This window comes from Stenella coeruleoalba, assembly GCF_951394435.1.
Source record: "Stenella coeruleoalba genome assembly, chromosome: 14".
Lineage (NCBI taxonomy): Eukaryota > Metazoa > Chordata > Mammalia > Artiodactyla > Delphinidae > Stenella > Stenella coeruleoalba.
The window spans coordinates 49,256,376-49,325,814 of record NC_137160.1 but is presented as its reverse complement, the minus strand read 5'-3'; the positions used below and the strand labels follow the sequence as shown (position 1 = coordinate 49,325,814).

The window sequence follows — 69,439 nt, the reverse complement described above, 5'->3', positions numbered from 1 at the left end:
AAAAAAAAAAAAAAACAACTACTACTCTGTAATCGTGCCTGAGCAGGGACAAAACCAAAACACTGTGCAACCACCAAAATCACCAATAGCCCCCCTCCCAGCTGACATGAGCGATGCTGCTTCTTCCTTAACTGCAGCGTTAGCCCCACTCTGCTCCTCCTGCTTCCAAGATAAAGTTCATTAAGATACCCAGTCATACAATTACTCCCATTTCCTGACAGCCCCCAATCCAGAGCAAACCCCACTTCCTTCCCAAACCCTTAACAAGCCCCATGGTATGATTTTCTTACTGAGATGTCCCATGTTTCGTCAAGGTGTGCAGTCTTGCTTCCTGCTGGAAGCATCAATCAACAAGTCCCACTTTTCTGGATTGCAGTGTGTTCCTGGTGATCTTTGATTAACGGGCATCAACAACAAGGAGGGGGAAATTCTTTAATTAGGGTGGTTGGGGAGGTATCTGATGAAGGGGTGTCAGTGTGCTGAAGGCTGATAGGTAAGGGGATGGCATTTGAATATCGGGGAAAAAACACTCCCATCAGAGGGAAAAGCAAGTAGCATATACATGTATGTATACGTATACATATACATGTTTTTTGTTTTTTGCTTTGCTGTGCTGCACAGCTTGCAGGATCTCAGTTCCCCAACAAGGGATTGGACCTGGCCCACAGCAGTGAAAGCCTGGAATCCTAACCACTAGGCCACCAGGGAACTCCCACAAACAGCTTATATTTTTATCCAACATTTTAAAATTTCACATAATCATCTCCTTTGAACACTGATTTTGGGGTAAGGGAAGGGAGCTGATCCTATTCTCTGTTTCTACTTTTAATCCAAGGAAAGCTTTTATAGAAAAACAAAACTGAAGTAACACGTAAGAGGTAAGGAGGTAGAAGGTGGAAGAGCCTTGCGCTGAGACAGGGTCACTATGCTTGATGCTGAGGAAGGCTGAGCCCTAGGTTCATCCTTCTCCAGTTCCCATCCACAATCCTCTTCTCTGTTGGCTGCAACTCATTCCTTCCTAAGGTTTTAACAACTAACTAACAATAGAACTGGTAACTATCCCTTCTAGAACTTCATTCATTAAGAAGAGGTTTCTTAAAAATTAAAAAAAAAAATTTCAAAAAGCCAGAGTTAGTATTTTTGGCAAGTGGGGACCCAGGTCCTTCTTAATATTGGACCAGAAATAGATATAACAGTGACCTTTAACTTCTACCAGCAGGGGAACATGAGGTATTATGATGCTAAATGGGGGTAATGCTTATCAAAATGTGTTCTAATAATTCTACTGCTCAAAGATTTTAGGGAGTGGAGGGAGGGGGGAGGATTCCTTAGTTAAATTCTTTCTGAAAAGCTGGATGTTACTGTCCTCTCTTGGAGATTTATACTGTACATTAGAATATTAAGGGTTCTAAGAGTTTTAACATAAAATTATCAGATGAAGTGTGTTTAGCACAGAGATGATAAACTCGATTGACCACAGAACACCTCACTTTACCACCTTCTACTCTGAGGGATGAATTTCTGTGGAATACACATTTGGACACACTGCTACTGGGAAATCAGCCACTGCCCTTGAGACCACTGAAATGGCTGCACACCTTGTTAGGAGATAGGGGTGCCTATTTCTGAAATGGGGGTGCTAACCGGATTAGTGCTGTACCAGGATCCTTACTGCACGGTTCCACAGTAGATAAGCTCTAGTATTATGCATTAGACGTCACCCTTTCACTCCCTTCAAATCTCCTGAAGTCAGGAAATGCCTGGCATCATTATTGTTTCTTACTACTGTGTGTATAATTGCCAGCTAATCTTCCCAGGCTGCAGTGTTACTTATTTATGCTGACATTAAAATATTCAAGGATTTCCTCCTGTCCCCAGTAGCTTGCTAATCTTGACTCTGTTTCCTTGACTATTTTTTTTCTTTGAGAGCTTCTCCTTAAAACTTATATTTTAGTATCCAGGATGTTAATCTTCCTTTGTACCTCTATCACATTTCTTGGCCATAATTGGTCAAACCGTTGGCCAGAACACAAACAAATGGTGCAAACAGAACCTATAGCCTCAGCAGTCACTGGCCTGTATCTGCCACATTGGCTTTCATTAGCTGGAAGCACACAACAAACACAGGGAATTGGGGAAAGACCCATTATTAATAGTGTGCCAAGGTGTTTGTGTTTTGTTTCTTTAATATTTTAAGGACATATTTCCCTAAGAGAAATATTTTAGAAACAGATGATATGACTACAGGTTAATACTATATGGGCAGAATCCTGCTGGTCTGGGTCCTGGAGAGACAGTTGCCAACATGAGGTTATATGTGAAAGAAATTTATTGGGGGAAATACCTGTGAGAAGAAAATAGGAAGGAGCCTGAAGATGCTCCGAGGGCCATCAAACTGATGCAAATCTGACCCTAAGCAGAGGGAGAGAGGGAAAGAGGGGGCAAAGGAAGGCTATGTGGCAGCAAATCTAAGGAAAGTTCAGCAAGACTTTGGGAGCCCGGGAGCCCAAGTCCCCCATCAGAGGAGTGTCTTACCTCCCAGGAATGGGTCTGTTTGAGTAACTCTGCCATGTGCTTGCCTGAGAGCAGTCCATAGTAAGTACGGTCTCAGGACAAACGGAGTAATAGATCTCAGAGCACAGTAGCTGGGGCCCTCAGTCAATTACTCTCCCTACTCTCCAAGATCTGAGAAGTGCTTTCCCATGGTCATCACACAAGATCCTCAAAATTTGACGTGCATACAAATCACCCAGGAATCTTACTAAAATGCAGATTCAATGCGTCTGGGGTGAGGCCTGAGTTTCCATACTTCTAACAAGCTCTCAGACAACATGATGCTGTTGTTCCAAAGACCTCACCTTAAGTATTTAGCAAGGTTCTAGAGAATACTTAGAAGAGCCCCATTCAAACCATCAATGTAGGCTGAAGTAGGTTTTGTGGAGAACTGTTCACAGGATTAATTCCTCACCGCTGATGTGACAGCCATCTCTGTTGCCATCAGAAGATGTATGTACTTCCAGGTTAGGTTTTTTTCCATTCAAATTAACTCATTCCCCTTCCTCTGATATCATAGCTGTCAACCCCCTCTTGTCACACTGCTTGCGTAACCTGTTAAGGATCATACCCATGTCATCTCTCTATATGCATTCATTTTGGTACCTTTGGTCCTTTGTGATCTAAATAACATTGCTTCTTCCTCCAAGTATTTGGTTTGGACAGTTTGTGTTTCTTAATCTTAAGCAAAAAGTTTTAAGCATCTCCTTCCAACCATATTGGGCTCTAAAGTCCACCCTACAGGGACTTTCTTGGTGGCGCAGTGGTTAAGAATCTGCTTGCCAGTGCAGGGGGACATGGGTTCGATCCCTGGTCTGGGAAGATCCCACATGCCGAGGAGCAACTAAGCCCGTGCGCCACAACTACTGAGCCTGAGCTCTAGAGCCAGTGAGCCACAACTACTGAACCCATGTGCCACAACTACTGAAGCCCATGTGCCTACAGCCCGTGCTCCACAGCAAGAGAAGCCACCACAACGAAAAGGCCGCGCACTGCAATGAAGAGTAGTCCCCGCTCATCGCAACCACAGAAAGCCTGTGTGCAGCAACGAAGACGCAATGTAGCCAACAATAAATAAATAAAATAAATAAATTTATTTAAAAAGAGATGAAGTCCACCCTACATAGAATTCTGGTGCAGCCGGTCATTTCTCTTCTACATAAGAGTTCTGAGGGATCTGACCACACGCATCTCCTCCACGTTGCCTGAAGACTTCTGCAGTTATCATCCTAATACCACGTAGCTGTCCATCTATTTTTTTTAACATCTTTATTGGAGTATAATTGCTTTACAATGGTGTGTTAGTTTCTGCTTTATAACAAAGTGAATCAGCTATACATATACATATATTCCCATATCTCCTCCCTCTTGAGTCTCCCTCCCACCCTCCCTATCCCACCCCTCTAGGTGGTCACAAAGCACCGAGCTGATCCCCCTGTGCTATGCAGCTGCTTCCCACCAGCTATCTATTTTACATTTGTTGGTATATATAAGTCCATGCCACTCTCTCACTTCATCCCATCTTACCCTTCCCCCTCCCCATGTCCTCAAGTCCATTCCTGTCCTGCCCCTAGGTTCTTCAGAACCTTTTTTTTTTAGATTCCATATATATGTGTTAGCATACGGTATTTATTTTTCTCTTCCTGACTTACTTCACTAGGTATGACAGTCTCTAGGTCCATCCACCTCACTACAAAAACTCAATTTTGTTTCTTTTTATGGCTGAGTAATATTCCATTGTATATATGTGCCACATCTTCTTTATCCATTCATCTGTCGATGGACACTTAGGTTGCTTCCATGTCCTGGCTATTGTAAATAGAGCTGCAATGAACACTGTGGTACATGACTCTTTTTGAATTATGGTTTTCTCAGGGTATATGCCCAGTAGTGGGATTGCTGGGTCGTATGGTAGTTCTATTTTTAGTTTTTTAAGGAACCTCCATACTGTTCTCCATAGTGACTGTATCAATTTACATTCCCACCAACAGTGCAAGAGGGTTCCCTTTTCTCCACACCCTCTCCAGCAATTATTGTTTGTAGATTTTTGGATGATGGCCATTCTGACCCGTGTGAGGTGATATCTCATTGTAGTTTTGATTTGCATTTCTCTAATGATTGGTGATGTTGAGCATCCTTTCATGTGTTTGTTGGCCATCTGTATACCTTCTTTGGAGAAATGTCTATTTAGGTCTTCTGCCCATTTTTGGATTGGGTTGTTTTTTGATATTGAGCTGCATGAGCTGCTTGTAAATTTTGGAGATTAATCCTTTGTCAGTTGCTTCATTTACAAATATTTTCTCCCATTCTGAGGGTTGTCTTTTTGTCTTGTTTATGGTTTCCTCTGCTGTGCAGAAGCTTTTAAGTTTCATTAGGTCCCATTTGTTTATTTTTGTTTTTATTTCCATTTCTCTAGGAGGTGGGTCAAAAAGGATCTTGCTGTGATTTATGTCATAGAGTGTTCTGCCTATGTTTTCCTCTAAGAGTTTTATAGTGTCTGGCCTTACATTTAGGTCTTTAATCCATTTTGAGTTTATTTTTGTGTACGGTGTTAGGGAGTGTACTAACTTCATTCTTTTACATGTAGCTGTCCAGTTTTCCCAGCACCACTTATTGAAGAGGCTGTCTTTTCTCCATTGTATATTCTTGCCTCCTTTATCAAAACTAAGGTGACCATATGTGCATGGGTTTATCTCTGGGCTTTCTATCCTGTTCCATTACCATTGCAACAAAAAGAATAAAATACCTAGGGATAAACCTACCTAAGGAGACAGAAGACCTGTATGCAGAAAACTATAAGACACTGATGAAAGAAATTAAAGATGATACAAACAGATGGAGAGATATACTATGTTCTTGGATTAGAAGAATCAACACTGTGAAAATGACTATACTACCCAAAGCAATCTACAGATTCAATGCAATCCCTATCAAACTACCAATGGCATTTTTCACAGAACTAGAACAAAAAATTTCACAATTTATTTATTTTTGCTGTGTTGGGTCTTCGTTTCTGTGCTAGGGCTTTCTCTAGTTGTGGCAAGCAGGGGTCACTCTTCATCGCGGTGCGTGGGTCTCTCACTATCGCGGCCTCTCCCGTTGCGGAGCACAGGCTCCAGACGCGCAGGCTCAGTAGTTGTGGCTCACGGGCCTACTTGCTCCGCGGCATGTGGGATCCTCCCAGACCAGGGCTTGAACCCGTGTCCCCTGCATTAGCAGGCAGATTCTCAACCACTGCGCCACCAGGGAAGCCCCCCCCAAATTTCACAATTTGTATGGAAACACAGAAGACCTCAAATAGCCAAATCAATCTTGAAAAAGAAAAACGGAGCTGGAGGAATCAGGCTCCCAGACTTCAGATTATACAACAAAGCTACAGTAATCGAGACAGTACGGTACTGGCACAGAGACAGAAATAGAGATCAATGTCCATCTATTGCTAAACAGATCCGTTCTCTTCCTTCACTCTAGTTACTGGCCTCTTTGTATATCTTAACTCAACCCCCTACACAGTGTCTATGGTGTAAAATAGCAGTTTTCACACTTTTTTTTCCTAAAGCCATGAAATTCAAAGAAAGCTTTAAAAAAAATAGATTAGGCTGGTCTGGCTAAAACAAGGGAGGTAAAATTAGAGAGGTAGCCAGGAACACACCTTGTGTGTTAGGGTGTTTAAGCATTACCATGAAAGCTATGGGGAGCAAATAAAGGATTTCAAGGGAGAAAAAACACATCAGACTTGTGCATTTTGAATGATTCCTCTGGCAGATGTGAGGAGGGTAATTTTAAGAGGGTCCAGACAGAATCAGAAAGACTAGGAAGGAGAATATGAGGAATGTAAAGGATATTAAGGAATCAGAATCAACAGAACTTGCTGTCTGTGTATGAAGGCAGTGAAAGAGAGGCGTATAGTATGCCTCCCAGGTTTCAAGCTTGGACAATTATTGATGCAGGGTTCAGCGGTTGCCAATTATGGAAATGGGGAAGATAGGAGGAGGAACAGATTTAGGGAAAAAGACATTGAGCTCACTTTTGAACACAACAAGTTTGAGGAAGATACCTAGTAAACCATTTGGGTAAAGGGATGTGGAAATCAGCAGAATCTGTTTAGATACCCCGCTTGTATCCAAGCCTATGTTACTATTTGCATACTATTCTCAGCCTCTACTTAACTGCTCAAAGTTCGTATTAAGTAAAGTCTTTTTCAACTAAATTGTCTATAAAGTCTTGCTTTCTTCCAATATGTTTTGCAAAATGTAGGTTGTCTGCCACACTCGTTACTGCAGTAATTACTTCTCTCCTTCTCTTTCCAAAGTGCTCTTTGCATAATCTGAGTTTTGAGCCTTATTCAGGGTTCTCTGCATTCAGAGAAACAGGGAAGGTTTTGCTTTGTGCACTTTGGCAGAAACAGTAATTTCTGTCTAGAATCTGAGCTCAAGAGAAGATTTAAAGGCTCTAGCGGTGAAGAAACAGGAATTAATAGAAAACCATGGGTGTAACCTGCAGAAGGTAAAATAGACTAGGTTGATATATGTGGTAAGAAAAGAGGTGCTATGTATAATAAACTAAATATATTATGCTTTGTTTAGAAGGTTAAATTGTGCTATGCATTGTTTTCTGTTACATTTTAACATGGTAGTTTTCAAATTTGGGTTGAACGTCTTTGAGGGGCCACTGGGAGGCAGGGTTGCTAGGTATTGATAGCTGGGACTTCAGGCCCATCACCACTATTTCAGCCAGAACAACCTAATCTGTTCTACATAGGCTTTCATTGAAGAAGGGATTCTATGGCTTTTTTTTTTTTTTAAGGGTGAAAATCACTGTTTTTTGCAACAGAGGCTGTAAGACATAAGAAGAGGTCAGTAGAGGTCAGTAGATGGACATGTAGGTAGTATTAGGATGATAACTGCAGAAAGTTTCAGGCAACCTGGAGACGCACAGTGACCAAACCTCTCGGCACTTCCAAGCAAATTCCTCACCAAGAAGAGAAATATCGTGATGGACTGGCTGTGCATAGACTTCGGGGCCCTACTTGGTTGGAAAGAGGGGCTTAAAACTGCTTGTATTCAAGATGAAAAATATACTGTCGAAACTAAATAACTGGAGGGAGGGGATGTTATTGACATGACAGAGGGCTAAAGTCCTCCAAGTCCTCTCTTGGAACCAAAATGAGTGCACGTGTGCAGATTTATGGAGACAATCATAAAGGGATTATGCAAGCCATGTGACAAGAGGAGGTTGACAGCTGTGATGTCAGAGGCAGTGAAATGCAGGATGTTCCTTAAATGGGCCACAAATTTTCTGCCAATATTTTTTTCTCCATTTGGAACAATTTCCTTCCTTTTTCAATTATCTAACCTCTACCTCTTCTTCAATAACTCGGTTCAAACACTGTCTGAAACAAGAAGCCCAATAAAAGTTGAATGGATGGCCTTCTTTGTGATACTAACAGGACATAATTCTAGTCCATTTAAATACTGATTTATTTTTGTTCCCTCACACCTTAGCTTCTTAAAGGCAATGCACGACATCTAAATCTGCATTTCCAAAGTTTAGCACAGTAAGAACCTAATGTCTGTTGAATTAATAAATCCACAAGGCTTTTATTAAGATCTCTTCAAAGTAATTCGGGTGGAATTATTTACGGAATTCTGATTCAGGCAAGTGTTTTAAAGGTGAAATAAAACATGCCCATGATTAAGGAAGACGGGAGAAAGGAAAGATGTAGTATTTTGAGTTTGTGTGTGTGTGCGTGTGTGAAGAAAGTGAGGCAAGAAGTGATAAAAATGTCTCTCGAATAAGACATTAAGTGACTTGATTAAGGTATCTCAAATAAAGTTACAGATGTCTACCAATGTATTGGAATGTACGTGTTGGGGACAGGGGAGAAATGACACAAACTTATTCAAGTTTTTTGGATAGTGAAACAACGACCTTCATGTTGACTGGCAAAACTAGCGTCCTGAAAGATGCTCCCAGACAAAATGTCCAAGGACACCAAAGAAAACTATCCCAACACAACGGCGAGTGAGTTAAGTTTTTCTGCACGCTTTCAAAATTGCCTTCTGCTCTCTCCTGCTCTCCTGCTTTTGGTAAATCAAACCCACCCTTGCTCAAATCAGACAAAATATCTTAAAATACTTAAAACAAAAACACCGTGCCTTGAAATGCAAAGATGGGTCTTGGGCTGTGGACTGCGGTGAGTCCCTTCCTGCGACGCTGCGGTGAAGGTGACTCCCCAATGTCTCCGGGGGATTCCGATGGCACCGACTGCGCTGTGGGCGAGCAGAAACCCCGGCGGGTTTCAGGAGCAGAGCCCAGACACCCTCCTGCCGCCGCTTGGGCGGGACGGCGTCCCCAGGAGCCTGCGGGAGACGAGGGGAAAGACGGGCGCGAGGCCAGAATGGGGAGCTTTGGCGCCGGTAGCCCCCTAGCCCGACCTGGCCCGCAACCCGGAAGCAGATGCGAGCCGCGCTGCGTGGCTGGCTTGCGGTTCCGGGTCGGCCCGCGCTGCGGGCAGCGCTGCTGGCCGCGCTCGGTTCACAGTCGCAGCGGCCCGCCCCCGCACTCCGGACCTAGGCAGGCGGTGGGCGCTCGGCCGCTCCCGGGGCCACATGGCTGAGGGGGACGCAGGGAGCGACCAGAGGCAGGTGAGGCCCCGGCGGGGAGCCGACCTTTAGGCTCGGCTCGGCCTCGCCTCACCGTTCCGGGCCTCCTCGGCCGAGGGGCCTCTGTCCGGGGCCGCCCCCGGTCTCGCCCGCACCGCCCGCGCCGGAGGCCGCGCCGTTCGCTCCGCCGCGTCCCATTGCCCCGGCGCTTGATCTCAGCCGATCGCTCTCGGGCCGGCCGCTTACGGGCGTCGGCGCCCTGGGCCTGCCTTGGGCGCTGTCATCGTCAGCCATCAGCACGCGATTGAGCAGCTCCCGGCCGGAGGCAGAAACCCGGGTTCTGCTCCCCGCCCTGTCCCCGCCGGGTCACCTTGGATAGGTCACTTAAGATCCGTTTCTGCTTTCGCAAAACGGGCAATAATAACACAGATCCTGGAATCAGTGAACCTTCCTCCTCTTGGCGTTGAGCTTTCCCCAGCGCGTGGCTCACGTGGGCACTCTTAAAGCTTTTCCGAATGCGCTATGAGGACAAAATGAGACGATACAAAGTTGAATGTATACTTCGCTTCCCATTTTTACCTTTAGGTCCGGTTTTACTCTTCTTTAAGCCGAAACCAAAAGAGTAATTTCTGAAATGTTTCGAGGGTTTGATGACCAAAAACCCCAACAACCGCCCAGCCTCGTGCCCAAATTCAAAACAGAAACAACGAAGGAGATAGCCAGTAGTAATACAGGGCGAATATAATAAGTAACAGTGCCACCAGGGAGTGGGGGCATGGGGTTGCCTGTTAAAAGGAGAAGGTGGAGCAGAGGAGTTATGTTTATCCTTTCACTTGTAAATCTCACTGCAGGATATGGGAGTGCATGTATATTTTGGCTCAGTAGTGGTCAAAAGCACAGTGATGTAGTAGCAAGGCTGGTGCCAGTCATTGCAATCGTGTCTGGTACCCAGAGAGTAGAACATGGTGACCGGCTGCTGAGAACGTTTGGTATCGTTCATTCAGGGATCCTTCATCCAAGCTGGTGATGTTAAATACAAATACCTTATAAAGCAATAAGGAAAACTCAGGTTTTTAGGGTCGGTGCATTCTTTGACTTTTTTTCCCCCCATCAACCTCTTTCAGAATGAGGAAATTGAAGCAATGGCAGCTATATATGGCGAGGAATGGTGTGTCATTGATGACTGTGCCAAAATATTTTGTATTAGAATTAGCGACGATATAGATGACCCCAAATGGACCCTTTGCTTGCAGGTATTTTTGCCCTTCTCTACAGCCATTTTCCAGTTACAGTGTTGACTCTTGTATGATTGACTGCTATTGTATTCCTCTAATGATTATTCTTGTGTGACTTGTTCTGAATAGTCTTTTTGTTGTTGGCTTTTGTTAACGACTGATGATCTAAACGTATGGGTAATTAAATCTCAGATCACTCTCAAGTAATGCTTTCATAGATGGTCTCAATCTTTTCTCTCCCAATTATTTTATTTATTTAAGTGTTCTTAATGTACCATTGGCAGACTTGGGTTTCACTTCCTTTCACTATCCAGTACGTTTAATAGAAGAGAGTCTAAACCTCGGAAGATGACTAACATTTAAGAGGAAGAATAGGTTAGTTATTTAGATGGTTCATAGAGTAGATACTCATTTCTTTGTTAGTTGGGAATCAGTTGTGGTTAGGCTAAATGAAAACATCAGCTATGGCTTTCTATTTTAATGCTTATTCTTTGATGACTGCCTATACTTCCAACATAAAAGATGCCAAATTGAGTTTTTGTCAGTGTTTGTTTTTATAGTAATACTGATTTGAAAAGAAACGTGCATGGTTCTCTATTAAGTGTTTGCTATTTAATGTATTTAATAGTGTCTGGTAGGATTTTTTTTTTTTAATTTCTTCAGAAAAATATCTGGAACGTGTTATAATGCCGCTCTTTCATTTGGGGTTGGGGTATAATGCCCCTATTTCAGTTTATCTTTTCCTTTTGTCTTTGTCCTCCCCACTTATTTTCTAATTTTCATTGCTTTTATACTTTCTCTGCAAATAATGATCTCCTTCTTAAAAGATTGGCATCATCTTAACAACATATTTAAGGCAGAATCATAAATATGAGGTGGGACTTCTCTCCTGAAATTTAACAAAACAATGGTTTTGTTTCTTAGTTTGGCAAGTTAGAAATCTGTCCAATGACTGGCTTTATGAATGTTGTTATTTTTGAGCCGTGATGAAGTATAAGCAGATTTGTTTTTAAACTGCTTTGTAGGTGATGCTACCGAATGAATACCCAGGTACAGCGCCACCTATTTATCAACTGAAGTAAGCTATATTTCTACATTTATATTTTTTTATAAAAAGATTATACTTTTCAAAGATTCTCTGTACTGTACATCGCGTTTATATAGACTACCTTATCAAAATGTATATAGAAATTAAAAACACCTTTTGGACTTGATGTAGAGCATTTAAACTTAAAAATTAAATTATGTAAAAACACTTTGAAGTTTGCCACTTAGTATAAAAGAGAATCAGAGGATCCATAGTGGGTAAAATAGCTACAAAATTGTCTTTAGAGACGGGGGGAAATCTTCCTCTCTAAGACAACCTAGCAATCTAGAAACCTTGGCCTATAGAGTTGCTCCTAACCTGGTTCTGCTGGCCTCGCCAGTTCTTTGACATGCCTCTGTGTAAGACAGCCTGCCTTCCAGGAATCACCCATGGTGCTTGTGGTGCTTGTCCTGCCCTTGTTGTGGAGGAGCCATCTCAGCAGCCCAAGCGCAGTCTTAATGAGTCATGACGTGTTGATTGCAAGTAACCTTTGATCCAGCTTGCCCGCTTGACCTACTAAGCTGTGTAAACCTGTGCAGACAGAATTGCATTAAATCTCAATTACTAAAATTTTTACCTTCCAGTCAGATTGTCTTTTGTATGAGTGTTTTAAAACCATAGCGGTAAAATTTGCTATTACTCATGGTTCTGTAATTTTTCATTTTTATTGACAATGAAAGATATTATAGAATGCTTGTAAACATCTGTGCCCTTTTCAGAAAAAGTTGATTATTTCTTTTACAGTCATGTGGCAGCTGACTTATTTGTTAGAGTTGTTTTTGAGACACCAGTTAGAAAAAATTGGGAAGTCCTGATAGTGTGGCAAATACTGCGAATCTGGAAATTTAGATTCTGGAACCTCCTCTGCCACTTAGGTAAACTAGGGCAGATTTATGATATCCTATGAACTCCCCTGTTTTTTAAGCCATATTTTAATTGAATAATAATGGTGTTGGCTTCATCATGGTTTTTGGGGAGGAATAAATGAATTAATGCCAATGAAAGCATTTTGGAACTGTATCGATTTATACAACATAACATAACATTTTGATGAAAATAGAAAAATTTTTAAAGTTAAATAAAACCAGTTTGTGATTAATCAGTATTTTTTCTTTGAGATATAAACACAATCTTTGAATAATCTTCTTTATTTTGTTGTATTTAATCTTAGTGCTCCTTGGCTTCAAGGGCAAGAACGTGCAGATTTATCGAATAGCCTTGAGGAAATATATATGTAAGTGATGGATGATTAAAAAAAATTCTATGAGTGACTCTATTGTGGGCCTTTGTTGGAATCATGATATGTTAGGGCCTTTTCTAAACTTTTTGTTAAGCTGCTTTTCCATTAACAAAAAGAATATACTTGAAAAATCCTTGAAAGATTGGTTGTATAATGTAATTTTATATATACATTTGATACGAATTCTGCTTAGAAACAAAAATACACTATTATTTAGAACTAATAGCTATAAAGACACTTAGCCAGCTTGTGAAAGTAATTCAGAGATACTGCTCTTATTTTGCTATTTTCATAGGCTATGTTGAATGAAACTGGTAACAGCAGAATCCTAAGCATAATTATTCATTAAACTACTATATATTTTTAATGGTAATGTTCTTGTATTAGGCCATAAGACAGAGAGTCTATTGATAAACTGTATTTTTCACTCTTTCATTCATTCAACAAATGCTATATGGCAGGCATTGTACTAGATCCTGCATACGCATAATTAGCAAAAACAGAAATGGTCCCTGTTTTCATTTAGAATTTGCAGGTAGGGGAGATATTACTCATAACATTGTAAAAATGAATGTCACACTGCAGCTGTGATAAGTTCTGTAAAAGAAAGATTTGCAGGTAGGGGAGATATTACTCATAACATTGTAAAAATGAATGTCACGCTGCAGCTGTGATAAGTTCTGTAAAAGAAAGATATTAATATACAGTACTAATTGAGTTTGAAAGAAGTCCTGACCTAGTCTAGGAGGTCAGGGATGGCTTGTTTGACTTAAGAGCTGAGTTACGTAAGTGAAGATAACTCCAGTGAAGGGCCACAGCATGTGCGAAGGCTCTCTGTCAATGAGTTTGGCACATGTCAAGATACAACGTAATGGTGGTATTAAGTGGGAAAAGAGAGGGGAGGAGAGAAGGGAACATGGTGGGAAAATGACCTAGTAATAAGGTAGGCAGGGGAAATTATGGAGAGTCCTGTAGGCCATGTTGAGGATTTTTGTCTTTATCCTAAGGCCTTTGGGAAGCAGAGAAGAGTTTTAAGTGGTGTGATGCCATGATAAGATTTTCATTTTGAAAACACCATTCTGTTTCTGGGTGAGAACTGATTGGAAGGGAGCAGGAATAGATGTGGGATATCAGGAGGCTAGTGAAGTAGTCCAGAGAAGATATTTCTGTGATTTGGGTTAATTTTAATGAGATACATTAATTTAGTACAACAAATAATGTTCTGGAACATCAGTTTTACTGTAATCCAGGAACTGGTAAGGGTCGTCTTATATGTTGTAGGTGGCTACCCCATTTGGCACAGTGAGAGAACCCCCTTTGTATCTGTGGGATCTAGACCAGGTTTCTTTTCCTCACAGAATATTTAATTTAAAAATGCTAAGTCTTCATGGAATTGATTCTATTTGTTCCTTCCTAGAGGAAGTGTGGTCTTCCTTGAGTTCCTAGGTTTACACTTGACTCTGGAAGTAACCAAGAACTGGACATATCAATGGGAGAGGCCCCCATTTAGTGATTCCGTCATCCTCAGCATATAAATATTACATGTTTTCTCAATGAAATGTTTTCTGATACCTGTCCCTGACCTTACTGGCCACTCCAACTTTTGTGCCCCCAACAAACTTCTTTCTGTAATCTTTTATTTATGCCTATTTACCAATTTATCTCCCCCCTAAAGTAGAATAAGATAAATATACTGCAAATTTGCTCACCAGTGATGTCATAATTATACATCTTACAGTCATTTTTCAGTTCTTATCTTACTTGACCTCTGTAACTTTTGGTGGTGTTGAACACTTTCTCTTCCTGAAAAATCTTCCAACACTTGGCTTCCATCCTGTTAATCATATTCATCAATTAGAGTTTTCTCCTATCTATGCACAATGTCATGCACTCTGAAATGGCTTCCCATCTGCCTTTTTTCTGCCCCAAAAGTGCCCCCCTTTATTAAGAGATACCCTCCTATAAGGACACAACTTGCTGTTCTCCCTAAGTAGTTCACTTGAGCTACTAGAGAATTAGGAAGGATCAGAAATAACAAAGGAGTTTGTTCTAAAGATAGGATATGGTTCATACTGTCTTGTTTATTAAAAACACTTGAAAATAACCCCAGTCCAACAGTAGTATTTTCACACATGTGGTCTAAATAGAAATATACATTCAGTTTTTAAAAGTTTTGTGTGACAACTTTTAATCATATTTTCCCATAAAATCCCAGCAGGGGGCAACAAGTGAAAAACACTATTAGTCATTGAAAATTAAACATTTTAAATGTATGGATATAGTTCTTAATGTTTATAGTTTCATTATGTTCCAAATATTGTAACATTATCAAGATTTTCATATTTATTTGGCATCATTTTGAATGCTAAATTTTATTTTTGCCTAGATAAGAAGATGAACTATGTTTTTTCTTATGTAAGGAGGGACAAAGTCTGAAAACTAAGTCTTTCCAGTAAATATTTTGTGAGTATCTCCTATATGCTCGCACTCTGTTAGGAGTTTGGAATTTAAAAATTAATATAGATTAATTGTGTACCAACACAATATAGTGACAGTTACTGAGAGGTTTGGACCAAGTGCTATTGTTTTTAGAGGTCTCTGGGCATGTGGTGAGGTTGTAAAGGAGGGTTCCATTTTGAAGGTGACCTTTGGGTGTGGTGTTTGGCAGGTGATCAGAGGGGGAGAGATTTTCTGATAGAAGGAACTGCATGAGCAAAGTCATGTAGGTGCGAAGCAACCTGGCATCTTCAGAGTTCAGCAGATAGTTCAACATGCTGGGGATAGAAATTGAGGTAGGTGTAAGAAAAAAGAACCTGTAAGCTGGTAAGGAGTTTGGGCATTATCTTATAGGCTGTAGGCATTTTAGGCAGGGGAGTGATGTAATGAGATTTGTGTGGCAGTGTGGAGGGTGGGCTGTGAAGAGTTTGAAGTGAGGGACACCGTAGGAAAAGCAGTCAGTAGCTAGGAGGGAGATAGTGGAAACCTTTCTGAAGGCAACAAGAATGCAAGGGAGAAGAACGGTCAGCTAAAGAAGTACTTAGGCACATAAACTAGGATTTGGGATTGTGTAGACGTAGACTCATTTGCTTATCATACCTTATTTTTGTTTAAACATTTTACATACGGATATTTTGAATATATGAAAATAGTTTAATAAAACAAAAGGTAAATAACAGATTTAAAAATACTTTGAACATTATACTAATTGGTGTTAAGAGAAAATGAAAAGGATTAAATTTTTTTTTAATTTGAATTTATGATAGTCCATTTCAACACTATTTAATTTAAATCCAAGGAAATGATTAATTTCCCACAGCTCTTCACATTCTGATGTATCATGAAGTCTTAGGTTTGGAACTTGGAGAGTGAGGCTTGTCAAAGCAGAAAGTGCACCGGACCAAATTAAACAGGAAAGGAAAACTTTCTTCAAGACTATTGCAACAGGGGAGAGAGGCAGAACCCAGTCTGAACTCAACTTCCTGAAACAAAAGGCAGTATGGTTTTTAAGGGCTGGGATGAGCTGTAGAAAAGGACTGGGGGATGCTGGGGGGAGGTTGATCAGTGAGAGTGTCCAGCACATTAAGTTTCTTCCTGAGTTTGCAAGTGTGTTTCTCTGTGATTAGGCTATCTGTGTTTGCAAATTGTGGCTCATCAGGAGTTAGGCCCCTACCAGCCAACAGAGACTGGGAGATAGGGCACTGTCTTCCTTGATGACTACATTTCAAAAGAATGGCTCCCAGGTCCTTGAGAAAGACACTCCTAGGTTCTAACACTGACAGAACTTCTAAAAAGATGTCCATAATTCCAAAGGAGCAAAGGAAGAGAGGTCAGGACCTAGAGTCAGGAAGCTCAGCCTGTCTGAAGTTTAGTCAAGCTGATGTTAAGGCTGTCTTTGTCAGGCTTCTGGAGTCAGTTTTTGAAATAGTGTGACCTCTTTCTCGTCTGTAAAATGAGGATAAAAGAATAATATCATTGTAAGGATTAAGTGACATAATCCATGTAATGTATTTTAGCACTATATAATAGCAGCTTTCAATTTTGTTGTTCTTGTTAGAAGAATCATCTCATCCAGTTTTGTCATTTTGAAAATGAGATGATGGAAACTCAGATCAAGTGATTTGTCTAAGGTCACACAACTTAGTAGTACATTGTAGTGAATAGCTTTACCCTTAAGTCAACAAATATAAATATTGGAAAATTAAAGATACAAAAGTTAGAGCCACAAGTAAAACAAGAGTCACAAGTAACTTGCCTTCTGTTTGGATCATTCTGAATTGGATAATAGTTACTTAAGTGTATTTAATCACAGCATATCTCAACTAAAATATCAGTTTTTAATCCAAGTTGATCTTTTATTCAGTTTGAAACAAATTTTGTTCTAGACTTTTTATATTCAGCTACTTTACCATAACTTAATTTCATAAATAAAAGCTTAGCATCTCACCCTATAATGAGTAGTTCTCAGATTTTGTACCAGTTGTTAGGATTCAGCTGACTTCCTCAAGGACCATTGGGTGAGGGGAAGAAGGGCATAGGAGGGAAGACTACAGCTTCTGTCTGTTTCTGTGAGAGATTTCATTACAGCGAAGGCAAAGGTTTGAAAACCACCAAATTCTAGTCTGTAGTTAAAAGATACGAACAATCAACTATACTTGAATCAAAAAGATATGAACAAACTATTGTCATGAGAGAAAACACAAATACAGCAGTAATAACAACAACAATAAAAACACCCAAACCAGCATCAGTGATAAATTTGGGGGTCCAAGGGAACAAATAATTTAATTTTCATTTTCTTTAGGAAACGTTTCACATCCACTAGAAGTTCCTTAAAATGGATTTCAGGAAGTCTAGTTAAATACTAGGGAAGAAGGAAGCATTTAATAATTGATTATGGGCAGAATGCTGTTGTATATTGTTCTGCAGGAAGCCATGGGCCAGAGGAGAGGAAATTTGGAGTTAAGGTTTAATTTCTTTATTATTAGGAAAAATTACCTATTAATTGTGAAAATTCTTCCAAGGTATTTTCCATCGTCCCCTGCCCCCACTAGTCCCCTAACAACAATAACAACAAATCTGAATGTGAATATATATATATTCACAGAGGGATGATTTTCCTGTCTCAAAGGGTGGTTATGAATGAGGATTAAGTGAAATAACAAAGCATTTTCTACGTCTTATATAGTAGGTGTTCAATATACACTGGATATTAGTGCTACTACTTTTGGTGATGATGATGTGATGAATTAAATAGAATGAGATTAGGGGATGGAGAGAATTACATATAAAACCATACATTTGTAAGGATAATAACTGTAAACACTGAGACAGGGGACCCCATTTTCTCATTCACTACCATACCCCCAGGGCTGCACGTAGTACTTGGTGTATAGGCAAGGCCCTTAAAGATCTGTTGAGTGAATTAAGATAGGTCCACTTGAAAAGAGACTACTTTTGTAAAGTAAGGCAAGATGCTGTAAATCTGTTTTATAGGTGAGGAAACTGAGACTCAGAGTTCAAGTGTCTTACTTGCCTAAGGACACAGCTGCTTGATAGGAGAGCAAAACACAGTGGGCGACCTGAGCTTTGGAGTAAGTCTACATTCACTTTCTGGCTCTGGACTTCTTACTGCTTATTGTCTTAGACAAGTTAATTGATCTTTCTAGGTCTGCTTTCTCATCTGTACAATGGGGAAATAAAACCTACTCTATTAGACAATTATGAGCATTAAATGTGTTGATACATATAATGTACTTTGGGCTTAGTATATACTCAGTACATTTTACCTTTCTCTGTCTGTATACCTCTCAATCTTTTATTGAGAAGAGAGGATGGGAGTAGGAATTGTTTAAAAGAAACTCAACGAACATTCTCAGTTTTTTAAAACCTTTCCAACTGACTTTTGCTCTCTCTAAATAAGACAGGTTGCCAAAGTACACGGAGGATTGTTTTAGTACTCAGGAGTTAAGGGTGAGATGGAGGGTTTGAGGATACAAAATTATTTGAAAACAGTGTTGTTTTCTTCTGTATGCTTGCTTTGAAATTTTCCTTTGGGTGCTGATGAGTGATGATAAAAAGATGATGGTTTCAAGAGCAACTGTTAGAGGAAGGAGGTAAGGTGTTATGAAGTAGTATGATGATTTCTTTAAACACACTTATTAAAACTTATCTAAAATTAGTGTCATCTCCTAAGAGTAGACACTTGGGCCTTTATTTTATTGCTGTTGCCATCATTTAACATAATGCTATGGACATGAACTATGACATGTTCTTTTTCTCAGTGAGCCTTTGAGATGGATTTAATTATCTGAGGCAGCCAGACAGCTATTTGGAACCAAAATGAATCAATTTGGGCAATAGAATACTTTGTCCAAAACAAAATAAGAATATAAAGTTTTCCATTGATTGTCTTTTAACTCTTGTAAATTGGCTTTCTGAGGGAGTTTCTCAAATGCTTTGTATTCTTATTTGTTGAAATAAGTACATAAAAAAAGTGGTTTGAAATTGTTCAAAAAGTTTAGAAAAGCAAGCAATGACTGGGCATCAATACTACAATTATATTCGCTGACAGAAACTAAATCATATTTATATCTATCTTAATTCATCCAGTTCACGTTCAGAAATTTTCTTTCCCCTCTTTGGTTGCAACTCTTCTACCTATTTTAAGTGAGCAATGTTAATTTTAATTTGGGAGCCAGTTGGAATTTTTAATGTTGATGTATTAAATACTCATACACAAATGTTAGTAAATTGCATGTTTTTATAAATTCCTCTTTAAAAGGCATGGCTAGGGAATTCCCTGGTGGTCCAGTGGTTAAGACTCAGCTCTTTAACTGCAAGGGCCTGGGTTCAGTCCCTGGTCGGGGAACTAAGATCCCACAAGCTGCACGGCACAGCAACCCTGCTCCAAAAAAAGGCACAGCTAGATTGCATATAATTTCTTAGATTGTAAATATGTCTATATTTTCTTGAATTTGAGAAGGAAATTTTTTTAACATCTTTATTGGAGTATAATTGCTTTACAATGGTGTGTTAGTTTCTGCTTTATAACAAAGTGAATCAGCTATATATATACATATATCCCCATATCCCCTCCCTCTTGAGTCTCCCTCCCACCCTCCCTATCCCACCCCTGCAGGTGGTCACAAAGCACCGAGCTGATCTCCCTGTGCTATGTGGCTGCTTCCCACTAGCTATCTGTTTTACATTTGGTAGTGTATATATGTCCATGCCACTGAGAAGGAAATTTTTAATAACACCTTTTCCCCCTGAATTTTGTTTAGACAGAATATTGGTGAAAGTATTCTTTACCTGTGGGTGGAGAAAATAAGAGATGTCCTAATACAAAAATCTCAGATGACAGAACCAGGTAGGTTTGCTCTTTTAATTTACAGTAATTAAATTTTCATCTAGATATTTTCATTGAAACTTTTAATGAAGATCTGTATGCTGTTTTATGTTATTATATGATAAAATATGTTTCTCTGGAAAGTTCTTTACTCATGTAAATATGGTTATTTCTTTCTATAAGCTTTAGACTGCTTGGTTTCATATTACTATAAACTCTTATAGAAATAGAATTTTACGGTTAAAGAACTTGGGTCAAAAATCTTTGCTTTCTTGGGGCTTCCCTGGTGGCGCCGTGGTTGAGAGTCCACCTGCTGATGCAGGGGACACAGGTTCGTGCCCCGGTCCGGGAAGATCCCGCATGCTGCGGAGCAGCTGGGCCCGTGAGCCATGGCCGCTGAGCCTGCGCATCCAGAGCCTGTGCTCTGCAACAGGAGAGGCCACAACAGTGAGAGGCCCACGTACCGCAAAAAAAAAAAAAAACTTTGCTTTCTTTGACTATTGTTATGGTAATATGAACCATGTAACATTCTTCATGAATTATTGGACTATATAAGTTAGATATTAGCTTCACATGAGTGTAGTGTTTATAGAAAAAGAACTTTGGGAAACACACTGACCAGTATTTAAGATATAAAAATTGACTTTGAAAGTTGATTCTTTAATTGAGATAGAATTCACATACCATGATTATTCACTCTTTAAAATGTATAATTCAGTGGTTTTTAGTTTATTCCAAAGTTATGTAACCATCACCACTATATAATTTCAGGACATTTGAAAATTGAAAATTGATATTTTGCTCTATTATTATAGTTTTATTGAATCATCATATACAACAACATAGAAATTTCTTATATTTTCTATTTACTTTGCTAGTCTTTGTTCCAGTTACTACAAAAGCCCTTTAGAGAGGAAAATTACTAAGCCTATTTTATTTCCAAATAGAGTTTTATTATTATCACTGATAGAATTATTTTCAATTTGGGGAGAAGGGGGATTAAAAAAAAAACAAAACCCCATAGTCTATTTACTAATTTTTAGAATGTTATTTACATGGAATCAATTATTAAGGATTCCCTTACCAAAATCAGTATAGATTTAAAGTTGATAGAAATATATATTTTTTCAGAGCATTTTACTGTTTCTCTATAGAAGCAAATGTTTTTACTGTTTCCATTAAAATCAAAGAGATAAATGGTCTGAAGATATTCTGATCTTGGGACAATATTTTTTTGAAGTATTTTCCTTGACTTTTTATGATTCATGTTCTGATTTTTGCAGCATTTCAGGGCATCTGAGAAGGGTTTTGAAACCTCAAAACAAAAATTGAGTTTTGCCAATCCACCATTCTAGAGTGTGGGATAATTGCAAAAATGTGGGATGATAAGCAAAAATTTAGGACTCCAAAAAGCTTGGAATCACTGAACTATTAGGAAATTTTTTAAATTATTGATCTTAAAATGGTATTTTCCCTTTTCCACCTATATCTATAATTTAGTTTAGCCACACTAAAAATTTTTGAGTTATTGATTTAGGTTGTATAATTTATAATTTGAAAAAAAATTGTTTAGAGTTTTTTAATTAGAAATTTTCTAGACTTCATATTAAAATGGAAGGTTTAATAATTCTGAAAAATGAATAAGGGTATAAGCTAGTGATCAGGATATCTCATGAGAATTTTCTTCTCCAGGGTACCCACTTGACAAGTAATTTATTTTTATTTTACTATTAATCTTCAGTACATATTTATTCTTTACTATTTCATTTTTTCTACTATAGAAATATAAAATTTTTTAAAAATTTATTTATTTTATTTATTTATTTTTGGCCGCATTGGGTCTTCGTTGCCATGCATGGGCTTTCTCTAATTGCGGCGAGTGGGGGCTACTCTTTGTTGTGGTGCACAGGCTTCTCGTTGTGGTGGCTTCTCTTGTTGCGGAGCATGGACTCTAGGCATGAGGGCTCAGTAGTTGTGGCTTGCGGGCTCTAGAGCGCAGGCTCAGTAGTTGTGGCGTACAGGCTTAGTTGCTCCACAGCATGTGGGATCTTCCCGGACCAGGGCTCAAACCTGTGTCCCCTGCATTGGCAGGTGGATTTTTTTTTTTTTTTTTTTTGCGGTACACAGGCCTCTCACTGTTGCAGCCTCTCCCGTTGCGGAGCACAGGCCCCGGACATGCAGGCCCAGCGGCCATGGCTCACGGGCCTAGCCGCTCCGCGGCATGTGGGATCCTCCGGGACCGGGGCACGAACCTGTGTCCCCTGCATCAGCAGGCGGTCTCTCAACCACTGAGCCACCAGGGAAGCCCTGGCAGGTGGATTTTTAACCACTGCGCCAGCAAGAAAACCCGAGAAATGTTAAATCTTGAAGTAATTGTATACTATTTATACTTTTAAAAAATTCTGAACTAATTTTAGACTTACAGAAAAGTTGCAAAAAGAGTAGAAATAGCTCTGTTATATCTCTCACCCTGCTTTCCCTAGTAACATCTTAGATAAGCATATTATAATTATAAAAAACAGAAAGCAAACATTGGTATAATATTAACTAAACTAAAGAGCTTATTCAGATTTCACTAAGTTTTCCACTAATGTTCTTTCTGCTGTTCTAGAATTCTGTCTAGGATTCTTTAGTTGTTATTTCTCCTTACTCCCTTTTAGTCTGTAAATAGCTCCCCAGTCTTTCCTTCACTTTTTTGACCTTTCATGACCTGACACTATTTTGTGGAATGTCCCTCAATTTGAATTTGTCCATTGTTTTCTCATGATTGGAGTAAGATTAGGCATTTTGGCAAGAATATCACAGAAATGATATTGTAACCTTCACAGTGTATTATATCAAGGAGCTAATGATATCAATATGCTTTATTAATGGTGATATTTACCTTGATCCTTGGTTAAGGTGGTATCTGCCAAATGTTTCCACTGTAAAGTTACGGTATTAATCAAGCATTCTCCAGAGAAAGAGGCCAATAAGGTGTGTGTGTGTGTGTGTGTGTGTGTGTTTGTGTGTGTGTGTGTGTGTGTGTATTATAAAGAGAGAGGAGGAGGGAAGGAATGGTTGGGTGGGGGGAGAAGGAGGGAGGGAGGCGGGGAGAGAGAGAGATTGATTGATTTTAAGGAATTGGCTCATGAGATTATGGACGCTAGCAAGTCCAAACTTTGCAAGGTAGGCTGACAGCCTGGAGACCTAGGGAAGGAATGATACTGCAACTCAAGTCTGAAGGCTGTATGTTGGCAGAATTCCCTCCTCCTCTGGGGAGGTCAGAGGAGGAGGGAATTTCTTTTAAGATCTTAACTGGAGTCTCACTTGCATTATGGAGGGCAATCTGCTTTACCCAAAGTCAACTGATTTGAATGTGAATCCCATCCAAGAAATACCTTTACAGAAACATCTAGAATAGTGTTTGACCAAATATCTGTGTACCATGGCCTAGCCAGGTTGACATATAAAATTACCAGTTACTGTCTTTCCCTTTGTAGTTGATAAGTATCTTGGGGGAGATACTTTGAGGCTATGCTAATACCCTATTCCTCCTTAAACTTTAACCTACTGATTTTAGTGTCCATTAGTGTATCTTATTTGTAAACAATATGGTGTTGTAACAATATGGTGACTTTCATTTCCTTCTTGCTATGATTAATTGGAATTCTGAGAACAAGATGTCTCTTTTCCACATTTATTTATTTGCTTACTTATATTAGTATGAACTCATATTATTTTATTTCGTGAGTTAAAATTCCATACTGTCATTATTTTGTTGCTCAAATTGTACCAGGTTTGGCCTTAGGAGAGCTCTCAGGTAGGCTCCTATGTTCTTTTTATAAGCTTCCTTTGTTTTTTGAACATTTCTTTACTCTGGAATCACAAGATATTCCAGGATCATCTTGTATTTTCCTTGTCCCAACCCTGGAGTCAACCACTTCTTGTAGGAGCCCTGGTTCCTTCTGTTGAAGACTGGTGTCTAGAGACCAAGACTAATGGTTTTTTAAGTGTAATTTCTTACTGTCTTATGATCACTCATCATGTCTCATATCCACATAGGCCCAGACGTAAAGAAGAAAACTGAAGAGGAAGATATTGAATGTGAAGATGATCTCATTTTAGCATGTCAACCAGAAAATCCAGTTAAAGCATTGGATTTTGATGTCAGTGAAAATCGAACAGGTATAATGTTATTAGTTTATTTTGAGGAAAGCGGGATGGTAGCATTATGAATGGAATTTCTATACCATTTGGAATGGTATAGAAATTTAGTAAACTCACATTTTAGGAAATTCTTATTAGTTTGTAGAGAATTGGGTTATTTTTTTTCTGTCTCCTGGCCATTTTGGTGTTTGCTAGGTCTATCAGAATGGTGAGGAAAAAAATAGAAATTTACTTTTTTCTTTTTTTTTGCTATTTATCTGGAGTTTTGAATTAGTGGTGAGAGAAATTGAAACTAAGAAAAGCTGTGTTAATATTTTCAGTTCACATCCTGCTTTATATTTTTACTTTGAAATCCTTAGCTGTCTACTGATAGCTCAGAGTTAAATTTTAGTCTTTGCTCACAAATATAAATACAATAATTGAAGGTACAACCACTGAATTAAAGCTAGTGAAATGCCTTTAGGATTTTAGTTTTTGCTTAAGCAAATTTGTTCCATGATAAAGTAGTATTCAGCTTATGGATAGGTTGATGTGATAAATCAGCTCTATATTTCTATCAGAAAGTATGTTCCATTTTAGTATTTTAAAATTTTGAATGATATAGTCAGTTTCCTCAAGTCTCTTACAAAAACAAGATAGACCAGAGGGAATGTTCATTCTCTTTGAAGGTAGGGAGTTCCCTATGCCATTATACAGTAGCTTTTAAACAGTAAATGAAAATTTAAAGTTCTTGCATAGTGTCTCAGTATTAGTGGAAGGGGACAAAGAAGCTGTGAATGAGTGGGGAAGAACACCCAGTATACCTGCTCCTGTTTCACTCTAAGTAGTTCCCATTTTATTCATACACATATTTGCAGATTTGGCATAGGATGTCTTTTGGGATAGAAGATCCACTATTAAAAGAAAAAGAGTGAAAATCGTAGTCATAATAAATCGCATCCAGTTCCTATTGACCTTAGTAGTGTACTAGTGCAGTGGTCACAGTCTGTTCAAGAAGAGAACACTACTGGGGGAAGGAAGAACATCCTGTGTAAACCTGGCTTCTCGCCATGTCCTGCCACAAACCAGTGCAGTGATTTTTGGCAAGTTATTTAAAGTGCTCCAGAAATATTTTTACACATGTTACTTGAAGTGTTTCATCACTTATAAAGCAAACTGACTTGGTAAGATTCAACAGATCAGTGAATAGAAATAGAAAAAAATTAAATTCTTTTTTTCTGAATAACTTTTCATCCTAAATGAGGCAGGTGCAGCAGCTAGGATGGTCGGTAAGTTTCTCATCTAAGTTAAGGGTAAAATTAATGGTTTCCAGAATAACTGGAAATCACAGTACTCGATGGAATACCAATTTGGTGTACTATTGATACATTTACTTCAATCCTATGAAGTAGGAACAGTTTTATTAGCAGAAGACATTATATTACAGCTATACAAAATAAAGTCATAGATTTCCCAACCCAGAGGTCCATCAGCAGTAAAATGAATAAATACTCCATATTAGCAGCTGTCAATCTTTTTGGTCTCAGGACCTCTTTGTACTCTTAAAAATTAGATGTTATATCAACTTATACAACTGAAACAACTCCAGGATTTGAGTCCCAACCTACCATTACCACTGGGTGACCTTAGCAGGTGAAAATCATTTATAAGTCAAGTAGTTTTATCTTAATGTACAATATATTAGGAAACTTTTTACTTAAAATTATAATTTAATTTTAATAGACAACAAGTATTTGTTATTTGAGTTGATTTGCCATATAATTTACATCTCTCTCCCAACTCCCCCCACTATACCATTGCCAATTTTTCAGTATTTGAATGTAAGAATTTTAAAAATAAAAGTAATATAATTCTTTAAATTTATAGAAATAGAAGAATTACCTCCGATTGATCATGGCATTCCTATCACAGACCGAAGAAGTACTTTTCAGGCACACTTGGCTCCAGTAGTTTGTCCCAAACAGGTAAACTTACTGTGTCCAGTTCACTTTGATGTTGTTTTACCAAAGTAATTCAAGCAAATGGTTTTGCAATAATATCTTTGTTTATACTATTACATTTAATTTTCATGCAAGATAAAAATTATTTGCTAATTTTCTACCTCCAAATTATTGGGAATCATGGAATATTTGTTTCTGTTTATCACTGCTTTCAAAATTGTAGCCAGACTCTGATTAGGGCTTAACTCTCCAATGGATTTTCAAAGAAGAAAAACCCATTGTGGTGGTGTAGGAAATTATGATGCTTAATATCAATAGCTTGTTGAAAAATTATTTGTCTTATCATGTGGGAGTTCTGTAAAACCTAGCCTGTTCTATTGTTGCCCAAGTAAGGGGACAGTGGACAGAGTGGTTGAGCCCAGTCTTCCCAACCTGAATTCCTTTTCCTTTCTGCTTCCTGATTTTAGGTGGCCTGATATCCACCAAAGGATATTATATGGGCAAGTCTTCAGTCAAAAATAGTATTCCTAGGTCTTTGTCTTTCTCAGTCTCTTTTCAGCAGAATCATTTTCTTCTTCCTTGCTGCTATAATCTAGCCTAAACTTTATTAATGTAAGAGACAATTTCAGTACACCTATAAAGTTAAATTAACCAGAAAAGTCTAACTAGCTTAGCATAGGTTTTAAGCATTGGTCTCTTCCCTTTGGTCTCTCCAAATTCTTCTAAAGCCCTGAACTATAGGAATACAGTTTTTTGCACCAGGCTGCCTTTTCACTCTCTTTTAGTCTCTGGAAGAGGAAGTTTTTCCTTCATTGATTTGTGGTCAAAATAACAGATTTTGGTGCAAGCTTCTGGGCTTTTCTCTGAGGAACCCTATTTTGCCCTTGGCCATTGCTCATAATCTTGTTGCCAGGGTCCTCCTTAGACATTCCATTCTGAATCTCTCCATACTGGATCCTTTTTCCATTTCTGATTATAGTCACTTAGACTTACAGGATCATAATTTGTGAGAGCTGAAATAAATCTGAGACGTCAGTGTCTACTTTATTAATCAGGAATCTGGGAGTCTGAGAAGCACAAGATTGCACAATTTCTGATCCAAATAGGTCTCTGTATCTCCAGCTTGGTCTTCCTTACCTCCAGTATTTCTTCTGTGCCCCTTGCCAACTACCTTTCTAAAAGATCTGACCACGTGTCACTCCTCCCCCACATACCCAGTAATCTTTGCTGATTTCCATTGGCTACAAGGAAAAAATCCAAACACATTATACAAGGCCCTTTGTGATAAGACCCTACTTTAATCATTCTGATACATCTTCTATCATCTCATTCATACTCTGAGGTAGAGCTACATAAAACTATTGGTCACTTCCTGAATCTTTCTCTTTTATGTCCCTGCTAAGGTTGACAGATAAAATACAAAATAGCTAGCTAAAATTGGAATTTCAGATAAACATTATTGCATAGGCCATACTTTAAAAATTTGTGGTTTATCTGAAGTTCCAATTTAACTAAGCATCATTTATTTCTGCTTACTAAATCTGGTATGTTTGTACATGCTATTTCCTCTAAGTGGAATGGCTTCTTCTTGCCCCACCCCACTCTTCCATTTTGATGCAGAACTGTCACTTATCTTTCAAGACCTGGCTCTTGTTACCTCCTCTATGAACCTTATTTGACTCCCAGAGAGAGTTTTGGTTTTATAACATTTAGAACATACCATTATTCTGTACCTGTCACTTTGGTGAGTTTTCAGAGCTCATTTCTAGAAATTCTTATATTTTCGTTTAAATTTCTCTATACAGTATGGGGAAAATTTCTTATGTACAAGTACCTTGGACATGGTTACTGCTCAGATATTTGTTGATAACTGGTGGTCAAAAATACCAGGTCTATCATTTTTGTACCAATTAGAGAACCAGTTTTTGCCCCTAAAATGAGGAGAAAACTTTGGAAATGGCTTTTTCAGAATGTAGTTGAGTCTTTAAATAACTCTTGTTAATTTCACTACAATAGTATATCAATATGCTTTAAGGGGTTTTTTTAGCATTTATTTACAGAGCAAATAAAAAGTATACATTAGTGTATTTACATTACTGCTGTTTTTAAGGTGAAAATGGTTCTTGCCAAATTGTATGAGAATAAGAAAATTGCTAGTGCCACCCACAACATCTATGCATACCGGTAAGTGATCATCACAATTTTAGGAATGTGCTTTGTAAAAAATGGGGGAAGGGACTTCGCTGGTGGCGCAGTGGTTAAGACTCTGCGCTCCCAATGCAGGGGGCCTGGGTTCAATCCCTGCTCAGGGAACTAGATCCCACATGCATGCCTCAACTGGGAGTTCACATGCCACAACTAACGAGCCAGCGAGCCGCAACTAAGGAGCCTGCCTACCACAAGTAAAACCCAGTGCAACCAAATAAATAAATATTAAAAAAAAAAAATGGGGAAAACTGATGCATGATTTAAAAAAGCAACAACTATTATGTGTTTTTTTCCCACTGTAAAAGTAATAATCATGTGTGGAATATTTGGAAATGGCAGAAAAAAAATCAGAGGAAAAGTTAACCATTTTCTGCCATTAAGTGTAACTGATATTATGAAATATTTTCTTTTTTATTCTTTTCAATGCTTTATTCTAGTATCAAAATTTTTCCTTAGTGTAACAAAAGCATTTTTCCATGTTGTTATAATTGCTTTATAAACATTATTTTAATGGCTGTATAATATTTGTTTGAGGCTCCATACCACAATTTATTTAACCATTTCCTTTTTGTTTTAGTTTTTCATTTTTTCTAAGTATTATAAAGAATAGTCCCGTGAACATCTTTGTGTACTTTTTGCATTATTTCATCAGGATAGCTTCTGGTTGTTTCATATTGTTTTTTGAAATGAAACAGAAGTATAATCAAAAAGGAAAAAGGAATAGATTCCTAGAAGTAGAATTATCAAAAAGTATGAACATTTTTGAAACTCTTGATACATACTGCCAAATTTTTTCTAACGTTTTTCTTTTAAACCAATTTATGCAGTGAATTAAGACTGCTTCTTTCACTACATGTCTTTTAGTTTTGAGTACGAAGGTTTTATAGAAATCTGCTGATTTGTTAGTAAAGAGATGAAGGGTATATTTTTTAAATATGCAGATTAGTACAGACTTACAGAACATAGTTTAGGACTAAAATAAATCAGAATATAGACATAGGAATTTGGTGCAAATTTAAAATGTGATTCAGACTATTTGTAAAATCTAGGCTATCTAAAACTCAAAAATCTCAAAAATATTTATCACTTTGGATAGGTGAGTTTTTAATATTACTAAGTCACATCCCTTTAAGTGCCCAATCTTACCAAAAAAACTATTTATTATTAGAGTATCACTACACAGAATTTTGGTTTTTCCTTAGTGAGTTAGGGTCATCAGTATAAAAATGAGGGATTAGACTGTGCTTGGTCTCAGTGATTAGAATGTGCTGTAAAAGTATTGATAGGTACTATTCATTCGTCCCACGTGTTTGTTGAGGGCCTACTCTGTGTCATGTGCTTTACATAAGTTAAATCTAATTATTTCAGCAACTGTGCCACTGTCAAAAGGTTAACTTTTTCAAGATCACATAGTCGTTAAGTGGTAGAGCTGAATTTGAGAATCTAATTTCATTTATCTCTATCTTATTCCTACATGGCCACGTTGGCTGCACCTTCAACAGTTGCTGGACATGATATTGATCTTAAGTTATCAAAAAGTTAAATAATGTGCCGGATACTCTATTTCAGGCCCCAGATTTTTGTTTTTTTAAGTACTTGAGTATTTTTGCTTATTAATGGGTGATCAGCTGTCACTTCTTACAGATGTCAGCATGACTGCATGTAGCAGCCCCTCCAACTCACCCCCTTATATAATTGATGCTTGGGAATGAAGGAGCTTAGCTTGTCAGAATTGTATGTCAGATAACAATAAAAAGGCATAAAGTGGAGGCTTGAAGGACTCCACTGGGAGTTAAAGAAATAACCTTTATTTGGTACATGGACTTTGTGTTGTGTATTTTGAATGCTTAGGGTCCTTTTAAGGTTACTTCCTGGTTCTGGGGCTGTGTTCCTGCTTTGGAGTTATGGGGCACTCTTCAGGCTACTCGTACACACAGCTATCGGATGCTGCATCATTATCTTCCTGGCATGTGAGGAAAGGGTTAGTGAAAATGTCCATGGTATTTCCTTTTTTTTTTAAACCTAACAGTACTGATTTATATAGTCAGATTTCTTCATTTGTTCTATAAAGTCAACCCCGGAATCCTTTTTGCCTTAAATTTGCCATATAAAATTTTGTTTAATAGTACTAACTTTCTTTTCTTCAAATGAGGCCAACTCTAAATAATAGTAGAGCTTGGTCATAGTAGGTGGGCAGTAAATATATACTGAGTGAATGAATGAGTAGATGGGAAGATGAATGAATGAATAGGATTGCTATAATAAAATTAATATAATTGACTTAGGTGTATAGATAAGGTAATATTTGGCTTTTTATCACCATAACTGGAAAGATATCTTTGCTATATTTGCCTAGTCCTAGATAGTACCATTTGTAAGGGCCTAAAAAATGCACTAGATGGCATACCTTAACTGGCACTGTTTTCTTTTTATAACTCACACTTATTTGCCAAGCTTATTCATCTGCAATGTAGCCCGTGCTAACTTTCTAGATAATTTAAATGGGTAAAAGTACCATGATTTATCTCTGATATTGATAACTATCCAGGGGGAAATTACAGAGAAAAATAAATCTTATAATTCTTAGAATGGGGAAGATAGATAAATGCTTGGCAGCTAGAATAAGATGTTAGGAAAGTATAAAATATTAACTTAATGTTGGTTTTATCACCTCCATCTTCTTTATATACTTTTTTTCTCTTTCACTGGAGTTTAGGCTCTTTGATGACAGGAGTACACCACTTATTTCTTTTATACCATTTCATAGCGCCTATTATGTGCCTATAATGCTTATATACAGTTTATTCTCAGTAAACGTTTTTTAGTGACTATTCTCTATAATCTCAGCTTCAAGATTAAATGAAGTGGAGGAAGTGTCAGATGTGTAAATTCACCTTCCCATAATTGTAGCATTTCTGATTTAAAGGAGGTACCCTTGATTCCTAGCTTTCCAAAATATAAAAAGTGAAGCATACTGGATAGGAAATCGTCAGTGAAAATATAGCTAATTTATAGTTCAAGAAAGATTTTTTTAAAACGAGTAATGCTGATTTTGGAAATAAATTGATGGCAACAAATATGAAGGAGTAACTTTTATTATTGAATACAATATTTCAAGGTTTTAAAGTGTAACACTGTCACGTGTATTTCTAGAATATATTGTGAGGATAAACAGACCTTCTTACAGGACTGTGAGGATGACGGGGAAACAGCAGCTGGGGGGCGTCTTCTCCACCTCATGGAGGTAAGTGTGAGTTAAACCCTGTTAATCCTGTTCTGTGAACCATAAAATTTCTCAACAAAATTCATTCCTAAATTCCATTTAGGAATAAGTAAATCAGTTAGCCTATATAACATGAGATAATTTGGTTTTATTAGTAGTTAGTTTTTGAACATCGATAGAGAGATAATTTTAACCACTGGATGTGGGGCAGAAAGCAAGAGGTTAATAACGAGTGCTGTGCTTTCAAGCTCTTTCAGTCGTAGACAACAGAAGATTATATTCAGGTGTGGAAAAACTTATCCTTTTTGTTTCATGACAATTTCCTCTCCTCTATTTTCTCTGTTCTGTCTTTGCAGAACTCCTGTTAGTTGGATATTGGACTTCTGGGTAGATCCAGAATGTTTCTTTTTTTATTAAGTTGTCCATCTCATTGCCTTATTATGTTCTAAGACATTTTCTTGACCATCTTCCAAAATTTCTATCAAATTAAAATTTTTTTTAGCAACCATGTATTTAATTTTCAAGAGTTCTTTCTTGTTCTCTGTTTTTCCCTTTTCGTAGTGTGCTGTTCTGCTTTTATGGATACAATATCTTCTAAAATTTTTCTGAGTATACTAATTAGAGTTTCTTTTTTTAGATGTTTTCTTCCTTAAATTTTTCCTAGTCCATTTTAGTTTGTTTATCTTGTCCTTTCTCTTTCATGCTGCTGGATTTTCTTCATCTGTCTGGTGATCATTGATTGTTCATTAATTTTAAGAATGGATTGTTTTTTCCCTAAGGTAGTTGCTATAGTTTCTTCTGCTATTGTATGTGGAGGTTTGTTTTCTAACCAGGCGCTTTCCTTGATAGGAACTCTGTGGGGGTCAGGCCTGTAGACTGGTGGGCTTCACGTTAAGGGCAGCATTTGACAAATGTCAAACTGAGGAAGACCTTACTGGTAGGCACTAGTGATTACTCATGCAGCCCCAGTTCTCTCTAGCTGTTTTGTTCAGAAGCAGGTTTTGTGTTGCTGTTTGACCTAGGGGTAAAAAACTGCCTAAGCTAAGCTATTCTGGTTGAAGTCACCAAGAACTGGAACCCCACTGCATGATCTCCCCTTCACTCTGCCTGGTGGTCCCCAAGTTTGCAATTCAAGGACACTGTGGAGCACAGTGTTTGTTTTCCAAATTCCCTTCTCATTCTAACATTCTGTCCCCTGAATTGTTACAAATCGCACTCTGCTTGCTCATGGTTCTGCCATTAAAGTCGGGGAAATTTTATGTGCAATTTTATGTATGGGTTTTTTCATTTTTCTTTAAAACTCACATCTGTACCTGTCTATATTTGTATGTAATTATGCTTCTGAAAATAACAGATTTTGAATGTGAGAAATGTCATGGTGGTGGTATCACGCTGGTATGGAGGGATTTTGCTAGGACCAGATCGCTTCAAACATATCAACAACTGTGCCAGAAACATTCTAGTGGAGAAGAACTACACAAGTTCACCAGTAAGTGGTTACTGATACTATATCTAGAGAGTTTCTCACCACTGCCTGTGAAATTTAAAAAGAAAAAGGAAAACGAAAATTAAGAGTGAAGCAGAACGAGTGAGGTGCATTAGAAAAACCTTTGGACTAGGAAACTGGAAGCTTAGGTTTTAGTCAGAACAGTGTGATTGACCAGTTGTGTGACCTTGGGAGGATCACTTCATCTCTTCAAACCTTAATTTTGTAGATTCATGGAGTTTTATAAAAACCTTAAAGACCAGTTAGTTTCCACTCCCTAAAATTGAGACCCATAGAAGTTATAGCTAATGCTACAGTGAACTGGATAGTCTATAAAATTCTAACATTCTCTGTTAGTGTCATAGTGTATCCCCTTTCCCCTGGCATGCCTTTAGATGCCTTCTTCCTTTATACTTCGAGGTTTTTTGTCTCGTATTTCAGATATGTTCATATCTCTTTTATTTAAACTTTGGAAAATTAACAATGGATTAAATAGTATTGAGAGGAACTCCCTGGCTGTCCAGTGGTTAGGACTTTGCACTTCCACCGCAGGAGGCATGGGTTCAATCCCTGGTGAGGGAAGTAATATCCCACAGGCCGCACGGTGTGGCCAAAAAAAAAAAAAAAAAAAATACACGCACACAAAAAAATAATTAAAAAAATAAACGTATAAATAATGTTGAAATTACCCAAACATAAATCTGTTAGATAACAGAGATAAATGAGCATTTTCTTTGATTATCCTTGATTGTTTCAGAAATATTAAAATAGACTATAAATGAAAGAGCCCTGTAAAACAGAAAGATGGTACATATGGAAGTAATTGTACTTTCACTATTATACATATTCTATATGACTAGATTTAAAAGTCCTAAGCTAGTACCTTCATATAAATGTAGGAAGATACTACATTGATTTATGTCTTTTTCAGGAGGAATCATCTAAGACTTTGGGAAAGAACAAAAAAGTAAGAAAAGACAAGAAGAGGAGTGAACATTAATACCTGAAACTGTATGAAAGGTTAATTTGCCTATAATCATATACAGATCCCACAGTCATCAAGGAATATGTTGTGCAGAGAGAGAATCCTGGACTGTTCAAGTCAGCCATCTCATTGGGGACACCAATATTATCTTTTCTTCTTTGGCTGTATCATCTGCCAAAAATAGAGAACTTGTGATATTTTCATGAGTGTTTCAGGCTGATTCAGAAGGATTAATTTGAACTTAATCACCACTTCATATAATTTTAGGAAGGTAACAGTTGCCCAGGGCAGTACCTGAATTAACTGTGCATTTCATTACATGTCAAGTGCCTTTGTTAGGTGGGGAAGAAGTGTCTCTAGAGGAATATAAATACCTGATTTCTTGTCATTGGGATTCTCATTTTGTTAAATGAATATCACCTTTTACTGCTTTTTACTGCTCCGTATGGCTTATTGAAATAGGGGCTCATTGAAGATTGATCTTAGAGAGTTTCTTCTTGTGATTTTAGTTCATAAGTATGTCACCTTTCATTTTATAGTGCTCATGGAGTGATGGATTAAGTGAAAATCCAGGAGTATCCATCTGCAGTTATGTGCTGAAGTGATAATTCATCTAACAGATTCATTAGCATAAGCGTTATGCCTCAGTTTCTGTTGCAAATTGGTGATTGTGAAATTTCAAAAAGTGATTTTCTAGTCTCTATTTTTTTTGTTTAATTCTTGTACTGTTAAGCAATAAATATGGTGTGCCTGTAGTCTCCTCCCACCGCCGAAATGTGTTGGTGTAATATTCTGGTTTCTTTTAACAACCTGGAAGTACTTTCTTGTGATCTTCATTGAGAAATTAGAACTATGCCAGAAGCTGTGCTATGGTTAACGGAACATTTATGGAATGGGGTAGAGGTGGCAGAACACCACTGGTGTAAGGTGAGAGTGTGTTGTGTAGTTCTGTAAATGTGATGCACATTTCCCATCCACACTCCTCCAGCTATCTTTCTCAACTCCATGACTTTGTGGAGAGAAGGAGCAAATCTTTGATTGGAAAAACAGAGAAAATCCCTCTTTTTTTCCATCTTCCTTTCATCAGTGCTTTATAAAATTCCTTCTTTCATCTGCAAGTTGTGCAGTTTACCTCTAGGCATCTAGACAATAAATTTATCCATGAGATATAAGTCATTAACTGTTCCCTTTTAGATAATGATTGCAAACAATTATTAAAAATTATTAATTGGTCACAGATTTACTTGAGATTCCCTTCCAAAGAGAGGGAACAGAAATAAGGAAGCAATTTGGGATGGTGCTGGAACATGGAAGACATCAGAGGAGAGTGGACACAGATTTTTTTCTATTCTCTGATGTTTGACCTTTAAGAGATCTAACATCCTAACTTGGTATTTTTAATAAGAATCTAGTAAACAGCTTTACACTGGGATGGATTTTGAGAAGTAAAATCTGTATTGGTTGTAAGTGTGTTTAATTGTTGTAACCTATATTTATTTAAAACACTTAACTCAGAGTCCATGAAAAAATTAAGTATGTTTTATGTATTAACTGTTAAAATAATTAAAGACCTTAAAGACCATTAATTAACATTAAAATAACTTCACAATTTTGGCATGTCAAAACCTGTGAAAGAAGATATAAAACAGTAAGAATTGCTGCTACAGAAAAATGAATGTGAGTTAATTTTTCTGCAACACTAAATTTGAATTCCCTTTTAGCTGTTTTATCCAACATTTATTTAGGTCTTTATAGAAAACGTTTTTATCTCTGATCCCATTTTCCCTTATTAAAAAAATATTTTTGCTTCTTTCTTTTATTAACCACATTTTCCAGACTAAAAAACCCTAATATCCTTTGCCCGAAGTCAGATAGTAAAAAGGAGAGACCCAAAAGTCTCCAATTCTGGAACGTGAGTTATTTTATACTCTTCATTATGGACCCCTAACTAGTTATAGGATCTTTTAGTCTATTTAAAATTTGTCTATTTAAAATTTTGTCTATTTAAAATTTTTGTCTATTTAAAATTTTGTCTATTTAAAATTTTGTCTATTTAAAATCTTACAAAGTAGCAAGTAATGGGAATAGCAGTATGATTTGGAGGTATATATCATGAAATATATGGGAATAGCAGTATTATTTGGAGGTATATATCATGAAACATTTGATAGATACCTATTTGAAGAGACATTATATCAAACTAATCACAACCAAGAAAGAATAGCATGAAGCAGATACTGTTTGAAGGCAGGTAAAATTTATTGCAGAAATTGTATAGTCACCTGTAATTCCACTGTCTAGAGATAACTATCATTAACATTTGGTATGTACGTCCTTCTATTTTTTTGCCTATGCATGATTTTGTATATATGGCTATTTTTCTTTCCATAAAAATGGTACTAAACTGTATATACTGTTTTCTATTCGGCATATTTCATATAGAAGTATATTGTTAACATTTTCCCATGTCAATAAATATTCTTCTATGGCTTAATTTCTTATGGCTATACTGTATTCTATATTCTAGGTATATCAAAATATTACTAACTATGTAGTATAAACTATACTTGTTTCCAATATTTAGGTTTTTTCTAATTTTTCACTATTATAAGCAACTATGAAAAACGAAATCATTGTCTGAAGATTTTTGTATATATCTCTGATTACTTTCTTAGGAAAAATTCCAGAAATGGAATTCCTTGTTCAAATGCTTGTACATTCTAAGAGCTCGACTGGTTCAGCCAGGTTGCCCTGTAGAAAAGTTTCATCAGTTACACCCCGATTAGCGTTGTATTAGAATATGCTTAGAATATCGGTCAAAGATGTGGAAAAATAGGCAGTCTGGTAGGTAAAACTACTGATGTCTTTTTTTCTCCTTTTTCTTTTTTTTTTGCCACGCCACATGGCATGCGGGATCTTAGTTCCCTGACCAGAGATCAAACCCGTGCCCCCTGCAATGGAAGCACAGAGTCCTAACTGCTGGACTGCCAGGGAATTCCCTTAATTGATCTTTTTTGTTTTGAAATAATTATAGACTCACAAGAAGTTGTAAAAATATTCAACTTTGCCTAGTAGTATCATCTAACATAACTAAAGTATATTTATCAAAACCAAAATATATACTTTGTTAGGTATGTGATTTGCAAATATCTTCTCCCAGTTTGTAGCTTGTCTTTTCATCCTCTTAACAGTTTATTTTGCAGAGTGAAAGCATTTAACTTTGATGAGATGTAATTTACCTTTTTTTTTACTTTTCCACTTTTTTTGGATTATGTTTTTGGTGTCATGTCTAAGGATTCTGTCTAACCCTGGGTCATAAAGACTTTCTTTTTAGAGTTTCATGCTTTTCATTTAGATCTAATATCTATTTTTAGTTAATTTTTGTATAAGGTATGAGATTTAATTTGAAGTTCCTTTTTTTTTGCCTTTGCTTGTCCAATTATGGAAGTGACTAATTTTTAAAATCAAACCTTTTATTGATGAATTTTCACAAAATAAACACAGTTAAATAACCAGCACTTAGATGGAAAAAAGGTCAATACCAGCACTCCACAATCCCCCCTTTGTTCAGTCATTGCTGCTCTCCTCCCCACCAAGTAACCACCTCCCTGATTTATCATCAGAGGTTAATCTGGTCTTTTTTGACTTTTATGTAGAGGAATCACACAGTATGTACCCTTGTTCAGGCTCCTTTTGTTCCATCATTTTGTGAGATTCATCTGGGTTATTGCATATAGCAGTTCTTTCATTCTTATTACTGCATAGTATTCCATTGAATGGACATGAATTTATCAATTCTATTTATGGATATTTGGGTTTCCGGCCATTACAAATAATGCTGCTATAAACATTCTTGTACATGGCTTTTGGGCCATATCTGCACACATTCCTAAGGTGTGGATACCTAGAAATCGATTTGCTGAGTCACAGGATATATATATGTGGAGCTTTATTGCCCAGTGGTTTGCTGGTAAATGTTTAACAACTGGCTCTAGGGTGGGTGCTCATTTATAATGTTAGCCAGTTCCTGTGGTGTAAATACTCCAGCTGCCCAATTTCAAGCTACCAATGTGAAATCAGCTGATTCACAAAATTCCTGGAAATTTAACCATAACTTCTTGTGAGCTCCAGCACCCATCACTCAGACTGCCAAGCAGTTTTCCAAAGTAGTTGCACCAATTTACACTCCTGCCAGTAGTGAATGAGAGTTCTAGTTGCTGCTTGTCCACAGTTGGTATTACCTGGCTCTCATTTCACTCATGCTGCATGGTGGATAGGGGCATCACTTGGTGGTTTTAATTGCCATTTCTCTGATGACTAATGAAACTGAACACCTTTGGCTACTACATTTTATACCTGTGGTGGCTGAGTAATCTTATACTGTCACATTTCCCTCCTTTCCAGGAATAGAAATATGGGGCTTGATATCTAGTTTGGTTCAGGTACATAGAAATCCAGTTATAGTTTTGCATATCTGAGCATCTAGTCTATAAATTTCAACATGCCACCACCACCTCACTGGTATACTAAATCTGTGAATTTAAAAGGAAATAATCTTTTTTTGCTTTTAGTTTCCTAATTTATAAAAATGTGGATTATGATTCCTCCCTGTCTGGGCTATTCTGAGGGTTAAGTGAGATGCTTTTTATGTGATACACATCCAATAAAATCATTAAATAATTATCTTTTCCTCCCTACTTAGGGAAGAACTGTCCTACAGCAATACCTCTTATTTAAGATAGACTATGTCTGAGGATTTTAACAGTACCTAGAATTTTATGTTGACTTTGAGGTTACCAGGTTCTTAGTAACCTAGGTTACCTAGCTTCCCCTAGGGAGGCAATATAGCATCACAGCTTAGAGCAGGGTCTCTGGAGACTGCCAGGTTCAAATCCTGTGTCTGCTTTTTGCCTGCCTTGCTAGCTTGGGCAAGTGATCTAATTTCTCTGTATTCAGTTATGAAAAAGTTATAAAGAGCTAAGCAGGCCATGGGCTGATACTGAAAGACTGTTTAGTTAGGGAGATACAATGGGAGCTCTGAATCTGGTCAAGGACCATAGACCAAGGTTTGACAAACGTTTTCTGTAAACAGCCAAATACTACATATTTTTTGCTTTGTGAGCCATCTCTTTCACGGCTATCAGTTTTGTCATAGTGTGAAAGCAATCATAAACAGTACGGACGCTAATAATAGCATGGCTGTGTTCCAACAAAATTATTTATGGATGCAGAAATCTGAATTTAATGTAATTTTCATGTGTCAAGGAATATTCTTTTGATTTTTTTCAGTTGTATAAATACGTAAAGGAAAACACTCCTCCTGTGTGTCTACTCTCAAAAGCTCTACTCACAGAATACTTCACTTCCGACACTAGGCTTCCTACAAATCAAGTAATTCTGTGACACCAGCTTGGTGTCCTACAATTCAGTTCAGTTCTGACACTATCTACCTGGAGATAATGTCAGATCCCACAAGTTAAGGGCTCAGTCCTACAAGACTGCCTCTTCCCCCACTTCATATGCCAGTCTCAAGTTCAGGTTGCTTCTAACCAACCTGGTGTAACCCGGAGGTTCTCATGACCCCCTCCTCTGGTTGGATTAATTCACTAGAGTGGCACAGAAAACCCAGGAAAATGTTTTACTCACTAGATTATCAGTTTATCATAAAAGGATATAACTCAGAAATAGGCCGATGGAAGAGATGCATAGGGCAAAGTATGTGGGAAGGGGTATGGAGCTTCCAGGCTCTCTCTGAGCGTGCCCCCCTTCCTACTTCATGTATTCACCAACGGAGAAGCTTTCTGAACTCTGTCCTTTTGGATTTTTATGGAGGCTTCACCACGTAGGTATGACTGATTAAATCATTGGCCATTGGTGATTGATTCCACCTCCAGCTCCTCTCCTCTCCTGGGAGGTTGGGGGTGAGACTGAAAGTTTCAACCTTCTAATCATACGCTGGGTTCCCCTGCAACCAGCCCCCATCCTTAGGGGCTTTCCAAAAGTCACCCCATTAACTTAAACACAGGTATTGGTTAAAAGGGGCTTGTTATGAATAACAAGACATTCCTTTTATTCTTATGGCTCTGGAGCTATTTCAGGAACCAAGCACAAAAGACCAAATATTTTAACGAAAGATTCTCCCAGTGCTCTTGTCACTTAGGAAACTCCTAGGGCTTTTGGAGTTCTGTGCCAGAAATGGGGATGAAGACCACATATATATTTCTAATTATAAATCACAATACCACAACATGTAAAAAACATTCCTAACTCAGGAGCCAAACTATGGTTTGTGATCCATTGTTTGCCAACCCCTGGTGTAGACCAGGTTGAAAGAGAAAGAGGCAAGTCCAAAGTATAATGCTAACAGATAGGATTTGGGTTTCTGAGCCTAGAGAGTATTTTGTTTGTTTGTTGTTTTTTCCGTTTAGCTCAGGTTTTGAGTTGTATACTGTTTAGGGGCATGATACAGTTAATTTGTATATCAGGACCCACAAAATGGAGGTTGCCACAGTGGCCTGTCCCACGTCACAAATCTAAACCTAAGTCAGCCTGCACTGTCAAGGAAACCTAATTTACACCAACACAATCCTCCAATTCAGTTTAGCTAGCCTACCTTACCCTAGAAAATAGGACCTGCTCACCTTAAAAGATAATCCCTGACCTCCTAGCCAATAATGCCATTTCTGCCTTGCCTCTTCTAATGTGCTATAGAACTTGCTCCTGCCCAAAATCTCTCAGGAAGAGTGCTCTGCTGCTTGCAAGGCACTGTGCTCCACCAATCCATGGACTGTTTTCCTTTGAATAAAGGCCATCACACTCATCACCAAATTGTATTATTTTGTCATTTGACAGCAAGAGATAAATCACAAGTATGGGTTTGTAATCAAGGAGAAGTAGATTTGGAAGTCAGAGCTGAATTTAAATTTTGGTTCCATGCCTTGGGCATGGAAACCATCTTAGACAAATTACTTAACTTCTTTGAGCCTCATTTTCCTCATCTGTAAAATGGGGCTAATCCTTCCTCATAGGGTATTTGGAGGGTTGAATAAAATGAGATAATGTGCGAACTGTCACGAATCTAAAGCTTCACACACAGTGGCAGCTCAGTAGGTGATGGTTAGTATATTTCTCATTGTAAAAGAAGTGAAATCACATTGGTCTATAATCAATAAGATCTTGGTGCTGACAGACAGCTGAATATGCCACCCTAATGTATCTCTCTTTGGCATATGAGTTATTTTGAGTTGATTTTTTTCCAGAAACTGCAAACACAGCAGAAGCTCTGAAAGCAGAGTAGAAACTACCCTTTTGTAAGGGAAATCTACATTTATAAAGAAAATTTACATTAGAAAGGGGGCCTCTACCAGGAAGAGAGCTTTACCAGATATAACATTTTTACCTGAGAGTTTTATCTGCAAGCAGGGCAATTTTTGCTTACCAAACATTTCCTTCTCTCACCTTCTTGTAAATTACCTGTCCCCAACACCACCCCACCTCCAAAATAACCTTTCTTTTGTATTTAGCTGAAGATGGTATTTAAGGTAGTGACTTGGGCCATCTCAGAAGACTTACTCTTTTTTTCCTAGGTATCTCCAATGTATACAGGAGGCATACGTGTTAATAAACTTCTCTTTGTTTTTTCTCTTGTTAATCTGTTTTTAGCCAAGAACTCAGAATGGTAGAGGGAAAATTATTTTTCCTCCCCTACAATGCAAAAGAGCGTCAAAAGAAAAGCCAGTGAGAGATGATGGCAGCCTGAATTGAGCTACTGATGGTGGGCATGGATGGAAGTAGATGGATTTAAGGTGTATTTAGGAGGTAAAATTGAGAGAACTTGGCATTGGATTTGAGGGCTGTGGGAAAGAAAGGAGTTAAGATGGCATTCAGGTCCTGGGCTGGGCAATCGGGTAGATGCCATTTAAGTCTAACCTGTTTTTCTAATTGCGAAGCCATTTCATTGCCACTTAGATACCCCTTCATTGCTGTTGCTCTGCTGTTTTACTCATTTACCCTGCTGCCTGCTGAATGCTGCCAGCCTGGGTGTAATGCTTTGTTTCTGGCTGGCCCAGATGCATTATGTTGGATGAAGGAGAAGCCAGACATCAGAGAAATTGGATTTCCTGAGGAGAGAACCCACAGAAACTTCCTTGAAAAGAAAAAGGGAATGACCAAATAAGCATTGTGGGATGATCTCCAGTCAAAGTCGGAGATGCTCTTTGGAGCCCAGACAGGAAAGTGAGTCATGAAACTAGCAGTGAAGTGCAGGAAGAAAGGCTGTTGGCTCGCGTACAGCTGTGATTCTCTACTGGTGGGCTGTGCAGGAAGGTGTGCATGAGAAATCCCAGAGGAGCCTTTTCTCCTTTCAAAATACCACTATGGAGTCAAGTACAGCGGCACAGCTTGAAGCCAAGGGGTAATTTAGATTTAAAATTGGCAGAGATATTGTCAAAGAAGGAATGTTGGCAGGATTGAATAATTTGTCAGAGGTAAGACTCTAGAATATATAGAAGGAAAATGTCTATAGGTTTGAACTAGATGTTTAAATTGCATGATGGAGAAGAAAACAGAAAGAGTATAGAGCTCCAATAAAAATAAGACCATATAGTATGGATAAAGTAGGCATCAATGTTGACTCTTTGGGGAAACTTTTTATTCTTTTAAACTCAATATTTCTTTTCCATTTTTTTGTTTTATCTATATCTGATTCTAGTATAAAAATGCTTACAAACTAATAGGACTCATTGGAAATGACACCAAAAGCATAGGCAAGGAAAGTAAAAGTAGATAAATTGGACTACTTCAAAATAAAAACTTCTTTGCGCCAAAGGACACGATCAACAGAGTGAAAAGGCAATCTACGGAATGTGAGAAAATATTTGTGAATCATGCTTTTGATAAGATATTCAGACTAACATCCAGAATATATGGAGAACTCATAAAACTCAACAACAAAAAGCCCCCAGTTTGAAAATAGGCAAAGGACTTGAATAGATATTTATTCAAAGAAGATAAGCAAGTGGCCAATAAGCACACAAACAGATGCTCAACATCATGAATCATTAGGGAAATGTAAATCAAAACCACAGTGAGATATCACCTTGAACCCATTAAGATGGCTACTATCAAAAGAACAGAAAATAGCAAGTGTTGGCAAGAGTGTGGAGAAATTGGAACTCTTGTGCCCTGTTGGTGGGAATGTAAAATGGTGAAGCCACTATGGAAAATGGTATGGTGATTCCTCAAAAAGTTAAACATAGAATTACCATATGGGGCTTCCCTGGTGGTGCAGTGGTTGAGAGTCCGCCTGCCGATGCGGGGGACATGGGTTCGTGCCCCGGTCCGGGAAGATCCCACATGCCGCGGAGCAGCTGGGCCCGTGAGCCATGGCCGCTGAGCCTGCATGTCCGGAGCCTGTGCTCCGCAACGGGAGAGGCCACAACAGTGAGAGGCCCACATACCGCAAAAAAAAAACCAAAAAAAATTACCATATGATCCAGCAATTCCATTTCTGGGTATAAACTCAAAAGAATTGAAAGCAGGGTCTTGAAGAGATATTTGTACGTCTATGTTCATAGCATTATTCACAAAAGCCAAAAGGTAGAAGCCACCCAAGGGTCCATCAATCGATGAATATGTACAGAAAATGTGTTATATACACAATGGTATATTTTTCAGCTGTAAAAAGGAAGGGAATTCTGACATATGCTACAACATGGATAAATCTTAAGGACATTATGATAAGTGAATAAGCTAGTCACAAAAGGACAGATACTGTATAATTCTACTTATATGAGATACCTAGAGTAGTCAAATTCATAGAGACAGTAAGTGGAATAGTAGTTGAGAGGACTGGAGTTTGAGAAGTTGTTGGGAGTAGATAGAGATTTTGGGTTTGCAAGTTGAAAGAGTTCTGGAGATTGGTTGTACAACGATGTGAATATACTTGACACTACTGAATGGTACACTTAAAAATGGTTAAGATACTAAATTTTATTTTATGTATATTTTGCCACAATTTAAAAAATAGTAATAGGACCCTAAATGGTCTAGGGTAGCAGTGGTTTTGTTGTAACTGTGGTGATGCAAAAAGGCAGGAAGAAAGCTGAAAGAAAACGCCAGTGAAAGTAGCTGACAGAAGCTGTCCAAAGGCTGATGAGTGTGAGAAAAAAATCCCAACTGAAATAAAGGATCTGGGGAATTGCATTGGTGGAAGGACCTATCTAACAGTTCATTTTTTTGTCATAAATTTATTGAGGACTTCTGCTTAGAGGAAATGAAGGGTCAGTGTGGCTGGAGTGCATGGGGCTAGAGAACCTTGTGAGATGAAGAAGAGGTAGGCAATGAATCAGTCAAGCAGAATCTTATAGACCCTGATAAGATCTTAAAAAGAGTAATACGAAACAACTGAATGATTTTAAGCTGAAGAGTGGAACAATCAGATTTGTCTTTTAGAGACACAATTCTGCTTACTTGGCAAAAAATACATTGAAAAGTAACAAAAGTGAATAATGGGAAGCATTTAAGAGGCTGTTGCAGTAATAAAGAGATTGTGATAGTTTGGACTGGGATAATGGCAGTGGAGATGAAACTATGTAGACAGATTTCAAAGATATTTAGGAGCAAAGATAGAATCCGGTGATGCACTGGGCAACAGGATGAGACATTAGCATAGATCCATCTTCGATACTCTCATAGATATACTGGTTGAACTTTATTTTCTGGGGGTTTCTTTGGTACTCCTATCCCTAGGATTTTGTGAGTTGCCTGGACACACATGTTTGCCATCCCTCAACATAGGAATAACACATGTGTGGCATTGTTTTCAAAACTGGAATATTACAGAATATATAGCTCACATTTTCTTTATTCATTCATCTGCTGATGCACCCTTAGGTTGTTTACATATCTTGGCTAATGTAAATAATGCTGCAGTGAACATGGGGCTGCCTCTATCTTTTCGAGTTAGTGTTTGCCCATTTGTTCTTGCATGCTGCCTACTTTATTGATTAGAGCTCTCAGCATATTCATCATAGTTGTTTTAAATTCCTGGCCTGATAATTCCAACATCCCTGTCACGTTTGGTTCTGATGATTGCTCTGTCTCTTCAAATTGTTTTTTGCCTTTTAGTATGCCTTGTGATTTTTTTTTCCTTTATAGCCAGACCTGATATTCTGGGTAAAAGAAACTGCTGTAAGTAGGCCTTTAGTAATGTGCTGAAAACAGGAAATGCCACGGGAACTGGCACCGGGGTAGGAAACCTGAACGACAATTGATGATTTCCTGGAGGATCAATGCTGACAACTCTGAGAGTTAAAAACTCCACGGGGATCCAGTCCATGGGGGTCAGGGGAAGTGTTCTATGTTCTATGATTAGATCCCTGTCTCTCAGTGAGCCTATGTGTCTGGACTGTGAACTTTGCAAGTATCTCTCAGGGTTTTTTGTCTCCCCACTTAGGTAGAACAGGATAGCTACAGTGGGCTAGAGTTGGGTATTTCCCTTTCCCCATATCTGTTAGGGTTTGATAAAACCCCAAGCAGTTCCGGTTCCAGTTAACTAGTTTACGCTGGGCAGGCTGAGTTAAGAACAGAGTGCTCGGGTGTATTTCAAAGTGGTTCCTTTTCCCCTTCCCCTGCTGGAAGCATAAGGGGATTTTTCTGATATTTACTGTGGGAAGCTGGTCAAGCTCCTGGAGGTAAATCTCACAGTATTGTGGGTATCTCCCTGGGACTGGGTCCCCGTGGAGTTTTAAACTCTGTTGTCGGCACTGATCCTCCAGCAAATCATTAATTATAGTTCAGGTTTCCTACCCTGGTGCTAGTTCCTGTGGCATTTCCTGTTTTCAGACTCTCTGCTCTGCTCTGGTAACTCAGGACTCTGTGTCTGTCTCTCCAATCTTGGAGACAGTGGTTTGTTCTATGTACTTTTCTCTTTTATGCATCCAAAAAGAGTTTATTTTTTAGTCCATTCATCTTTTTACTTGGTAAAGGGAGTGGCAACTTCTAAGCTCCTTACATGCAAAACCAGAAGTCTAAGACTTTATATGTTTGTTTATGTTACCTAACTTGTTTAAATATAGTCATAATGACTAGATTTGGAAATAAATTCTATACTTAAGACTGTGGAAAATCACACTGTTCAGTTCTGTTGTCTGTCCACTATACTGTTGTGCTATTTTGTTTTTGTTTTTATAAGGGCTTGGAAGAAGCTACATCGTTTGAATGCTAAAATGTGATCTCATATTGATCTTAAATGTTAGTGAGGTTTCTCTTTAACATTGGCTTTTCTAATGATTTCATGTCATCTTAAATTTCTGTTTCACAAGCTTTAAATATATTTTATTTGGTGTTTAAACTATAAGGATACTGGGACTTCCCTGGTGGTGCAGTGGTTAAGAATCTGCCTGCCAATGCAGGGTACACAGGTTCAAGCCCTGGTCCGGGAAGATCCCACATGCCATGGAGCAACAAAGCCTGTGAGCCACAACTACTGAGCCTGCTCTCTAGAGCCCACAAGCCACAACTACTGAGCCGATGTGCCACAATTACTGAAGCCCGCATGCCTAGAGCCCATGCTCTGCAACAAGAGAAGCCACCACAATGAGAAGCCCAAGCACCACAACAAAGAGTAGCCCCTGCTCGCCACAACTAGAGAAAGCCCATGCACAGGAACGAAGACCCAACACAGCCAAAAATAAATAAATTAATTAATTAATTAAATTTTAAAAACCTTACCATTTAAAATATAAGGATATTGTTAAACTGATAAAAAATAAAGAAGAGTATTGGTACTGGCATAAAGATAGACATATAGATCAATGGACTAGGACTGAGAGTTAAGAAATAAGCCCATACATTTGTTGTCAGTTGATTTTCTACAAGGGTGCCAAGACAATTCAATGGGCAAAAAAACACTCTTTCTGACAAATAGTGTCAACTTCATATCCATGTGCAAAACAATGAAGCTGCACTCCTACCTCACACCATATATGAAAAATAAGCTCAAAATGTCTCAAAGACCTAAATGTAAGAGCTAAAACTATAAAAGTCATAGAAGAAAACATAATAGGAAATCTTCATGACCTTGGATTAGATAATGGTTTCTTAGATATGACACCAAAAGCACAAGCAACTAACAAAAAATAAATAAATAAATTGGAATACATCAAAATGAAAACTTCTGGGCTTCAGAGGACACTATTAAGAAAGTGAAAAGACAACACACAGAATGGAAGAAAATACTTGTAAACTGTAGGTGTGATAAAGGCCTAGTATTTAGAACACAGAAAGAAATCTTACAACTCAACAGAGTAACAAACAACCCAATTGAAAAGCAGGCAAAATACTTAAATAGACATGTTTCCAAAGACAAAATACAGATGGCCAAGAAGCACATGAAAAGATGTTCTACACTATTAGACATTAGGGAAATGTAAATCAAATCCACAATGGGAAATCACTTCATATCCACTAGGATAATATAATAATAATTTTTTTTAAATGGAAAATAACTAGTGTTGGCAACAATATGGAGAAATTTAAATCCTTGTACATTGCTGATTAGAATGCAAAATGATGTAGCTGTTTTAGGAACCAGTTTGGCTATTCCTCAAAAAGTTAAAAATAGTGTTATTTACCATTTGACCAGCAGTTCCATTGTTAGGTATAAACTCAAGAGAATTGGAAAAAAATGTCCACACAAAAACTTATAAACAAATGTTATAGCAACATTATTCATGATAGCCCAGAAATGAAAACAACTGAAGTGTCCATCAATAAATGAATGAAACAAATGTGGTATATCCACATAATGGAATATTATTCAACCATTAAAAAGGAAATGAAATCTGATTCATGCTACAACATGGATGAACCTTGAAAACAGTATTCTATGTGAAAGAAGCCAGTCACAAAAGAGCACATAGTGTATGATTCTAATTATATGAAATGTCCAGAATAAGCAAAACTATAGAGACAGAAAGTACATTTGTGGTTTACCAGGGACTGGGAGGGAGGGGGTCGGTGGTGAAGGAATAGGAAGTGTCTGCTAATGGGTATGGGATTTCTTTATAGGGTGATGAAAATGTTCTGGAATTCAAGTGCATAGCTTTGTGAATATACAAAAAATCATTGAATTGTATCTTTAAAAGGATGAATTTTATGGTATTTGAATTATATATCTATAAAAAATTAAAAATAAAGATTGATATATGTGATTGTCACCATCTTAGACAATGGCTTTATAAAATATAGATATGAAACTTCTGGTGTAGTAGAGCACATTCTGTAAAATACATTTTCAATTAATATAAATCAATCACCAAAACATATTGAACAGCATAAAGATATCTGATATTAGAAACATTATGAATTTTTAAACTGCATACAGCTGAAAGTCTTGTGAGTTTTGAAAATGTTTCTGATAAAGACAAAATACACATTACATAGAGAGATATGACTTAAAATAGGGTTGATTTGATTCTTTTTCCATTCATGGAATGCAAATTAATGCTAATGATCTTTTTTTAAAGTCTAAGTGATTTTCCCCATTTGTCACTCTTTACTCTTTACATTTGTAACTTTGCTTTGCATTTATTCATTATTACTTCTCTCTCAAGAGACACCAGGATTTTTTTCATTCTTCCACAATTAACAAAGTCCCTTTCAAAAACAGCCAGTATTTTTGCTTAGTTAACTTTCAAGGCTTTGCTATTAAAAACGCAATGAAGCACTTGTTTTATGCAATTTCTTAATTCCAGTCTCTAAACTGGAGACACTAGAGAGCATTCAGTGTGAAAGGGGAAGGAAAGAAAGGCTGATAAATACATTGCTGACGTTGTCTGTAGTATAAGATAAGGTGCAAAAATAAACAGGATGACTGTAACCGCTGTAGATAAGATGGTGAAGGGGCACTGAGTGGGTTGGCCCAGAAAATAAACATGGATTTATTTTATGGACTGTGCATGATAACCGCACTGTCTTTTGTAATTCTATGTGAGAAGGGAAAGCAATTCAACAGCCTTGGGGATCTTGCCTGGTAGCCTTAGGTTGTGGCAAGATCATGCCTATGGGCTGCCAAGTAGATCAAATTCAGGAAAAAGAATAACGATGAATTGTGTTGGCTACATTTCATTCTGTTACCTTGTGTGAACATAGAATGGGTTAGGAGCAAAGCTTAGAATTTTTTCTTGGTATTCTATTTGAATTTATTGAAGTGTCAAGTCTCTTTGTAACTTGTGTACCATTTCCTTCCTTTTCTATCACTCCTTATGTATATCTAACTATTCTTTTTAAATATTTATGATACTTTAAAAGTTCAAGTTCTATAAATAAAAATAAATATACATAAATAAATCTCACCAACAACTAGCAATTTGCTATTAAATAATGAATTGAAATAATTTTCTTTTAGTGGACTGTGACTAGTGATCCAAGACCTATTGACATTGTTTACATCCTTTAACTTAATTCATTAACTTTGCTTGTATAACTAAGAACAGAAATAATCATTACCTTGCCTCATCTGGTCACTGTGAAAAAAAAGTGGATGGAAGGCAACTGAACACAGGGTTAAAGATTCATCTTGCTCATGTCAAGAGGGACATAGCAAGGAGAGGGTGTGGAAAAAAGGGAACCCTCCTATAATGTTGATGGGAAGGTAAATTGGTATGGCCACTATGCAGGACAATATGGAGGTTCCTTAAAAAACTAAAAATAGAGCTCCATATGATTCAGCAATCCTACTCCTGGGCATATATTTGGAGAAAACCATAATTCGAAAGGATACATGTATCCCAATATTCATTGCAGCACTATTTACAATAGCCAGGACATGGAAGCAACCTAAATGTCCATCAATGGAGGAATGGATAAAAAAGATGTGGTACATATATGCAATGGAACATTACTCAGCCATAAAAAAGAACAAAACAATGCCATTTTCAGCAACATGGATGGACCTAGAGATTATCATACTGAGTGAAGTAAGTCAGACAGAGAAAGACAAATATCATATGATATCGCTTATATGTAGAATCTAAAAATATGGTACAAATGCACCTGTTTACAAAACAGAAATACAGTCACAGATGTAGAAAACAAACTTATGGTTACCAAGGGGGGAAGGGGAGGGAGGGATAAACTGGGAGATTGGGATTGACATATGCACACTACTGTATATAAAATAGACAACTAATAAGAACCTACTGTACAGCACAGGGAACTGTACTCAACACTCTGTAATGACCTATATGGGAATAGAATCTAAAAAAGAGTGGATATATGTATATGTATAACTGATTCACTTTGCTATACAGCAGAAACTAACACAATGTTGTAAATTAACTATACTCCAATAAAAATTAATTTAAAAAAAAGAAAAAGAAATAGAGGGACAGAGCAAGAGCCTTAATCTCATCCAGCAGATGATGGAGTCCCACAGGGTCCAGCTTGGTTTCAGTCTCCAATGTGTTCCATTTCCTTCAGCAAACAAGGGACTAAAACCATCAACATGCAGGGACTTTCTAGCAGGTTTACATTTAGGATGAAGAAAAACTATAAAGACCAAGCTCTTTTCTTCCTGAAACTATTTTGCATTTTCTTTATAGCTTTTTCCTTCTTTTATTCTTTTTCACGTATTGATCTTTTGTCTTTTTTTTCTTAAGTTAAGCTGCCTTAGATCTTCTGTATGCTTTTCAGTTTATGCATTTAAGTCCTTTTGCATTTCTGAAGGAGTAGCTGCTAAAGCTTTCTTATTATTTAATGACATTAAGTTTTATAGCTGCCACCATTCTGTCTAGTTGCCTCTGGCCCTCAACTTGGTGTAGAGCTTTTGGAAGATCGCATAGAGAACAAAACAGCTGAAAACATTTATCATCCATGGGTATCCAGGAAGGAGCCCACTGTGATGTGTAGGAAGCATAGCTCCTCATTCTCCAGGGCTGAGGACTCTCCAGTCTGTTCTCCATCCAGCTTCTTTTTTTGTTTGTTTGGTTTTTGTTTTTTGTTTTTTGCGGTACGCGGGCCTCTCACTGTTGTGGCCTCTCCTGTTGCGGAGCACAGCCTCCGGACGCGCAGGCTCAGCGGCCATGGCTCACGGGCCCAGCCACTGAGCGGCATGTGGGATCTTCCCAGACCGGGGCACGAACCCGCGTCCGCGGCATCAGCAGGCGGACTCTCAACCACTGCGCCACCAGGGAAGCCCTCCATCCAGCTTCTTGGTATGTTTTCCTGAGCTACTTCTTTTAAAAAAAAAAAAAAAAAATTATTTTTTACTTTTGGCCACACTGTGAGGCATGCGGGATCTTAGTTCCTCCATCAGGGATCGAACCCATGACACCTGCGATGGGAGCACAGAGTCTTAACCACTGGACTGCCAAGGAAATCCCCCTGAGCTACTTCTTTATCTCTCCATCATTCATCCAGTTCTGGGGAAATACTAAACGTAAGGATTAACTCAGCAGGCCTCAGAAGGCCAAACCCTTCATATTTTAACAAATAGTTTGGCCATTGACCAACTCCTAGGAAATAACCGCTAAGCTCCTGGAATATCTTGCCCGTTACAGTGTTTTTGTTTACTTGGGGCCTTGCTCAAGCCAGATAGTCTAGCTAACAATGTGATTCATGGTGGGGATCTTGGGCCATGTGATTCAGTTTGACCTCTGGGGGAGCTGGAGACTAAGTAATTCAGGTCAGCCATGTGGACGCTAAATGCCTATATGATCAATCTCCAATAAGACCCCTGGACACCAAGGCCCAGGTGAGCTTCGCTGGTTGGCAATATTTTATGCATGTTGTTACACATCATTGCTAGAATTAAGCACTGTCCATACGACTTCACTGGGAGAGGACAACAGGACAACTGGAAGTTTGCGCCTGGTTTCTCCTGGACTCTGTGCCTTTTTTCCTTTGCTGATATTAATCTGTATCCCATTGCTGTAATAAACCATAACTGTGAGTATAACAGATTTGCTGCATTCTGCGAGCCCTTCTAGTAAATCGTTGGACCTGAAGGTGGTCTTGGTGACTCCCAACAACAGTAAGGCTGATGAGTCAGCCCCCCTGGTTCCTCCTCGACATCTCCTCTATTGTGGGAGGTAGTGAGAGCCTGACTAGGGTCTGGGCACTCATTTGTTGCTTATGATAGCAGATTAGCACTGTAAAAGGGTCAGATAGGAAGTATTTCAGGCTTTGCAGGTCATTTGGTCTCTTGCAACAGGGTGAAAACCTGCATAGCACATTTTCTCAATAAAGTTGGATCTACCCTTTGGAACAGCCACTCATTCACCACATCATCAACTCTAGCACCGAGGTCACAGTAACCTCTGTCATATCCTGCTCACTCTGTGAGGCTATTCTGAGCACACTTACATCTTTAGTTAGGCCAATTTTGCCCCTTGGTGTCTATCCGCTAATAGGTTTGTGTCCATGGTAGTACTGGGTAAGAGGTGGCAAGTACCTTCCCAGGTGGCTCAGTTCCAGGATATGAATCTAAAGTATGATACAGCTGGACCTAGCACCCAAGTTCAAAAATCCCACATGGGAGCCACCAGGGTAACCAATGAAGCAGAGCCCTCCCCTTCTTGTCTACAAAATGAGCCTTAGCTGCCATCTAAGAAAGGTAAAAGTTGGGAACATGGTTGCTATTACTCTTTGCTGGAGAAAAGCCCTTGGGATTATAACTATGTTGTTGGTGCCCAGCCTGTAATCTCCTTTGGCCTCGTTGCTGTAGCTCATACCTGCTGACCTCCCACCTGCCAGCATCTGCATTTCTTTGCTGACGGCTTTCTCTGGTGGCCTGAGACTGCTCTGCAGTCTGGAAATACTGGAGAATTAATGCCACCCTCAAACCCTAGCAATCTTTAGCCAATGATTTATGGCTCCCTCACAACTACGGGAATAACTCTGAGGAGGATGTTCTACACTGGCTTCCAGAGTGTCCCAGTAGGATTAAGATTTCATTAGTCAAAGTATAACTTCAAAGCACCCTTCTTGGCTTGCTTCCTTTCCCCGCTCTTCTCCCATTACTACTTTTCCCCTACTCTTGGAATCATATCTCAAATAAACTACTTGTACAGATCTTTGTCTCAGGATCTGCTTGTGGGATAACATAAATTAAGATACCTGTCAACTTTGCTGCTCCTTATCTGCTCCGGGCTCTTCTTTTCTTTTGTTGGTTCTGAATACACACTGATCCTTGAGACAAGTTTAGGTAACTCTTCATTGTAAACTTTCAGTAGAGTCTGGCCAGTGCTGTGGATGGAGAGTGGCTTGGGTATCATGCCATTGGTCTTGCGACTCAGCCTTCTTGGGCTCACAAGGAGTGAGGACATAAGCCTTTAGCAGTGCTCCAAGTGAAGGCTCTCTCAGACTTACTTTTCATTTTTCTTCTGCCTCATCCTTCTTGTCTTTCTTCTTTAATCACCCCCATTTCTTTTCTTTTCTTTTTTTTTTTTTTGTGGTATGCGGGCCTCTCACTGTTGTGGCCCCTCCCGTTGCAGAGCACAGGCTCCAGACGCGCAGGCTCAGCGGCCATGGCTCACGGGCCTAGCCGCTCTGCCGCATGTGGGATCTTCCCGGACCGGGGCACGAACCCCTGTCCCCTGCATCGGCAGGCAGACTCTCAACCACTGCGCCACGAGGGAAGCCCTAACCTACTACTTTGAAAGTGATAAGTAAAATAAGTCAACTGAACGTGATACTATTTTACTTACTGTTGCCTGCATGGGCAGTGAACTGAGGACCTTGATCTGAAGAGATGTAGCTAGGAAGGCTAAATGTACTCTAAGTTTCTATCAAGTCTGATATAAGGAGAATGGGATGGAGTGGGGAGAGATAGCTTGCCTCTTGCTTCATCAGAGTCTTTCTCCTTTGGGAAACTATGTATATATGAAAGACATGTAAGTTCTGAACTCAGAGGTATTTACCTTTTTACTACCCAGATCCTATTCTTGGTTTTTGAAGTGGATACCTAAAGAGTACATATGAAGTAGAATTGTCCAATAAGGAAGCTCCAGGCTCAGGTTATGGTTACCAAGTGAGAAAGGAAAGTTTTTTCCCTTCCAGTGAAATTGTAAAGAAAGGGGAAATGCAACAAATTCCTTTTATTCTTCACTTTAATAAATTTAAAAGCATCGCAAATGAAATTAATAAATTATAGTGGAGTAGAATATATAAATTTCTTTATAATTTAATCATGTCATATAGAATATATGTGAAGTATTTTAATGTAAATTTTTTTGAATTTTATTTTATTTTTTATACAGCAGGTTCTTATTAGTTATCCATTTTATACATATTAGGGTATATATGTCAATCCCAATCTCCCAATTCTAATGTAAATTTTGAATGCATAATTTCATTTATAAAATACAAAAATAGGCACAGCTAATTTTGATTATAGATGTTAGGATAGTCTTACCCATGAAGGTTGAGTGTTTCTTGATTTGGCTGGTGGTTACATGGGTATGTTCAATTTGTAAAAATTAATCAGTTATACATCTATGACTTGTGTACTTTATACACTTATGATTTATGTACTTTTGTTTGTTTCTTAAATTTTGGCCGCACTGCGCAGCATGTGGGATCTTAGTTCCCCAGCCAGGGATCGAACCTGCACCCCCTGCATTGGAAGGTGGAGTCTTAGCCACTGGACCGCCAGGGAAGTCCCGATTTATGTACTTTTGTTGTGTATATCATACTTAAACAAAAAGTAATAAAACAGAATGAAACAAAATGCAGCCTTAGCCCTTAGCAACTTATTTCTACTAGGAGAGACAAGCAAGAAAACCTCCATTTGTTGTTGTCCTTCATTCCTTTGTATAGATTCCTATGCCCATTTGGATTCATTTTCCTTCTGCCTGAAGAACTTCCTTTCACATTTCTTGTAGTTCTAGTTTGTTGATGATGAATCCTTTCAGCTCTTATACATCTGAAAAATTCCTATTTCGCCTTTGTTTTTGAAAGTTATTTTTATTAGGTACAGAATCCTAGGTTGACATATTTTTTCTTTCAGCCCTTGAAAGATGTTAGACTAGTATCTTCTTGCTTACATTGTTTCTGATGGGAAATCTGCTGTCATCCACATCTTTTTTATTTTGTATGTAATTTTCCCTCCTCTGGCTGCTCTTAAGATTTTTTTTTTTAAACACTGGTTTTGAACAGTTTGATTTGATATGCTTTGTGCAGTTTTCATCATGTTTCTTGTGTTTGAGGTTCATTGAACTTCTTGGTTTATAGTTTTCATCAAATTTTGAAAGCTTTTGCCCATTATTTCTGCAATTTTTTTCTTCTGTTCCCTGCTCTCTACTTTCCTGCAGGGACTTCTGTAGGCATATATTAGGTCCCTTGAAGTTGTCCTACAGCTTAGTGAAACTCTGTTAAATTTTTGACAGGTGCAGCATCTCCTTTATTTATTTTTAATTTATTATTATTTTTTAAAGAAGATGTTGGGGGTAGGAGTTTATTAATTTATTTTTTATTTATTTTTGCTGTGTTGGGTCTTCGTTTCTGTGCGAGGGCTTTCTCTAGTTGTGGCAAGCGGGGGCCACTCTTCATTGCGGTGTGCGGGCCTCTCATTATTGTGGCCTCTCTTATTGTGGAGCACAGGCTCCAGACACGCAGGCTCAGTAGTTGTGGCTCACGGGCCCAGCTGCTCTGCAGCATGTGGGATCTTCCCAGACCAGGGCTCGAACCTGCATCCCCTGCATCAGCAGGCAGACTCTCAACCACTGTGCCACAATTTTTATTGGAGTATAGTTGATTTGCAATGTTGTGTTAGTTTCAGGTGTACAGCAAAGTGAATCAATTATACACATACATATATCTACTCTTTTTTAGATTCTTTTCCCATATAGGCCGTTACGGAGTACTGAGTAGAGTTCCCTGTGCTATACAGTAGGTCCTTATTAGTTATCTGTCTTATATATAGTAGTGTGTATGTCAATCCCAAACTTCCAATTTATCCTCCCCTGAAGCTCTGTTAAATTGAAAACAAATTCTCCTTTATCCGTTTTTTATTTTGGGTAGTTTACTTTGCTATATGTTCAAATTCACTAATCTTTTCTTCTGCAATTTCTGATTTGTCATTAATCCTTTGTAATGTATTTTTAGTTCAGACATTTCAGTTTTCATTTCTAGAAGTTTGATTTGGGTCTTTTAAAAATAATTTTATTTCTTTATATATCTGTCTAAAAATATGGAATACACCTATAATAACTGCTTTAATGTCCTTATCTATTAATTCTAGTATCTATGTCAGTTATGGGTGGTTTCAACTGATTGATTTTTCTCTGCATTATGGGTCTTATTTGTATGCTTCTTGGCATGGCTGATAATTCTTAATTGGATTCCAGACATTATACATTTTACCTTGCTGGGGACTGGATATTTTTATGTTCTATAAATATTCTTGAGCTGTGTTCAGAGCTTCCATTAAGTTACTTGGAAGTGGTTTGGTCCTTTCAGATCTTGCTTTTAAGATTTGTGAGGCAGGATCCAAGCAGTATTCGGTATAGGGCTACCTATTTCTGACTACTGAGGCAAGACCTTTCTGAATATATTACCCAGTGCCCCGTGAATTGAGTTTTGTCAGTCTGGCTGGTGGGAACAAAGTCTGTAACTGGCCCCTTGTGACCCCTGGGTATTGTTCCTTCTAATCTTTTTTGAGTGGTTCTTCTTCCTGTCTGAGAACATTTCCCCACATACTGTGCTGGTCAGTACCCTGGTAAATACTTGAGCAGGGCCCTTTGCAGCTCTGAAGCACAGAGTTCCATAATACCCTCTATACAATCACTGTTATCTACACACTCCTCTGTTGGCCCAAAGAATTCATTGGGGCTTTTAGCTCCCTCCACCTTTTTCTTTTTCTTTTTCTTTTTTTTTTTTGACTGTGCCACTTGGCATGGCATGTGGGATTTTAGTTCCCCCACCAGGGATCAAAGCCTCGCCCCCTGCAGTGGAAGCATGGAGTCTTAACCATTAGACCACCAGGGAAGTCCCTTCCCTGACCTTTCGATTATCATTTTCTCATGGAAAATGCAGCTTCTTAACTGGCTTCAGAAAGAAGGGGCGATACCGGACTGGTGACAATTTTTATGCAAACTGGGCTTTCCCGTCCTCATCTATTCATTCATCCCATACTGATTTATTTTGAACCAGGCACCCATTTAGGTGTTGGGGATATATCAGTGAAAATACAGACAAAAATCCTTACCCTCATGGTGCTTGTATTTTTCCTGGGAGCAGGGGCGGGGAGAGGAAAGTAAACAGTATAAATAAGTAAATAAAACTACATAGCATTTTAGAGGTTGATCATTGCTACTGAGAAAAACATAATAGCAGGGAGGAAATGTGTTAGAGGTAGAGGTTGCAATGTAAACCTCAGGGGTAGGGCTCACTGAGGAAGATGCATTGGAGTAAACAAAAGGAGCCTCTGAGGGAAGAATGGTTCATGCCCAGGAAACCCATGCAAGAATCAGAGGGTGTGTGTACGGTGTATTTGATGCCAGATAGGGTGGAGCAGAGTGAGCTAGGGGTGGAGGGAGTAGCAGAAGCCTTCTTCTCTCCTCCCCCTGGTTCCTTCACTTCCTTTTTATTTTCTTTACCATCTTCTTTTAATATAGTTTGTTTTCCCTCACTCCCCTACCTTCCCACCATCACAATTGGTCATGCCAAAGACTTATGGCTCTTTTCAAGGACCTGGCTATTAGTTTTTCTTATCAAGTCTATTTGACCCAGAAGCATGACTCCAGAGTGGAAGTTATGGAAACACCTAGGAGAGGGTGTATCACAGATGTATTTCAGGTTCATGGTTTCAGGTTCTGAAACTCCTTTGGAAGGAGGCGCAAAACCACTCAACAAGACAGAGGAACTGAGCGTGACGTTCGTATTAAACCATCCCAAAGAACTCAAGGTGACAGCAGGTGACATTCATTAAAACAAAAGAAATAGACTTGAGCCTGTTTTCAATTAACTGCTATTTCAAGCAGCTCCAGAGGTTTTGAACACACCTTTCTCTTTTATCTAATTCAGAAAGTTTGTGAAAAACATTATCAATAAATAGACAATGGCATCTGTAATGCAAATGATTGGTGGCATCCCACTCTTCTTTCCCATCCAGGGGAGGAAATGAGCGTGTATGTGGAAAATGCTCCTGTCGGGAACATTGGAAGCCACAACTCTGGGCCAAAATATAATAAATTTCTCTGTTTTGAAGATACTTTGATTTATCTCAGGTGATCCTGAGATACCACGGGTGCACACACACACACACACACACACACACACACACACACACACACACCCCTTTGAGATGGAAGGCACCATAAGGAAGCTTAGAGAATTACACCCATTATCTTGTAATAACCTAAAATGGAGTATAATCTTCGAAAACACTGAATCACTATGGTGTACACCTGAAACTAACACAATACTGTAAATCAACTATACTTCAATTAAAAAAATAATATGCCAGAAATATTTAGAATCCTAAAAGATATATATACACACACACATATACATACATACACATAGAGTTAAAATGTAAAACAAGCAGGCAATTTGAACTACAGGTAAGAACTGACCATACAACTCTTCTTCTCGATGGTGTCTTGTCTCTCACATTTGTATGTAAATCTAGGTACAGGACACTAAGTTCTGCATTTCCTTACACTGGTTCTAAAACAACACCTTTATATCCTCATGTCGCCTTTCTTTTTTTTTTTTTTAGGTTGTTTCCCTCGCTTGCCTATTGTAAATAGTGCTTCAATGAGTATTGGGTGCATGTATCTTTTAGAATTATAGTTTTGTCTGGATATATGCCCAGGATTGGGATTGCAGGATCATATGGCAACTCTATTTTAAGTTTTTTGAGGAACCTCCATACTGTTCTCCATAGTGGCTGTACCAATTTACATTCCCACCAACAGTGTAAGAGGGTTCTCTTTTCTCCACACCCTCTCCAGTATTTGTTATTTGTAGACTTTTTAATGATGGTCATTCTGACTGGTGTGAGGTAGTACCTCATTGTTGTTTTGATTTGCATTTCTCTAATAATTAGCAATGTTGAGCATCCTTTCATGTACCTGTTGGCCATCTCTATGTCTTCTTTGGAGAAATGTCTATTTAGGTCTTCTGTCCATTTTTGATTGGGTTGTGTTTTTTTGTTATTGATTTGTATGAGCTGTTTATATATTTTGGAAATTGAGCCCTTGTCAGTCACATCATTTGCAAATATCTTCTCCCAGTCTGTAGGTTGTCTTTTCATTTAGTGTATGGTTTCATTGCTGTACAGCAGCTCATAAGTTTGATTAGGTTCCATTTGTTTATTTTTGCTTTTATTTCTATTGCCTTGGGAGACTGACCTAAGAAAAACGATTGGTATGATTTATGTCAGAGAATGTTTTGCCTATGTTCTCTTCTATGAGTTTCATGGTGGCATGTCATTTTTTTTTTACAATAATTATCTTTAAAATATACATTAAAAAATTTATTTTATTTATTTATTATACAGCAGGTTCTTATTGGTTATCTATTTTATACATATTCAGTGTATATATGTCAATCCCAATCTCCCATTTCATCCCACCACCAGCACCCCTGCCCCGCTTTCCCACCTTGGTGTCCATACGTTTGTTCTCTACATCTGTGTCTCTATTTCTGCCTTGCAAACCAGTTCATTTGTACCATTTTTCTAGATTCCACATATATGCATTAATATACAATATTTGTTTTTCTCTTTCTGATTTACTTCACTTTGTATGACAGTCTAGGTGCATCCACATGTCTACAAATGACCCAACTTCATTCCTTTTTATGGCTGAGTAATATTCCATTGTATATATGTACCACATCTTCTTTATCCATTCATCTGTTGATGGGCATTTAGGTTGCTTCCATGACCTGGCTATTGTAAATAGTGCTGCAATGAACATTGGGGTGCTCATGTCATCTTATTTTGGGAGAATGAAGGGTCTCCTTCAATCTTCCCTTTCCTTTCTTTTATCTTTACTATTGTTCTTCATGATAGGTTAACTTGGTTCTCATATGGAAAATGGGAATTCCTTCCAAGTGCCTTCATAAAATATGAAGATATCCAACAAAATAAGATTTCAACCGAGCGTCCACTTAATAGATTATTTTCTTAGTGAGTAGACCACCTGTCTGAAATGTCAATACAACTGAAAACCCCTATAAGGCTAAAGGAAAAGGAACCCAGTTCAGTCATTTTCCACAATGAAGCAGTTTCTGTGCTGAGTTGAATCACTCAGGTATTTGTTCATTTGGTGAAGGGTAGCAGTTAAAGTCAGGGGTTATGAAATCACATTGCTTGGTTTCAAATCCAGTTTTTCCCTTACTTGGGCTAATAATGTCTCCTTTTTGAACTTCAGATTCCTTATCTGCTAACTCAGCATGGTGCCTACCTCATAAAGTTTCTGTGAAAGTTAAATGAGATGATATATGTAATACACATAGCACAATGTCCGGCATCTGGTAATTGCACAATACCTATTAGCTGTTATTAATTTCCTTGAGTTAAACATGTGAGCCATTGGTCAACCCTGGATGTTGTGAAAAATACAAAGATCGACTTCCCACACAGTCCCAGTCCTCAGGAGAAACAAGTTGACGTATGACAACGATATAAAGTAGGATATATTTGTACATGAGACAGGGAGAGATGAGTGAAGTTCCAGGAGAGGGCAAGTGACAGAGGGGTCACTTTTACCCAGGAAGTTCCAGGAAAGATGATAAGGAGGATGCCACTTTTTAAACTAAGTGAAGAATTAGAAGGAATTAAACAGACTTCTCCGTAGAAGAGAGGAGGATATTCTAGGAAGAAAGAATGTTGTTGGCAAAGGCAAAGAGATGTGACAATGTGAGATGTGTATGGGGGAAGGGTGGCCCATCCTGTTTGGGTTGGGTCATGAACACAAAGATGATGTGTGCTGTACATGGCTGGACATACATGTTGGGACCTGAACTTAATTTGGAAAGTAATAAGAAGCCATTGAAGGTACGACGTTTGTGACAGCTATTTTAAAAACGGTATTTAAAGAATGTGTATGAGATCAGTCCTGAGTTTGTTGATGAAATACCATGAATTTCTAAATTATAATCCATCTCTTTTTGGTCAGTTCAGAGAGTTCATTGTGTTGTGTTCCTATGTCTCTTCGTATTCATTGATATGTGCTATTTTTCTTTACCCTCATTTTTTCCCTGTACAGGTGTGATCTCCATTCCTTTGTACATCCCTCACAGGCTGTTCAACTGGAAGTTTGAAGATAACATCTGTGCATTTTGGCTCACTATTGACTATCTTTTGTGCACAACATCTGTGTATAACATTGTACTCATCAGCTTTGATCAATACCAGTCAGTCTCAAATGCTGTAAGTCAAAATATTAATTTATCCTCCTTAGAAGATTATATACTTGTAAATTTTGGGTCCCCAAGCAAAAAATTTTTTTGCTTAATTGGCAAAACTTAGAGAAGCCTGTTACCCTTTTGTTATCTAGCACTAAGTTTTCATTGGTGCTTAGTGAACATTTTCTGTGTGATTTGGTTAGGTCACTCTCTTATGTACCACTAAAATGGGAAGGTGTCCACCAAAATCCAAGGCAAGTTGTGAGAAGTGGTAAATCGAGTCCGTAGTAGATTGGATATGCATGAGTCTCACGGTAGGTTCATCTGTTCAACTCCTTAGACAACTTGAGACCTGAATGTTTTCTTCAGGATGGAACTTGGTGGGTGATTAGAAAGACTCCCAGACTTCTGAATGTCACGAGAAAATTAATTTTGAATGACCAAAGGAAAAGACAGTATACAGGGAAGCTATAGGTTATACAGTAGCACTAACCAGAAACTAACCAGTGCCAGTTTAGGACCCATGCCAAGAAAGTCTGAACTTACCCAAGATTTAGAACAGTCTCATCAACTAGTTCGTGACAGTTCTTAAGCTAAATTTATCAGCAATAGAATAAAGGAGAGAATAAGGTTGATGTTAATAAGGATGAGGGGTGGGAAGAGGCCACAGAAACATGGACGGTGAGCTGAAGTCTTTGAGACCTAGATGGGAAACTTCCTTCACTCCTGAGTTCCAGGGACCCAAATGTGTGGGAAACGACTGTGCGACAGGGATTTTGCTAAGGACACAAAACTGAATCTCCAGAGTCTTTCCTTTTGAGGAGCATAACAGTCTAATGTGGAGACAGATCCATAAACAAAGGGACTAAGTGTGGTGCTGGAGGCATTGAGAGGACAGTGACAGTTCCGTCCTGGGAGAGTTGTGCAGCTTGGAGGCAGACAGGATTGGGAGGGTGCACTGGACAAGGCAAGGATAAACTGCTGTAACGAAGAGACTCCAAAATGCTGAGACCAAACAAGACAGAAGCTAACTTTTCTCTCATAGAACAGTTCAGGAAGATGGGAAGGCTCTGCTCCAGGAACTCACCCAGGGATCCAGGCTCTGTACCCTCTAGAGCAGGGACCTATGGTGTCTGTTGCAACTGCTCAAATAAAACTTTATTATCCAAACAGGTCGTGGGCCACACTTGTTCCATGGACAGTGGTTTGCTGACCCCCACCCACCCTAAGTCATTAACCTCCTCTGCATGCTCCAAATCATGCTGTTGTCACTCCAGGTTCTAGAAAGGAAGGGCAAAAGGCAGAAGTCCAGGGTAAGGGATTTTCTTTTAACCAAGTAGTGCAGAATCACACAATCATTTCAACTCACCTTTCATTGGTGAAATTTAGTCATGTGGTCTTACCTTACTGCAAGGGAAGCTGGGAAGTGCGGCCTCTAGCTGAGCTGCCATATGGCCAGGAAGAATTAGAGAATGGATGTGGTGGGACAGCCAGACACTTGACATTGAGTACTTTATTGGCACCAGAGTCCACTGCAGTTTGTTCTGGACAAACCCTGGAGAGAGTACAGATCAGTTTGGATTAGCCATCAGAAGCCTATAATCTCAGATTTTTCAAACAGATAGTAATCCATTATTGAGTCATGAAATCAGTTCAGTGGGTTATTATGTCACTTTTTCATAGAATGAAAAAATATGGAAAGAAGTACAACAGAACTTAAGTTAGAGTATAAACTATCAGAGTACCTTGTGCATAATAAAGGTAAGTATTGTTTTATGAATACTTCTGTCTGTATACTTCATTAGGGTATAAAATGTATTTCTCACTTTAGGTCACAGTCAAAATGTTTGAAAAGCAGTGCTCTGATTAATAATCTTTCTTTAACTAAATCTTTAATTTGTACTTTAAAATTTTCCTTTCTCTCTGGGTTTTTTAATCTTCACTGAGTGTTCCTAGTTATGTTCACTGGGACATTCTTCACGGAACATCCAAGCTCTTGAGGCAACCTCAGCTTTGTGTTAGGGTAAGGGGTGGCTTGCCCAGTTAGAAAAAGGGCTTAGAAGTTACAGAGAGTTGAGGAGTGATGTCCAGAGAGAAAACGGGCAGGCTTGTTTCTTGGTCTTGCCCTGAGGAATTCCCCTGGCAATGGAGGCTGTAAACTTGGTGAGGGTTAGGTCAGCTGGATCCGGGTCCCTGGTACACAGCACAGAGTCAAGTGTAAAAAGTGCTCCACGCATGAGTGTATGAATGCTCCCGGGGGTGCTCAGGCAGCACGCGCACCTCTGTTGGCTGAGTTCCAACACAGCTGTATGAAGCCAGAAGGAAGCCTTTAAAGACCACAGGAGCTCATAGGAAGTGATCATGCGGAATTGAGCTCTTGCTGTAGCTAAAAGTAGAGGAGACAGTGTAATAGGGGAAGGCGGCAGGCTGGGCTTGGGAAATGGAAATCTGACAATAGTTTGGGGAAGGAAGGCTCGATGCAGATGGCAGTGCATGACAGGCACTTAGAACGGCTCTGCAATCCCATCTCATTATTAATACCAGCAAGTTCCAGGGGTTGCTCTGCCTCACAAAAGAAACCGGATTGACGGAATGTTTGGATATCTTATTGGGGTGGGGAAGGAAGCAGGGTAAGAGACAACATCCTGAATAATGGACATATTCTGTAGTGGGTGAGAAGTGGGCCACTGATGGATTTCAGGGAGGCACGGGCCTGGATTTAAGCAACGCTTGAACTGTTATCTGTTAAGAATGCTACCCAGAGATGAAGAGATTGGCATCATCTTCTCAATTCCCTTGGATGTCCATTATCCCATTTGACCTTATGCATAATAGAAAAGAGATTACTTTCCAGCATATTGCATCATATCATTACAAAGGCTGAACAGAGCAATTAAAAAACTAAATGCAGTTTATGACCATCTGGGTATTGTTACCATCTTCATAATCATTAGATTTAGCGCAAGTATTAATTAGTGGTATGAGAAGCAGAAGGCAAAAAAATGTATTGTACATGGGAGTTTGTGGTCAGCACCACAGGCATTTTACCTTAGCCTCAGAAATACCAGTAATTTGGAAAAAGACAAAAAAAGAAAACCCCACTTCTCTGCATTTTTTTTTTTTAAACCAGCCTCCTTTGACCTCTAGCCAATTGGTGAGCCCTTCCCAGCATGTACAATGCATCAGAGAAAGACAGTGCTGGGCATTGTTATATCCCTTTAATAAAAATGAGAAACCACTTTAGAACAAGACTTGAAAACTCAGAGAAAATAGCACTTGAGAGATGGTGAAAAGGAAGTGTGTTCCAACTTCATGGGTAAATCATTTCCTTTCCCTTGAGTGCAAAAGGCAGAAAAACATGGAATATTTGGGCTGGAAGGAATCTTACTGATCTAAAAGGTGTCCAGACAGGTTGTGTGCTCTAGGTCCCCTTAAGAAAGTCTCGGGTCATACGTTTATCCCTCATACAGGGTGGTTGGCATTTTAGATTTCTTATAGAAGATTTCAGAATCAATCAAAAGTCATGGGTCTTGTGATCCAAGAGCAATCCTCCCTCATAGAATCTCATTTTCCCTTATAGAAGCCTGTCCTTGTGACCGAGTGGACTTAGAACATTCTTCACCCCTACAAAAAGACCGTGGCACTCACCACAGCCATGTTTCCCCAGTGGCTGGCCACCCCTGCTTTGGCACCATTTTTGTCGGGTAGATACGTTTGTAGAAAGAAATGATTTGGTCACGCTCAGTAACACTGTAGTGTCTCCCCACAGCTGGTTTAAACTTTCTTTTTGTGCGTCATCTTGTGGGAGTAACATAAGAGTTCTTCTCTTTTTGACCCCACCTTGAAGGCTCAGCATAAACTGCAGAGTAGATTCTTCCTAAATACCGGATTTAGAAAAACCAGTGTCTTTTAAACTTTTCTGTGACTTCAGTGATAAATGCATTTTACACTATGATTCAGTACACACATTTCTCGTTCTCTATGTACATCTATATTCCCAAAGCAAAAGTTTCATCAAACAATACATATCTTTAGGATGTGTGATGCATTCTGACACTGATTATTCCAATTCACTAAAAACATTGCTGCTCATGATCCAGCTGGCAAGTTAAAAACACCGTGAAAGGGCTTCCCTGGTGGCGCAGTGGTTGAGAGTCCACCTGCCGATGCAGGGGACGCGGGTTCATGTCCCGGTCCGGGAAGATCCCACATGCTGCGGAGCGGCTGGGCCCGTGAGCCATGGCCGCTGAGCCTGCACATCCGGAGCCTGTGCTCCGCAACGGGAGAGGCCACAACAGTGAGAGGCCCACGTACCGCAAAAAACAAAACAAAACAAAACAAAAAAACACCGTGAAAATGGGCATTTCGTTTCAGTTAACAGTTCAGGTTAGTGTCTGTGGACTAGGAAGACTGCATTCTTATTTTAGATATTGACCTTGACATTTTCTATAGTGTCAGAGGTTTAACCTTGAACTGCTAAGAAAGTCTACATCTTGGCCCAGGGTCCACCGAAATCGAACCCTCTGCCCTGGCCCAGATCATGTTACCCAAATTCAGTGAATATCCCCACTTTGCACATCCCTGAAACTCCTGAGGGCCGATGGTACGCTTTGTGCAATCAACATATGCTCATCGTATTGAAAATAACTTCCTTGGTTTCTTTTAGGTACCTTACAGAGCTCAGCACACTGGGATCTTGAAGATTGTGGTTCTGATGGTGGCCGTCTGGGTAGTGGCCTTCTTAGTGCATGGGCCAATAATTCTAGTTTCAGAGGCCTGGAAGAATGGGAAGGGGGATTGTGAACCTGGATTCCTAACGGAATGGTATATCCTTGCCCTCATGGTACTGTTGGAATTCATGATCCCAGTCTTGTTAATGGCTTATTTCAACATGTATATTTACTGGAGCCTATGGAAGTATGGTAATCTCAGTAGGTGGCACTCTAGATTCACTTCTGTCTCTTCCAGTAGCTATGGACGCTCATTCAGGAGTGGACTGTTTTCAAGGACATCTTTTTCTAACCCAGAGGAAGCAGCAGCATCCCTTCGTTCAGAGAAACCAAGAAGAAAGAGCAGGCTCTTGTTTTCCTTAATAGCCCAGCCAAATAGTGTAACTGCTTCCAAAACGGGCTCCCTCTCCCATTCAGATTCCCTTGTTCTTCAACAAAGCAAACATCTTGAGCTGTGCAGAGGCAGGAAATTAGCCTAGTCACTGGCCATTCTCTTAGGTGTTTTTGCCACTTGCTGGGCTCCCTACTCTCTGTTCACAATTATTCGCTCAATATCCCCCACAGACCTCAGTCTGTCAGCAACAGCTGTGTATGAGTTCACATTTTGGCTTCAGAGGTTCAATTCCTTTGACAATCCTTTTTTGTATTCGCTGTGTCACAAGCGTTTTCAGAAGGCTTTCTTGAAAATAATTTGTGTGAAAAAGCAGTCCATACCATCACACAATCGGTCAACGTCCTCTTAATCTTTGTGCCTATGTAAATTTCAGTCTTGCTCTCACCTAAATGAATCTGGCTTTCATCTTGCCCTTCCCACTCTACTGAAAAAATCCAGAAAATCATAACACTTGAAAACTTGGAAAAAAAATACCTGGAACCTAGAAGTCAGTGGAAAATTATTCCGGTGAATAACAACAGCATAATTAGAAATTGACAGTAATATTTTTGTAAACTCATAATCACAAAAGCACTATATTTTTCTTAGTCATCACCTCTTCTTTGTCTTTTAGATCTTAAATAACGTTGATTGTGAAATTCAAGAATTTTGGTTTTCTATGTTCAGTGTTTGCTACAGTCTTAAGTGAATTTCCCTTTTTTATTTTACAGTGATGAAAACTCGTCACGTTTTAAGATCATTCCCTAAAGTATACAGTAGAAAAAAAGAGCTCTTGTGCCCTCTTTGCTGGGGGTGGGTAACTGTTATGGTCACTGAGCAGGCGAATTAGGGTTTGAGTTGGCAGGACGGGGGTTGAGGGTGCCAGATAGAAGAGCAGAGGGCATGTGTACTTCCAGACTCCATATTCCTGATCCTAGAAAAGAAGGAAGTGTGAGACGAGGGAGGAAAAAGGAGGTCACTGCAGCTCTCAAAGGTCCTCAATGAAGTTATCTTGGAGGCTTCAGCAATCAGAAGATGTCAGGGTGAGGGACAGGCAATGGGTTGAAAGGATGGCTTTCCATTTTCCTTCCTGCCCCCTTCTCCTAACTTCCACATCAGCTCAAACTTCTCTGTGAGAAAATATGGAAGAAAGAGAAAGGCTAAGAGATGCAAAAGGACTATATGATGTACCTGGTGTAACATTCACAGAACTAGTACATGTCAATAATTATGAAAAAAATATATTTCTGTGTTTGATGTTTTTAACTCGTGTGCTCAATATTTTACACTGAAGTGCTCAGAGTGATTCCTTTATTATGCAGTTAATGTAGGTTATACCTTACTGATGAGTTGCATTTTATTAGACTGGTGACATTTTGTTCTGTCATTATTAATTTTTTCATAGTGTTCTTTGCCTGTCTTTGTCATAACATTTCATTTTGACTTCATAGTTAACTTAATCTATTCTGTAAGGTTTTATCAGTGTTTCTTCTATAACTTCTCAGAGTTCTTTTTTTTGGGGGGAGGAGCATTACCTTTATTATTTATTTTTTATACAGCAGGTTCTTATTAGTTATCCATTCTATACATATTAGTGTATACATGTCAATCCCAATCTCCCACTTCATCCCACCACCACCACCACCACCCCCGCCGCTTTCCCCACTTGGTGTCCATACGTTTGTTCTCTATATCTGTGTCTCAATTTCTGCCCTGCAAACCGGTTCATCTGTACCATTTTCGTAGGCTCCACATCTATGCGTTAATATACGATATTTGTTTTTCTCTTTCTGACTTACTTCACTCTTATGACAGTCTCTAGATGCATCCACGTCTCTACAAATGACCCAGATTCGTTCCTTTTTATGGCTGAGTAATATTCCATTGTATGTATGTACCACATCTTCTTTATCCATTCATCTGGCAATGGGCATTTAGGTTGCTTCCATGACCTGGCTATTGTAAATAGTGCTGCAATGAACATTGTGGTACATGCCTCTTTTTGAATTATGGTTTTCTCTGGGTATATGTCCAGTAGTGGGATTACTGAGTCATATGGTAATTCTATTTTTAGGTTTTTAAGGAACCTCCATACTGTTCTCCATAGTGGCTGTATCAATTTACCTTCCCACCAACAGCGCAAGAGTGTTCCCTTTTCTCCACACCCTCTCCAGCATTTGTTGTTTGTAGATTTTCTGATGATGCCCATTCTAACTGGTGTGAGATGATAACTCATTGTAGTTTTGATTTGCATTTCTCTAATAATTAGTGATGCTGAGCAGTTTTTCATGTGTTTCTTGGCCATCTGTATGCCTTCTTTGGAGAAATGTCTATTTAAGTCTTATGCCCATTTTTGGATTGGGTTGTTTGTTTTTTTTTAATATTGAGTTGCATGAACTGTTAATGTATTTTGGAGATTAATCCTTTGTCTGTTGATTCATTTGCAAATATTTTCTCCCATTCTGATGGTTGTTTTTTCGTCTTGTTTGTAGTTTCCTTTGCTTTGCAAAGCTTTTAAGTTTCATTAGGTCCCATTTGTTTGTTTTTATTTCCATTACTCTAGGAGGTGGATCAAAAAAGATCTTGCTGTGATTTATGTCAAACAGTGTTTTTCCCATTTTTTCCTCTAACAGTTTTATAGTGCCTAGTCTTACATTTAGGCCTCTAACCCATTTTCAGTTTATTTTTGTGTATGATGTTAGGGAGCGTTCTAATTTCATTTTTTTACATGTAGCTGTCCAGTTTTCCCAGCATCACTTATTGAAGAGACTGTCTTTTCTCCATGTATATCCTTGCCTCCTTTGTCATAGATTAGTTGACCATAGGTGCGTGGGTTTATCTCTGGGCTTTCTATCCTGTTCCATTGATCTTTATTTCTGTTTTTCTGCCAGTACCATACTGTCTTGATTACTGTAGC

At 38.6% G+C, this 69,439-nt stretch overlaps 2 protein-coding genes across 5 annotated transcripts; both read left to right on the top strand.

Annotated features, from left to right (window-relative positions):
* Positions 1–9,063: 9,063 nt before the first annotated feature.
* IMPACT (impact RWD domain protein) lies at positions 9,064–36,531 on the top strand. Of its 4 annotated transcripts, XM_079942255.1 has the most exons (11): positions 9,064–9,200; positions 10,283–10,411; positions 11,419–11,471; positions 12,652–12,714; positions 20,004–20,089; positions 24,113–24,235; positions 26,084–26,181; positions 28,268–28,341; positions 31,519–31,609; positions 32,943–33,077; positions 34,006–36,531. In XM_079942255.1, the coding sequence occupies exons 1-11, from the start codon at positions 9,165–9,167 to the stop codon at positions 34,072–34,074; spliced, it is 957 nt and encodes a 318-aa protein (XP_079798381.1). In that variant the 5' UTR covers positions 9,064–9,164; the 3' UTR covers positions 34,075–36,531. The 4 variants fall into 4 exon arrangements, 3 of the variants coding, with proteins under 3 accessions (XP_079798381.1, XP_079798382.1, XP_079798383.1); XR_013831254.1 differs by lacking the exon at positions 34,006–36,531 and having other exon boundaries at positions 30,217–31,609; positions 32,943–33,000; XM_079942256.1 differs by lacking the exon at positions 10,283–10,411.
* A 21,331-nt stretch (positions 36,532–57,862) lies between these two features.
* Positions 57,863–66,892, top strand: HRH4 (histamine receptor H4; the record flags this gene model as incomplete). Its single annotated transcript, XM_079943035.1, is given in 4 exon segments — positions 57,863–57,977; positions 61,281–61,444; positions 66,086–66,625; positions 66,629–66,892. Coding segments are annotated over 4 exon segments (1,083 nt in total).
* Between the last annotated feature and the right edge of the window lie 2,547 nt (positions 66,893–69,439).

Bases quoted from the DNA above. Each gene is read 5' to 3' on its own strand.
- IMPACT (XM_079942255.1), top strand. From the start codon at position 9,165: ATGGCTGAGGGGGACGCAGGGAGCGACCAGAGGCAG. The intron at 11,472-12,651 runs GTAAGCTATATT...ATTTAATCTTAG, and splicing joins CCACCTATTTATCAACTGAA to TGCTCCTTGGCTTCAAGGGC. The intron at 26,182-28,267 runs GTAAACTTACTG...GCTGTTTTTAAG, and splicing joins CAGTAGTTTGTCCCAAACAG to GTGAAAATGGTTCTTGCCAA.